General features: G+C 31.1%; 1 protein-coding gene across 2 annotated transcripts; it reads left to right on the forward strand.

Moving 5' to 3' along the window:
* The first annotated feature begins 3,765 nt into the window (after positions 1 to 3,765).
* On the forward strand, positions 3,766 to 35,654 carry LOC132754419 (proteasome subunit beta type-3-like). 2 transcript variants are annotated; one of them, XM_060745046.1, is made up of 7 exons: positions 3,766 to 3,924; positions 6,758 to 6,942; positions 7,210 to 7,317; positions 8,845 to 9,022; positions 9,663 to 9,757; positions 10,570 to 10,627; positions 35,387 to 35,654. In XM_060745046.1, exons 1-6 carry the CDS (start codon positions 3,922 to 3,924, stop codon positions 10,616 to 10,618), a joined length of 618 nt encoding a protein of 205 aa, XP_060601029.1. In that variant the 5' UTR covers positions 3,766 to 3,921; the 3' UTR covers positions 10,619 to 10,627; positions 35,387 to 35,654. The 2 variants fall into 2 exon arrangements, with proteins under 2 accessions (XP_060601029.1, XP_060601030.1); XM_060745047.1 differs by lacking the exon at positions 10,570 to 10,627 and adding an exon at positions 34,237 to 34,294.
* The last annotated feature ends 36,435 nt before the right edge of the window (positions 35,655 to 72,089 follow it).

Raw genomic sequence — 72,089 nt, forward strand, 5'->3', positions numbered from 1 at the left:
CTCTTTAAAAAAGCTTTGAAATTGAAAAATTGAATTAAAATTCATTATCACTATCATGTATTAAAGTCTTAATTGATGCAATTAAATTTACAGACAAATTTAAAGTCAATTATTGATTTATATAGGAGAGTTACAGAGCTAAAGTTGCTTTTCTACAGTTTGCCGATAAAGATCTTGTAACATCTTCAACCCACTACTTGTGTAATTGTTCAACATAGTCTTTGGACAGCTAACATTCGAACTTGTTCTATTTGTAAACATTTTTTGGAAGTTTGTCATTCCTTTTTATAAATCTGAAGGAGTTATTTTCTATTGCTGTAAAATTACTAATATGATTAGTCCAAGATAGGTATTTGCTTATTTTACACCTAAATATTTTAGTTCATGACGATGTAGTTTATAAAGAAATATGACAGGATATTTCTTACGGTTGATTCTTAGGATTTCGAATTTATCTGGGTTAAACTCCATGCTGTTGAAATCTTTTTGGAGGGTTAATAATTAGGCATTTCGGATTGACTTAATAATAAAGTATTCTATTTTAATTCATAACACATTTACCACTTCAAAGCAGTAACCAGCCACACCAAGAATAATCATAAAATGAGCACAGGTTTAATCTTAAAGACAAGAATGAGATCATTTTTGTCGAAATATTTTTTTCCGCTAACAATCACGTCACCATGTAGAAAAGCGTTTATGTTAGGACATCATATGATTGCACAAAAACGTGTTGTCCGCCGTTTGTCCCTCACAATTGTTTCAAATGAGAGCTCTTTTGAAAATCCATGATCTTAATTTAATGGAATTTACCTGTGATATAATTATTCTTTGGTTGATTTTCAAAACTTGATTTGCCGTACCCTAGAAGTCATTTGATTTTATGAGTGCTAACACTATAAGGCATTGAATGTCGTGAATTTTCTATATAACTTTATCTAATAATCCGAGACATTAGAAAGAAATGACATTTTCATTTGAATATGAATTTATTTTCAATTTATTTTTATTTACATTATAAGTATTAATCCATTTGAATTCGATTTTACTTAATAATTAATCCCAAATATGATCTAGTTATTTAACTTAATATTTTTTTTCATTAGCAAGTCTATTCAACCAAATAAAAATATATAAAATTTTACTATTTATAGCAAGAATTTCCCGTCTTTACAAACAAACATGACAAGAAATGCATGTAAAACATAGCAATAGGTAATAGGCATTCCAATGGGAACTAATTGTGCCCCCCTGATAACTGATTTATTTCTTTATTGCTATGAGAGGGATTTTATGTTAAGTCTTTCCCCTACTTCGCATCAGGAAATTATACATGCATTTAACAACACTTCCCGCTACCTAGATGATATTTTTAACATGAATAATCCTTATTTCGATCAATTGGTTTCTAAAATATATCCCAGTGAACTTAAATTGAATAAAACTAACTCTTCAGACGTTATTACATCTTTTTTAGATTTAAACATTTCTATCATTAACAATACTATAGTAACTAAAATCTACGATAAAAGAGATGATTTTGATTTTAATATTGTTAACTACCCACATTTAGATGGAGATGTACCTCATGCTACATCATATGGGGTGTATATTTCTCAATTAATTAGATTTGCTAGGGCGTGCAGTCGTGTTGATGATTTTAATGAACGCAATTTATTTATTACTAACAAACTTCTTAAACAAGGTTATCGCTATCATAAATTGCGTAAATATTTTACTAAGTTTTACCATCGTAATTCAGACTTAGTTTTAAAATTTAATTGTAATTTAAAAACTCTTTTACGACAAGGTATTAGCAGGCCTGACTTCTATGGAGATGTGGTTTACAAACTTCGTAGGATCATGGGTCATAGTAATTTTTCTGCCGTCTTCACTAAAATTATCAAACGGTTTATTAAAAGAGGTTATGACCCAATTATTTTAAGGCATACCGCATGCTTGGTGTTCAACCCTTTTACAGTTGGACGCTACGCTTTCCTCTTTTGATTACATCTGACGGACCAAGTGGGAGACTCTATGATGGACAGTTCTTAAAGCCCTTTGGGGACTGAATTGTCTTAATGTTCGTCTTCTGCCTTGCTTCGTCGGGCCCTTGTAGGTGATTTTCTTGTTGCTCTGCCTTCCTTTAAGGCATCGAGTACTTTGGTAATGGTCATTAGGCTGTAACTTTTTCTACATATTTACATAATTTTGTATGTGTTTTATTTATTTCGTCTAATGTAACCATGACCATTGTTAGAATTTCACTTGGCGGGGATTAATTTTATATACATTTTCGTGTCATTCAGGAACATATTGGGGCTAAGAGTGAGGTTTGGCGCGCCTAAAACCGGTTTAAACTCCCCAGTGGTTTAACTACCACTGACCGTTCCAAGGCGGTACCCCTTTGTGTTCCTTCACGTGTTTTTCTTGTCTGTATTGTTACTACTTGTTTTTGGATGTTTACATGTTTTGTGATGTCTGTCTTATTGGATTGTCGTTGACGGTAGGTATTTTCTCTCCCCCCCCCTTCCATTTTTAATCCCCCACCTTTTCACCCGTACAGCCCTTTTCCCTTTAATTCCCTTATAGTCCTGTTTTTGATTGTATTATTTCACATTATAATTACATGTCCCGCTCCTTTCGCCCTTGTGTCCACTCCAGGTACTTGTTTGGTGCCTTCTGGGTGTCCTGCTTGGGTGTGTCCGGGGGCGGCGTCCTGTGAACGTTGCCTTTGCCTTGTTGATCTTTATTCTTGTTATTTTACTAATTTGTTCTTTTTCACCTCAAATAAAAATATATAAAATTTTGCTATTTATAGCAAGAATTTCCCGTCTTTACAAACAAGCAGGACAAGAAATGCATGTAAAACATGTACACCCAAATTAATATCCCGTCCACCATAATTTACCGTTGCAGGCTCGGTTTGATGGAGTCTGTTCATGGACGGTACTGGAAAGTGCAAGTTGCCATCCATGCCCCTAGCACCGGCTTTTAAGCACCAAGCAGGATTCAACATTTAAACAAAACAAAAAATGGTAAAAATTTTGGAGTTAGAAACATCCGCAGATGTGTTCACACGGCGGTTATCATAGAACATTCAATGTGACACAGTTGCCATTGCATTAAAATGGTCGCCAAAATATATTTATTTCGCAATATCTACAGCATAGAGTTTCGATAGATTAATTAAAGCATAGGTTTTTCTTTCTCTTCAAATTTTGTCTTTACGATCAAAAATTGACCTCGTGTCAGAGTTCATTATTTTTAGGTAGACGACACCTGTTTCTATTTATGAAGCAAAAATCTTAAGTTTTTAACCTTAAAATCTTCTTTTAAAAATGAACAGATTAAATAAACGTTTATGATGCAATTTCACATACACAAGTTAAATTCATGTTTTTACAATTTTCCAGAAAATTTGAATTTGAATACCAAATGATAGCTCAGTGTCTTATCGGTAACCATTTACTGATAGAAAACATACATGCAATTTATATGACTAAATCACAATTTTTTATCCAAAATACTATTTTGTAGCTTTAATTCTATCATTATCAAGTCCCTAAATGACATTTAAAGGTCTTTAATTTGTGCCTCCTTAGCAGTTCTTTATGTCTCCTTAGCAGTAGGATCCTATTTTTATGGTGTTTGATTTTCTTTAAAAAAAAAAAAACATTGAGCTTAATAAGAATTTACTCTCTTCCATCGGTACGTACATGTCTTTGTGAATCACAGGACATCGACAAAGATGCATAAGCCTATGGAAAAACCTATACATATGTCTGACCTAATACTCTACAAAATTAATCATTGACAATCAGGCGCTTTGTACCGGCCAAGCGCCTGTCTAACCACGACGTAGTGACTTGCAACATTCAATCTATTTTGTTTAATTTTCCAACAAAAAACACATTCAAAATGGTAGGTTCGATTTCTGTAAACATCTGACAATGTATTTATTTCTTTATTGTTTAAAAGGAATACTTTTATTCTCCTTGAAATCTTGAAATCATGAAACATTTTGCCTGAAAAGTTGGGCATTTTCATGATTTTGGGTAGAACACAGGAACTTATTTCTATAACATACACAATAATATAAAAAAGGCAAAGCCTCAAAGAAAGCTCGATTAACTTATACCCTGTCGTGAAATAATATTTAATAATCGTTAATTTTTATTTTACATTTACCATTTTAAAAATGCCATTAGGTATTTTATGCGCTACTTCCGCAGGACACCAGTATTTCACTATTTGCATCCGTTTTCAATCAGAATTCCTCTGCTTTTATCGTTATCTTGTATTTCGAAAAGTTGCGATGTGTCAATTCAGTACTTCCGACAAAAGTTTTCAACAGGCTTCAACAGCCATGAAAAAGGGGATATAATTCTCACAAAAGTGACAGTAACCAACTATTTTTCTCTCTGTTTATGTTATAAATTATGCTCAATAAACAAACAAAGTTTAAAAGAAATATCTTAATTATTTTTCTAGAAATATGATTTTTTGTGTCATAAGCCCGATAGGGTATTTTCACCAGCCTGTTCAAAATCAAAACCACAGGGCTTTTTTTCACAGGTTGGGGAAGCAGTCCTGCCCTTAATTTTGGGTATATTTGCAAAAGGGGAAGGGAAAACTTGATGTAAATTGAATTTTTGGGGAAAACTCCATGATTTTAAAGAATTTTTCTTTGGGGAAGCAGCCCTATACCAGCCCCTGCTATAGAATGTAAAAAAGCCCTGAACCATCACTATTTAGCAGGTATTTGCATTACCGTAAAGCTCACTTTACGAACAGGCACTTTGGGCCAGCTCTTCGAGCTTGCTATTAACCCACAGACACTTGAGGTGTGGATCTTAAAACGCCTTTTATACGTCAATCCCAGCATATGTACTGATCATATATATCAAAAAAATATAAGCCGTTTTGAAAAAAATTCATATTTCAACATCTATAAATACACAAGTTAAAAATGTTCACGGGAAAAAAAATTGACACCTACCGTCAAAATCACTAGTATTTTATTCCATTCCAATATTTTCACATAATCTTTTTGTTCATTGACATAGAAAATATTATTCTCCGTGATGATGGTAAATTTTAGACCTAAACGGCAATATAAACAACGCAACAGGCGACATAAACATCAAGATAATCACCGTTAACTCCATTTACAAAATGTTTCGACAAATTCAAAATTGGCTCCCCAGCTTTTCCATATTCAAATGTGCCGCGCTTTGAATATAGGAACCAATATATTACCAAATGGCTGCAGTTATAGCCAGACTGGTTTTAATCTTCAAAGCATGGCACATTTGAATACGGCAAAGCTGTGAGCCAATTGTGTAAAAATTTTGTCTCATTCACATAATTATCTTTGTGATTGAATATAAATTTTTAAAGAATACAAGACTTTGTTTAAACTGCTTTTATATGGGAACTGCTTGCAAGCCAGTAGGCTGGTAAAGAATTTTAAATGTTAAATTTATGGCATCTTAAGTACTGATAAAATAAGAAACAAAATCTTTGATATACCTAACAACAAAGACAACAGTTATTGTAATTTGCTCATATGTACAGTCATGCCTTATAAAATTGTTTAAAATTGGAACTATATATGACATCCATGGAGGAGCATCATGATGTATCAATAGATCAAAGGCATTGTTTTTATCAGACAACTTAACCTTATTCAGCATTTTTGTAAGGGTTTTTTGTTAAATAAAAGAATACTATTTCTGTTGAAAAACTGTCTGTGAAGCTTTAAATGCTACAAAGCATTTAAAAGTGCAAATAATTATGATTATTCTATTTCAAATATAAAAATAACTTTAACACGTAGACTGCTCAGGCCATCCTTAAAATAATGTTTGTTTGCAGTAACGCGACCGACTCACAAAATTTGCCCCTACTCAAATGTTTTTTCATGGTCTGGATATAAAATTTTTTTTTTTTTGAATCAGAAAATTATGCCCTGTGCTTTGTTTTCGTTCTTTTAAAGGTTAATAGAAGAAATAAAATGTAGTTCTTATTAAATTAGAATTCAGTTATCAATTTATTAATTGTTACCAGATTATTAAAGCATATATTGTCAAGCCTTTTGAAATTCCATGTTTATTTGGGAGTTCAGTTCAATAAAAAAAAAAAAAATCGACCTACCTACCCACCTTGAACATTCTGGGTCGGGTTACTGCAAACAAACATTTTTTTAAGGCTGGCCTCAAATACAGATACATGTAAATCAAGACATTATCATTTTTAAATCATTTTTTGGTTTTGTGTCTAACACAAATGAACTGATGGAAAAGAAAAGGTGAAACTTGTGAGATGTAATCAGTGGTGATTAAAAAATATTCATTGTTTTAAAATATTTTTATTATAAATGTAGATCTTATAATAAAATTGTTTTTTTTTTCCCCTGAAAAGACTCATACCAATATATGCCATATAGTCTGGGACTGTCCCATAAATCAGGTGACTGTCGGGGAGATGATTTATCTCTCGGTAAAAATTGAATCTGAAATAATCTCCTTTGCAGCAAGAAATGTTACATTTTATGCAAGCTTATTGCAAATCCTTTGATTGTTAAATCTATGTGGCCCTGTCCAACTAACAATTATCAGCAATAATTTAGATCAATGATTATATATAGTACTGTAGGCTTTTTGCATATTTGTAGTATAAATTGATTATTTGATGTATTAGTTTACTGTATTAAATATACATATGTAAACATAGGGGTCTATTCTCATTTCAGTCTATTATGTCGTATAATGGGGCTGCCATTATGGCAATGAAAGGTAAAGAGTGTGTGGCTATAGCTGCCGATAGAAGATTTGGTATACAAGCACAGACCATTAACACACAGTTTGAAAAGATCTTCGAAATGGGACCCCGATTATATGTTGGTCTTCCAGGACTGGCAACAGATGTACAAACTGTGTAAGTTGTAGTTTAAATAAAATTGTATACATGTACATGGAGATTAGTCAATTGAACACAATGATTACCTAAATATAGCCTTGTTTACTAGGTTTAATAGTATTTTTGTTTTGATAAGAAATCTCAGAAATTTCCAACTAATATTAGTTAAAAAAATTTAAGTGTTTGTTTATTCATTTATAAATTAATCTGATAATCAGACCTTTTCCATAATCTTAGAAATTACTAATACTATTCTTTTCTCCAAAATATATTTGTATTTTACAGATCACAGAGGTTGAAATTTAGGCTTAATTTGTATGAATTAAAGGAAAACAGACACATCAAACCTAAAACATTCCTCAGTATGGTATCAAATCTTCTGTACAGTAGGAGGTTAGTATTGTTTGAGATTATGTATTTGTTAGCATGATTGATTTTCTTAAGACCAAGCAGTGGAGGAAAACCTACGAAAGTGAAAGCACTTATTCCCAGTAGTGTCCTTATCTCAGCAAATTCCAGAGACAGCTTTATTAGTATGAGATACAAGGGAATCTGGGAACCAGTCCCTAGCTCTTATTCAATAGATCCCTTATTTCTTTTACATGCCCAGTGTATAGCACTCATACATTTGAGGATTACCTGGGTTTCTTACCAGTATACCTCGAGGTATTTGCGTTAAACTGAATGTGTTTTTGAAAATACCTAAGGGTGTTACCCATGATCGAAACTGGAACCTGAGAAGTGACAGTCAGTGATCTAACCAACTGAGCTATAAGGCCACCATGGCATGTATTTGTGACTGGGCTGTGTCTGCCATCAGTTTTTATGTCAAACAACATCTACTTGTAAAGCTTTAGGATGTTGTTAAAACTAAGCAGACTTGTTCCTGGCATGAAGCTTTTTCAAAAAATTTCAAATAATTACATTCCATGCAGCACTAATTGCCTGTATGAGAAATTTTGCGTTGTAAACTTGCTTAATTGGGAAAAATATTTGGTTTCTTTTGCAACCTTTTTCATGCCCTTTTGACCGCCTCCGTGGTCGAGGGGTAAGAGTCAATGACTTCTAATCCAGTTACCTCTCTGGCGTGGGTTCGATCCCCGGGAGATGCTTTGGTAGTTTAGCACGGAGAAAGGTAGTCTAGTACTGGTGTAACTCTCCAGGAACGATGGTTAGGAACAACCCGTCTATATGACTGAAATACTGTTTGGAAAAGGCGGAAAATGAAACAAACAAACAATCATGCCCTTTTTGCATAGTATTTTAAATTGTGCAAAATTGTTTATTTCAACCAATGCAAATATCACTGAAAGCATGTTGTCATTATTGGAAGGTGACCTTGACCCCTAAAATCCAGGGTTAAAAAAAGCCGGGTTTTAAAACACAAAAGCGGACCAAATTGCTTTTAGAGGAGTTACCTGTATTTACTGAGTTATCCTAGGGGAATACTTAGTTGTGAGATCTCTGTGTGTTTATATTTTATCATCAGAGTGGAGTGAGATTATTGGTAATTGATTAATTCAGAGCATGATTTCAGTATGTTGAAGACTTCTTGACATGCCATGACCATGAAAACTTGAAATATTGTATTACCATGTATTCACTTATTATTCTGAAATAAAACCCCAACAATTTTTAACCTGGGTACAGTTTACCTGGTGGGAAATAGTCTGAGGTGGGCATGATATCCAACCCAGCTTATATCACTTTAATCTTTAAGGCCACATGTTTGAAGAGTTATCATGACTTTTGACTATTGACTATTTTATGCATTTTTGAGGGATCATATTAATGATTTCATCTTAATTAGAAAATTTGTGTATACAAATTGAAATAAGAAAATATTTTAATAATTTAAAACAAAAATGATTTGTGTGTGTGTGTTCTTTAGTTCCTACTCAATATTCCTGTTACTTTCAGGTTTGGCCCATATTTTGTGGAGCCAGTGATTGCAGGGTTAGATCCTAAAACAAGTGAACCATTTATAGCCAGCTTAGATCTGATTGGATGTCCGATGATTACTGAAGATTTTGTTGTCTCTGGCACCTGTAGTGAACAGATGTATGGAATGTGTGAAACTCTATATAAACCTGATCAGGTTTGTCATATATTTTCCCTGCTAAATTTGTTATAATAATCTTACCCTGCTTTGTATTTGGAACTGTCAACTGTGATATTATAGGAATGATTTCTATACCACATGAATCATGCAGCTGGATGTTTACAGCCAGATCACACAGCACAGAATTGAATGATGGCCTTATTCTGTAGCTGTACCAGTGACAATGCCTCTCAATATTGCCACTAGCTCTTGAAGGGAACATTGACTATGAAACAGTTCATATAAACAGTTGTCCAGGGATTTGAATGACTTCTATTTTATTATAAATCAACATTATAGATTTAAATTCCTCAGTACTGTTGAAATAAAAGAAAAAAAAAAAACATCTTGCTGTTCTGCAGTCATTTGTGTATGTTGATTTTATCAGAGTGTGTAATGAAAATTGGTGTAAGGCTTTAATGTAAAGCATCAGGGTTAAACAAATTATCTGTCACACATTGTTTAAATATGTTTAAAAGCATAAAACTTTGTTTCATTACTTTTGTAAAGAGATAAAATATTATCAGACCTGTTAAACAGTGGTTGTGAAAAAAGAGTCACTTTGTAAGGAGATTCTCTATTGCTGTGGCTCTTTTTTACATACATGTACACAATAAATGTTGGTATGTTGTTGCAGGAACCTGATGACTTGTTTGAGACTATATCACAGTGCCTGTTAAATGCTGTCGACCGAGATGCTGTCTCTGGTTGGGGAGGTGTTGTCTATATCATGTAAGTAGTAATATCTTGTTACATATCTGTAAAAGCGAAAATGCAGCAATGTGAAAATGTTAAATGCGAAAAATCGAAGATGCGAAAACAGCTTTTTGTGTTTTCACATTTTTGTATTTTGAATGCCAAAAAGCAAAAATACGACAGATAGAATGCAAATATACGACAGATATATGATTTACATTTTCGCCTGATGTTGTATTTTGGTATTATAACATTTTCACATTTTGAGGCAAAGAAGCAAAAGTACCACATGGCATAAATCAGCCCTAATTGTTTCTTGCTCTCCTCAGTGGTAATCATGTCAAAAAGGAAAGGAATAGTTGTGAGACAAGGGGCATTATCCAGAAAGAAGTATTTTTAGGAGTTATGCCTCTTTTTAACTTAAAATGTGCATGTGGTGCTCTTGTTTTCCCCTAGTGATAATAAAGATTTATATTGATAAGGAATACAAGTTGTATTCAGTTGTTATTGTATTTATATTTTGAAACAAAGACACAAAGAGTACAAAAATTGTTGTAAGCTCTTAAAAGTTATGAGACATAAAATGTGTGTCTTGGATACCGATATTATACTAATCAGGGAAAGTAACTCAAGCAATTTCATGTTGGAAGGGAAAAATATAGTTCTCTCCCATTACTTAAATGGTAGCAGCATTATACTTTACTTAACTTCTAGACAAATATATAGCTACAGTAGTTAAATGCTATTTATAGACCAACAAATAGAATCATTATAACAAACCGTATTTTTTTTTATCAACTTACTCATGTACATATACCTTTTCAATAATTTTATTTGTGTGTTTTCAGTGAGAAAGATAAAGTAACAAAAAGAATTTTGAAAGGCAGAATGGATTAATTTGTGCAGGTATGTGTGACACTTTTTGCAAAAAAAAACACAAAAAAACTGGAAGCACTACACAGCTAAGTTTTATGATATTGCACTGTTAAGGCAAAGAAATGCATGCCACATAGAAGAGTGGTGGGGATATTGCTTATATAAGGCATCAAACATATGTTCTGACCTCCTCTTGTTGTACAACTTACTCTTTTTATTTTTATTCACTTAATTCAAAAACATTAATCTACAGAAATCATTTGTTTATACATTGTTAGTGATTTAATTGACATTTTAAGAACAATTCTGTTAAGGAAGTGGGTAAAAAAAATTATGTTAATTAAATAAAGTGCAAATGTTGAATTAGAGGGATTGTGAAGTGTTTCCAATAAATTTATTTTGTACTTTTTGATGTGCTTTATTTAGAAATTCTGAATAGCATATAATCAAGTCAGTGCTAATCATATTGGAGTTTTCTAACCTATTTGTGAACAAGTGGGTTTAATAAATGAAATATTCAGGAAATCCATCAACCTGATTGTGATATAGAATATTTAATGAAATTAAATGAGAGAGATTGCAGGCCATATTGTCAGATTAAATATTTACTTTCCACTTTAGAAAGTGTATTAAATAGGAGAGAGATTAATGAAATGGAAGGAGTCTCTAGCTTTCTTTTAATGCTTAGACCTGAAATATTCTCTATTGCTTGAAATGTCTGTCATAGTTACAGGTTATCTTATTAATTGTTTATTTATAATTTATATTCATATGGTTCCATTGAGACCGAAGTTGTATTGACTTTTTCACACTTTATCTGCAGTATTTATTTAATTGTTTTCCTCTTCTATGCAGAAAAAAGTGTGTGTGGGTTAATGAAGAATTATAGTATTTACTTTTGTCAATGAAACTGGTTTTGAAATGAAATGAAAAACAATATTTAACTAGATTTGTGTGATTTTAGTCAACTTAGTCAACCATTGAATCAATAGATGACTTATTTAAAAAGATATATCACAATATCTTGTTCAGTAGGTCATTAGGTTTTTTTTAAACTTCTAAAGCATTTTTTTGATATTTGACTATCAATAATATGTTTTCTTTTTTAGATTTGTGTTCATCGTTTCCCCATCATCCCGTGGCCCACTTCCCTCATGTTCTATACTCAATTTACAATAAAAATACAAAAGAAAAAAAAAAACATTTTCACCATGCCAAAGTAAATTTGCGATGGAAAAAATTTTTCTTTATGTGATACCATTTAAAAAAAATTTATGTTCTAACAAAAAAGGGGTTTTTTAATACGCCCTTTGATTTTTGAGTTATAAATTTTTATTTTATCCCCTGCCCGGGAATTTAATATCAAATTTTGGTTTTATTTTTCTGGGGTAAGAAAAAAGCTCCAGTTTTTTAAATTGTTTTGAAAATTTTTTAAATTTCTTTGCTTTTTTCATATTGAAACACTTTTCATTTAAAACCCAAAACACCCCTTTAACAAAAACATTTTTGAGAAATTTTTGTCTAAAGTATTTATTGTCTATAAATTGTCGACAATTTTCTTTTCATTATAAAAGTGATACATTTGTCTACTTTGTAAATTGCCATTAAACAATTTAAATATACAGATAAAAAATGTTTTTTGTTTTTCATGTCCACATATTATATACCATATATTGATCATGTAAAGATCACTTGTTATTGATTTTAAGCTCAACTTTACATAGAAAAAAGTAGAGCTATTGTCATGACCCAGTCTGCTTCAGTGTTGGCATTGGTTAATGTTTTCATGGTTTTTGTTATGGTCCATTTTCTTAGAAACTTTAAAAGCTATTCACTTCAGACTTGGTATACATGTTAATTGTCATAAAAGGACGACATAGCAAAAGGGAAGATAATTCTAAATTATTTTTTTGCAAAGTTATGCCCCTTTTTCTAGATTGCATTTATGTAACTATCCAGCGCTGAGAAAGTTAAGCGTCCTATCGGGGGACAGATTTTGTTTTCAATTAAGTAATTAGAAATATAGGTTTTGTCCAGACTTTTAAGTCAGTTTTTTTATACAACTGCTGAGAATAATTTTTGAAATTGATGTTTGATACTGTTGAACCTTGAACAAAAATTGAATTACACTTTTAGATTCAAGACAATCCTCTGTCGGGTTGGTAAGCCTTTTGTTTATGAATTCATTGTATTGAGGCGCCGTTAAATTTAAGCCTTTTCAGGTACACTAATTATCTTGTAAAAAATAGCAGATATATTTAATTGTATCACAGCATTTAATAAGATTACGTTGACATCTCTGCAAAGATTTATGATGGCTTCTGTCATCTGTGTCAACACGAAATAAAGAGATTTGACTAATGTGTACTGATTTTATACTTAATGTCAGCCTAAGACCTAGTCAAATGATGGAAAACACCTTAAAATATCATAAATCACTTCTGAATGAAAAATGCTGTATAAGAATGTATTTGAATTTTGTAAACTAAGATGACCTGATAATTAAACATACATGTAGTTCTTTACAAAGTTTAATTTGTACAAACTTGATAAATTTAATTATACAAAACCAGTCTGCAATTTTTTTATGTAATATAAAATATAACTGACATTCACACGTATAGTATAAGAAGATCATTTACTAGTATTAATTAAACCATACACGGACGAAGTCCAGCTATTTCATTATAATTAAATGAATCTATGTTATCTACTCCCTACGATGCCAATTATATTCTACCGTTTCCCAGACACGATTGACAGCAGGAAGTGAATTCTTAAATGTTGATGACAAGGGCATGACTTAATATCCTAGCATTAATTATCTGTAGTGCATTGTCACGGCCATTGTACATGTAATAAAAGCCGTGATTGTACTTCTTGTGTGTATGTATCACAATATATAACGTTTGCTTCATCTAAAAACTCGTGTCAAACTTTGCTTGTCCGACAGAATTATATTTGCGTTCTACCATGTACAAATGTTTCTGAGGAGGTGCGTGACTCTGTTGCTGGAAAATGATTTGTTTTTCTTCAATGTAGGGGGAAAAAGTCATGCAATGCACTGGACACATTTACTGGATCACTACTTCTTTCTTTTTAAGGACATAACAATCACTTTGTCATAATTTGCCGTACATAATGTAATCACGTTCTCTTTGTCACGCTTTTCATGAAGTAGATTGATCCCTGTCTAGTGCCAATTCGGAATAGGAGACAACACTGTCTATTGGTTTGGGGAAAGGGGCAAGACTATATGAAGACGTTGGTAAATGTGTCAGTCGTTCTAAGGAAAAGGCGTCCGGCCCATGCAAAGAATACAATTACAAACATTGCAGTAAAGACAAGCGTGCATATAAACAAAAATGTGACTTGCGTTTCAAGCGGAGATACTTTAACCTCTACAACATGTGTCAATAGAAGTATATTTTTATATATAACTCTTGAATATATCATTTTCTTTTCTTCGAAAGCATAATGTGAATACATGTAACACAATTTAAAAGTTCTTAATTTCTAGTCGACATGATCATTTTACAATCCTTAATATTTGTTTGAGTATAACATCTTCTAGGATGAAAGGGGAGTCCACAGGGCGAGGAATTTATTAAGTCCCAGGGCTTCTGTAAATGTTTACGCACGAAACTTATGTGCATTCGCGCTATTCTTGTATTAAAGTATACGTCTAAATTCGTTTCGTTATCTTTATTTCATATGAAGAAATGCTTGTGCCATGTGTATTTACAAATCTAATGAAGATGTCAAAATATACATTTTGGCTCCCTGAAGAATCAGCTCTTTGAATGTGATACTTTTTCATACATAATCTTTTTATATGGGAAAATGCGCAAGGGGATGTTTTCACATTAGGGGAGGTGAGAAAGGGGGCAAATTTGCAAAGATGGATATTAAGAGCTAGGGTCAACTGTCCTGAACATATATACCTGCGATGTCTCAATCAATTAACAAACAAATGAATGTTTTTAAATGGAGATTAAATGTCTAGAAAAGTAATTGTAATGATATTATTTGCATATGCTAGACGCTTCCGTATATAATCAAAGCACAGAAGGCGCTGAATTTGTTTGGGTTTCAGAATGTAAGAAAGGTACAGGTTGTGAGATTATATGTATAGTGCCACCAATGCTTTCCAGCGTTTTAATTGTAGTAAATTGGCTATAAGACTAATTGCAACACTGATATTCAATCCAATGTTTATTTGACTTAAACAATTTGATAAAAAATGAGTTGCCTTTACTGGGATTTGAACTCCAGACCTCTTGCTCCCTAAACGAGCGCAAAAACCCTTCGGGCACGGTGAATTTATATATGAACGGCCTAAAGAAAACCATATTATTCTAAATTAGGGCTTGTAACGACTTTAACTGTTGTTTAACACAGATGTAAATAATCCTGGAGCTTACTATAAGCATGTATATTTATAAAGAATCAAAGGGCTGCATAGTTCTCTGGTATTTCTGATCTTTGCAATCTAATTCGTACTGTATATCTGTATGTATTTCCTGTATGAGTTTATTTTTATGTATTATAATTCATTCGCAAGCACCAGAATTTGATACATACGGAATTCTGCATAACTAGAGTTGCATCAAAATATCATTTATGTTCATTTTTTACGACAGCTACACTTTAATTTTTTGCATATCATGGCTACTTCCTATTAACAAAGACACTTAAAAAAAATTAAAAAAAGATTTCCCTCGACTGGGATTTGAACTCCAACCTCTCACTCACTAAGCGAGCGCGTTACACCTGCACCACAGAGAAGTTACACAAACAAAGTCTGAATAACATCAAGTCATTCTAAATTTAGAACTTGCCATGCATTTTCGAAAATTTTTTTAAAACCTTAATAATTTTCGAGGTATTTTGTTCAGGATAAACCTGTTGTTCAAAAAATTGAAGTAAATAATTTTTAGCGAAAATCTTTCTCGCCCAAACAGTCCGACATGTAGAATCTATATATTTCCACTACCTCGGTTTGTGTAGTATCGGTAATCGACACGTTAAAAATAGTATTTTTCATTTGATTAAATCATATTCATTCGCGCGTTAATTTTGGTGATTGTGCATTTATTGAAACATTTCTATAAGCCAACGCTAATTTTTAAACTTTGAATGCGTTGTAAATTTTGTTGGATACATTGTAACAAAATAAAAAATATTTCTTTTTTTAAATCGCTAGTTTTTAAGCTGTTTTGAGAAATACTTGTTTGTTAGGTTTGTCGTAAAACTTCTTGATCAGAGATTGAATGTCTCCGCTTTTGTATTTACTTATTTTCGATCAGAAAAATACAATAAAAATAATCCTTAGAAATCTTTCGACCATTTTGGAATATTTTGCTTGAAAATTAATTGTGGCCTGGTCTTTGACCATCCTTTAACGCAGTGATCTCTCCCCTGAATTTTTCGGCGTTTAGTGTACATATAAAGGGAAGTTAACCGCTTCCAAAAAGTGGACTACTTTCGGCATTTGCAATTAACAGCATTAGACTCTGAAATTTCGCTACCATTATTTGTTTGGTCTGACGACCCAAACAAATAAACAGTACTAATTATATTAAATCTGTGGTTTTTCTGTATAGCCGTGAGGAGAACTGTATCGTTGCTTTATATGCTTTAAATTAAAATATTCAACGGATTATGTATGTAGTTTGAAATATTGTAAACTACCGGTGTCGATTTTCTCATTGACTGACAATATGCATTGATTTCCTCCTTGACCAATATAACGTATTAAGGAAATATAAAAAATAATATGTGCATCGTTTCATATGGACAGACGGGCTTTCAAAAGTCACTCCTTTAAATTCTAAGTTTCAATAAATTAACAGATAAACAGTAATAACAAAGTGAATATTTTCGTCTAAATGTTTCTGGAAGTTTTGTTATTCGTAATGCACCACCTGACACATAAACGCAATTTCCCTTTATCCATATTTGTTGTTTGTCATATACGACCAGGATAAAGAAATTAAAACTTCCAAAAGTACTTTCTTCTAAAATATATTGAATGAGGACATATCTTTGGAAATTTACCAAGTCCATGTAACTTTTGTTATCATAGAAATATATCATTTATCAAAAGCAGATCTTTGACAAGTCGGAAAATGTATTCTTCATTTATACGACGTAACAATTCTCTTTTTTTGTTCAGGTTCATTACATTTTAAAGAACGGTTTCCAAAACTGACACTGTAGAGAATAAGCACGAAATTGGAAACTTAGTTTGTTGAACAAATATATCGAGAAAGTTCAATGCAAAATCTTTTACAGCTAAAATACTAGATATCATTCAATCTACAATAATCATAAAAATTAGAAATTTTCAAAAGCATAACAATTTTATGACAAAAGTCGAGTATCTCAAATTGTGCTCTAAAATTGTATAGTCTTCACAACTGATGTAGCAAAACAGATCTGATTGTAACAACGTCGCAATATATCTTTCAATATTACTAGTTATTTTCAGATATTGCTGAAATGTTAACATAAAATGTTGTTGTATCAAATCAATCATTGTCGTAACATGTTATTGCTTTATTTATTCAAACGTTCTGTAGGATATATATTGATGTATTCTAAAATTTAAACCATGAAACTCTTTCATTGCTGATGTATTTGATCAAATAACAAATATTTGTTATTGTTGCATATTGCATTTTAAGTTTACTTAGTCATACATTTTATATAATTCAAAAGAAAGACAACAAAGATTTTAGTATAAGTGCATGTATTTAATTATAATATGAACTTGAAACATGACAAAGATTTATGTATGTTATTTGACAATATACATGCAGACTGGACTCGGTGGTTATAAATGTCAGAAAGATTAATAATGTACATGAGAATATACGTGTTTCATAACAATATATGTTAAAAGCTGTCATTATAAATAGTGGTCTCAACGCCCAGTCTAGGAAGTTCGAATTTGATAGTTGACTTGTACACTTGTGTATCAGTAATAAAATATGAAATTAAATAAGTCATCTACTATTTCATGAAATTTAATGGAAAGCAATATTGCGATACATGTATTTGGATAATGTTTTGAATGCTTTTTATTTGCATACATATGAGGTAAAGGGTTAACCTTAGTTCAATCCATTATATATTTACAGAAGTAATTTGTGAAAATGAATACTGAACTGAGCCAAAGTGTTTTGTTAGTTTTTGTGAAGTATTGCATTGTATGTATTTATTAACCCTTTGCTCTGTATTGTTTTGATTTGTACATTATGTGTCCTACAAATTATATTGTGTTGTTATAACAATGTACCATCAGCGTACAAGTTATAAAAGTCTTTCCTGCTCAATTCTGTTCTGTATAAATGGCTTAACTAATTTAGCAAAGAAAATCAGGGCGTTGCTTTATCTGTTAGGAACCTATTGAATTTAAATGGAGCACTTATTCCCATTCCCTATTTTTCCAGTTCATGCCTGAGAAGCCTGCAATTCCTTAACAGTTTTATTTTTGCAGTATTTCTATTTACCTTTAATATTGATAACGCGATAACTAATGTTTGTCGTTTATTAATTCAATATCTACTTTACTTGGGTTTTAAATATGTATCCGGTATTTTATTGGGCTGAAAACTGCAATTAAATATAGAGATTTAACTGATGAACGACAATGTAAAGATTGAAAATCTTAACATTCTTTTCTTAGATGGTTTTTATTCAATAAGCTTTGAAATTATAACAATTTCCTGTCTGATTTGAAAATTAATGCTTTTAAATCGTGAAGCAATTTTCTTTTCCCCTGAAATTTGCTTCCGATAAGAGTGCAATTTACTAAAGTATATAACGAAATAAACCATTAAGTTATATCACACTTAACGGCGATGAGAAGTAACATTCATTTTTTATAAAATGTAAAGAAAATCGTGACTCTTTTAAAGATTGTAGTAGTTATACGCTGTGATTGATTATTTCATAGCTTTTGTTAATCAAGCTTACATTTTATGAGGTAAAAATAAGAATTAAAAACTCACACGGAGTAAAGCCAGTATTAAAAACAATTGCACAAGATATAGAGGCATCAACTGTTGACATTTCAATTGCATGTGTTACACTGAGCTGCCTGTTAAAACAAGTACTTTGACATGTAATTTCCAGGGTACAAATGTGCTACAATAAATTTTTGAGACATTAAATGAAACTTTCAATACAGCATGAAATTACTGTTAGAATGATTGACGTTATGAGATAGTGTAAAATTGTGATGATATAAGAATCTTTTATCAGCGTTTATATCATTTAGTGTCAATGTAAATCATTATGCAATGCTGGAAAATATCTCAAAATTTGCTCTTAATCTAAAATTATGGTTAAACATGAAAGCATTATGCTTGGAAAAATATTAAGTCAAATTAAGTATCTATATAACTTTTAAGGCTACGAATTTCATTAACAACGAAAGAAGCGTTAAAGTTGGGCGAAAGTGGGAGATAACTGATTGAAAACAAACGTGTTTAATGGTAAACCATGGTAATTATTTCATCACGGACGAATATGTTGTAGGACAAATATATAAATTAAGATTAAATACATTCGGTTGTAGTAATGGAAACGATCCGGTATTTTGTTTCTTGCTTAGTCTCTCTGTGGTATGAGCGACATTATTAACAGTTATATGAATTAATATATATATTAATGTGTCTTTAATTCCTTGTTTAATTCGTTCCCGTCCATTAAAGCTTCTTGTAAGCAGACACGCAGACGCTATATCAATGTTATATAACTATAATCCGTAGACGACGTAGACGACGGATCCCCTAAGATAACAAAAATATCTTTTCCTATCTTCTAAGATAGCAATAGCGAACGAAATATCACTAAAATATTGTATGGTGCTTTCTTGACGCAAACGCATAGAGATGTTTTCTACATTTTACAATCCATTAATAATGCATCCTAAATTCAACATTGTCAATATATTTTAGAAATAAAAACTTTTATTATATACTTATAAATGAAATATTTAGAAATATTGATGAAATAAAATGCGTATTTTCATTTTCCGTATTTTCACTGTAAAAATTTGTTTTTCACTGCAGCGAAACATATTTTTCCGTATTTTCACTAGTGTCTTGCCGGACTTCTTTCATTCAATACACACATTTTAAGGCGTGTCTTTAAATTGTAATGTCAAAAAAGTTTATAATAAACATATTTTTTTTTCAATAAATACAGGATTTATTTTCATCTTGCCGTAATAAAATTATCATATTTCACTCGTTGCTACCGCCACTCATGAAATGTTTATTTTCATACCACTCAATTATTTATTGTTGTTATATATTATTTATTGTTGTTAAATCCTGTATTTATAGAAAACACTTGAATATCCTTTATGTATAGAATGTACTGTTCAAATGAGAATACTGAGATGAAGTAAACCCAAAGCCGAAGCCATTGTGAATTTATAATAGTTGTACAAAATGTTAGAACAAGTTAACCAAGTTATCCAGAGAATCATAAAAAATCCGTTGTAATTACAGCAGGTATAATGATAATATTCTCGAATTTCTTTCTTATTTACATTGATAGCAATGCTATTTTTATCAGTAACAATGTTTCATTTCGACCTAAATATATCAAATGGTCATCCCGTCTGAGACTTTTTAAGTACTTGGCTGCGTTTTATAGAAAGTCTTAAGTCTGATATTTGCCTTAATACCAAAACTGAGATAAAGAAATTGTCGTAAATTATGACTGCTATGTTATTATTTCTTCTATGTCAGAAAAAAAATCAGATGAATATTAATATGAAACAAAACAAATGAACCGACAACAAAAAAAAACAAACCGTGTGTCATTGCAGGAGAATACATTTAATCAAATGGCTGAAACGATCGTAAGTTAGTTTTAGTTCAAATATTGTTGCGACTTTCTATGAAACACAGGCCTGATTTATATTTCACGTAATTTCACTGAATTAAAAGCAATTATATAGATCAGAGTAAGAGTGATTCATGAATTTGCTGCCATCTTTATAACCAGACAATATGTAACTGACAATTGACGCTCAAATCGTACGAACACGACACAGAACGAATTAAATAATTGAATAATAGAAGAACAGTGGCTTCGCAGTTTTAGTCACATGAGGCATTTGCTTCATGATGAACAGACTGTTAACAAGTTTCATTTTTCATTAATTTAAAATGATTAGCAATACATATTTTATGTTATTTTGGTTTTGGAGTGATATATGTGGATATATTACCTGCTAAGGTTTTATATCACCCGAGCCGTTAGGCGAGGGTGATATTTTATCTTGGCAGGTAATATATCCACATATATCACTCCAAAACCAAAATAATAATTTTATTACCCTTCCCCTGCCGAGTTTAGACGATTTTTAAAAAAAATCATTGCTGTTTCAAATGAAACGTCGAAATAAGATTCCCTTTAGGGTACCTCTTCATCACAACATGACGTCACATAAATACATGACGTATTTTTCCCGTACCTAACGAATGTAAACAAGAGAAAAGGAGTAGTCTATTGAACGCACTTTTTAGCTCACCTGTCACAAAGTGACAGGGTGAGCTTTTGTGATCGCTTTTCGTCCGGCGTCCGTCCGTCCGTCCGTCCGTCATCCGTCGTCCGTCCGTAAACTTTTACTTTAAATGACATCTCCTCATAAACCACTTGGCCAATTTCATCCAAACTTCACAGGAATGTTCCTTTGGTGGTCAACTTTAAAAATTGTTCAAAGAATTTAATTCCATGCAGAACTCTGGTTGCCATGGCAACCAAAAGAAAAAACTTTAAATATCTTCTTTTAAAAAACCCAAAGAGCTAGAGCTTAGATATTTGGCATGGAACATCCTCTAGTGAGTGTCTACCAAGTTTGTTCAAATAAAAGCCCTGGGGTCAAAATTGGCCCCGCCCCAGGGGGTCATTGATTTCCCTATATGCATATAGTAAAAACTTAAAAAATCTTCTTTTAAAGAACCCATAGAGCTAGAGCTAAGATATTTAGCATGAAACATCTTCTAATAGGTGTCTACCAAGTTTGTTCAAATAAAAGCCCTGGGGTCAAAATTGGCCCCGCCCCAGGGGGTCATTGATTTTCCCTATATGCATATAGTAAAAAGTTAAAAAAATCTTCTTTTAAAGAACCCAAAGAGCTAGAGCTAAGATATTTAGCATGAAACATGTTCTAATGGGTGTCTACAAAGTTTGTTCAAATAAAAGCCCTGGGGTCAAAATTGGCCCGCCCCGGGGGTCATTGATTTTCCTTATATGTGTATAGCAAAAACTTAAAAAATCTTCTTTGAAAAAACCCATATAGCTAGAGTTTAGATATTAAGCATGAAACATCTTCTAGGGAGTGTCTACAAAGTTTGTTCAAATAAAAGCCCTGGGGTCAAAATTGGCCCGCCCCAGGGGGTCATTGATTTTCCCTATATGCATATAGTAAAAACTTAAAAATCTTCTTTTAAAGAACCCAAAGAGCTAGAGCTAAGATATTTAGCATGAAACATGTTCTAATGGTTGTCTACAAAGTTTGTTCAAATAAAAGCTCTGAGGCCAAAATTGGCCCCGCCCCGGGGGTCATTGATTTTCCTTATATGTGTATAGCAAAATCTTAAAAAATCTTCTTTGAAAAAACCCAAATAGCTAGAGTTTAGATATTAAGAATGAAACATCTTCTAGTAAGTGTCTACAAAGTTTGTTCAAATAAAAGCCCTGGGGTTAAAACTAGCCCCGCCCCAGAGGTGTCATTGTTTTTAACTGTATGTGTATAGTAAAAACTTAAAAAATCTTCTTTTAAAAAACCCAATGAGCTAGAGGTTAGATTTTAAGCAGGAAACATCTTTTTGTTGGTGTCTACCAAGTTTGTCCAAATAAAAGCCCTTGGGTTTAAATTGGCAGTGTCAAAGGGGGGGGGGCGGAGGTCATTGTTTTTCATTATATGTGTGTAGTAAAAACATCATGAAACATCTTCTAATGGGTGTCCTCCAAGTTTGCTCAAATAAAAGCCCTGGGGTTTAAACTGGCCCCGCTCCGGGGGCCTATATACAGGTGAGCGACCTCAGGGCCATCATGGCCCTCTTGTTTGTAATTAATATCAAGCTTTCACAAGGTCATATTTGTTTTCAATACTGATGGGAATTTGTATCATTACTCTACTTTGGTAAATATTTATCATTTGACAGTTAAAAAGTGCTTGTAAATCGGAATTTACACCGCGTAAAATCGAACCGTACGCGCATCACCTCAGCGCATGTCGTTTACAACGTTGGGTACCCAACGGGGAAATTTAATGTGTATATTACCCGTCTGGCTCGGTTATATCAATTTCTTTCGGGTGATCAATATCCAATCAAAAAGGCGGAAAAAATCTGGAAGGGTAATAATAAATATTATGCAAGCCAATACTCAGTTCTGATATAGACTGGTCATTTTAGCACAATTATATTTTCAGATACTATTAATACAGCAACAAGGACCAGCAACAATCAGAAACTGTTTTTTCTTGTTACAGTCATATATTATGGTAACAGTTACATGTACCACATATTAAGATCTAAAGAAATAAAACAAGAGAGATACATTATTTAGCGTAAAAAATGTTTATTGACATAAACAACAACAATGAATAAGAAAAACATTATCAAGCATAATCAATAACAGACGATGATGGATGTTCAATTGTTAATATATAGCCTATCAATCTATACATCTGTGGTTCACCTGCAACGATACCAATTTAGTTTTACGATATATTGATGCTTGTAATGCAACGTATGCAAAATTAACGTCAGCTTGCACCAATGGTAAAAACCTTTTCTGACGCTAGTATGTAAGTTTATAGACATTATAAAGCTGAAGAAGCATCATTGACTTGAAGTTTGAGGCGTTCAGAGTGTAGTATGTAGTACCGACTTGAAGTATGAGTCGACATTATAAAGAGGGTCGATAACAACAAGTATCCTATCAACCTATTTCTTTACTATGCAACATATGGTACTTGAAGTATGAGGTGAATATTGTCAATATAAACAGTGTAAGGAGTGTCATCCAGAAAAATGGATAATCAAAATGCAAAATATAAAAATGTGAACAATGACTATAGAATTTGCTCATGAGATAAATCTTTAATATATTATGTCTTTTTGTGATTTTCTGTGGAGCATTATAAAAAAAGAGTAAAATTTTATCAATACATTTTAAATGTGATAAACTATAATGACAATTTATAAAGGTCTTTTATTTGTCCATGAAACTATATAATATAGTTAGTATTAACAAAATTAACCTTAACCCTAACGCACAAAAAGTCTCACAAAGGCACTGTTAGGAAATAATGTCATGCCCATTTCGTCCAAGTCAGAAAGACACTGCCTCTCACACGTTTAATTTATAATTCGTCTATGAGGGAGAAAAAAGTTTCTTTTACAAAATCGTTTATATAATGATTCAATCAGACTTTTTCAATCTCGTGAAGAGAAAATTGTTTAATATAAAGTCTGCTGTCGGCTATATTAATTCAAATTTCTTTATGTTGGCTCAAAATAATATCTAAGTCCAATACTAAATAAGCAGACGGTATTGTGCTGTATGTTTGGTCGGTTTCACTTCAATAATGCGGAAAACTTTATTTCGGCAACAATAATTTGCCCTGGCTCAGATAACAGCGGGGGAATAAGACAAAACATGGCATGATATAGATATCAATATAGGAAACTGTTAAGAGATAAATGCAATGCGATATAAATGTATTTGCGTAAGTTAATTTATGAAATATTTTGATACAAACTGTCAAAATGAAAATGGAATAATTCATCTCTGTTGTGTTTTCTTTGTTTTATTTTAAGTGATTTATGACGAGTTCTTATGTTGACAATAAGTTTATAATCAATTTACATTACATGCATCTCTTTGTTCTTGTTGACACAGATGACTTTTACCATTATAAATCTTTGCATAGATGTCAACGTAATCTTATTAGATGTTGTGAAAGCAATAAAATATCTCTGTGAATTTACTTTATGTCTATATCGGAACCAAGTGTTATAAATCTGTCCGAGTATATTAATAATCAATTTGTTGTCTTTAAAGAAGAAACTTTATGTTTTACTAAGAAGCTACATAAAGCAAAGTGTCACTAAAATCTCATTATGCAGTGTTACAATAAGGAATAAATTTGAAAGAATGCCATTTTACCATTTTACATATAACAGAATACTGCAATTTGATTGACGAAATAACGTAAAGAATGACAATAATGAAAGTGAAATCATTGGAGTTAATGGACGGTACAGTAGAGGTGTTATGCTAGATATCTTTCAAATGAATAATTAAAATTTAAACATAGTTTAAGGTATTGTAAAACGCCTTCATTTTTTCATTACAGAATTCTTGTAGAACTATCCAATAACTGTGCGAATTTATAGGCAATTTTAGTGAGATAAACTATAACGAAAATTCATTCGAAGTCCTTTAATTTGTTCTTTAAAATATTTGATATAGTTTGTATTATTTTACAGTGGCAATATCAGCATTAACATGAACAGAATGCACGTATGCATAAAAACCAGAAGTACAAGATGTTTCAAAAATGCACTGCCAAGAAACTATGCTCTTTTCATCCAAAGAACTAACCTTCTTCTGTCTACACAGTCTGTCACACATTATACTTAATTGGTCTCAGTGTGCAAAATCGTTTATAATGATGCCGTCTAACTTGTTGAATATCGTCAAGTGAATTCTTTTTAATATAAAGTCTGCTGTCCGCTAAATTGATTCTTATTTTCATACGTTAATAAAAATAATCTATATGTACAGTAATAAGTGTCCAGACGGTGTTTTGTTACATGTCGGGTCAGCATCACTTCACTTGTGCTCAGAAATACATTTCAGCAACAATTTGTTGACCAATTTCAAAATAAAGCCTAACAAATTAAAGGTTGTAAAAACCCTACATAAAAGTAGACATTTTATGAAAGAGTATTGCTTTAAGAAATTATTCTGAACGTTTTTATGAACCGGAGTCACTCCTGTAAGTCGTAATCAAGCAATCCATAAAGCACTGAGCGCACCTGTACGGAAAATGCCGGAAAACATGTGCATACTACAAATAATAATAAAGGGAAACTGTTAAATGATAAATGAAATGCGATATAAATCTATTTGCTTAAGTTAATTTTATGAAATATTTTGATACAAACGGTCAAAATTTGTATGGATTAAGTCATCGCCGCTGTTAAGTTTCCTTTGTTTTATGTATAAGTTATTTAAGACGAGTTCTTTCGCTGAAAATGTTTATAATCAATTTACTTTAGATTTACTTTAGAAATCTTTGCATAGATGTCAACGTAATCTTATTAGATGTTGTAAAGCAATTAGATATGTCTGTAAATTTTGTATATGTCTATATCTGAACCGAGTGAAGAGTTAAAAATCAGTCTGAGTAGATTATTAATCAACTTGCTGTTTTATGTGAGATTGAAAAGGCTACATTTTGCAAAGTCCCGAATACATCTTAAAGTGTGTACACCTATAACATATAGAACAATATTCAAAGTATGATTTATGAGGAAATATTAAATAGTACGTATAGGACTTGATTTAACCTTTAATAGACCATTCAGAAGATTATCTATACTGACTATCGTTTAAAATAATACTTAAAAGTTGTGTATGGCATGATATTTAAATGAATACTTATATCTGTTTTTTTCATGCATGAAAAGTATTTGCCTGGTTCACAAAATGAGAATGGATATACAGACGCCGAGTTATTTAAACAAAGGTTAAGAAACTAGATCTTAAAATTATAACTCTTGAGTGTTTCTCAGTTACGTCTTACAATGGAGAATGGTATTCTTTACTTAGTTTCAAACAGTGGTGTTGCTACGTACATTTATCATATTATATATTTCAATTGTGTTCATTACAAACTCTGAATCAAAGGCAAGATTAAACACATATATAATGTTCTTTACGCTTTTAAAACTCGCTGTATTTTTTTTTCAATATTCATGTCATGTCCCTATTTTCTATGATTTATAAAGTTATATTAAATAGAACGTATAGGACTTGAATTCACCTTTAATAGACCGTACAGAAGATTATTTAGACTAGCTATCGTTCAAATTAATGCTAGTGTAACATAGTGTATGGCATGATATTTAAATGAATATTTACATCAGTTTTTTTTCGTGCATGATAAGTGTTGGCCTGGTTCACAAAATGATTATGGATATACAGACGCCGAGTTATTTAAACAAAGGTATCAATAGATGTGCTTGCGATTTGGCCAACTGACAAGGTAAACTGAAAGAAACTAGTCTTCTGTAAAAAAATAAATTGGCATTGCAAGAAAAAACAAACATTATAACTCTCAACTAAACGCGTATTTCCCTTATTATGTTTAAAATAATCTTAAAAGAAACAAACGTTTGATTCATTAAACACAGTATTCCTAAGATTATACATGTGAAATAAACTATAAGGAAACAAACTTCTGTTTTATTCAACGCCTTATTCTAAGTTTATGCATACAGAATAAACTATAAGAAACTAACTTCTGATTTATTAAACACCGTATTCTTCATTTTATGCATATAAAATAAACTATAAGGAAAAAAACTTTTTTTTTTTAAATGCCGTATTCTTTAGTTAATGCATACAAATTTAACTGTAAAGAAACAAACTTCAAACTTATTTAACATAATGCAGTGAAAACATTTATATCTCTTGCGTGTCTTACAATGGAGAAATGCATTGTTAACTTAGTTGCAAACAGTGGTGATTCTACGTATTTTTATCATATATATTTCATTGGTGTATATTACAAACTCTTAATCACAGGCAAGATTAAACACATAAAAAGTTCTTTACTCTTTTAAAACTCGCTGTAGTTTCTTCAATATTCATGTTATGTCAATATTTTATACGCTTAAGAAAGTTGACTCCGTTTAATTGGAAATGGGAAGAAGTGTTGTTAAAAAATGATAAGGCTCTATTTTTACATGAACAACACATAATTATATTGCAAGATTAAAGTAATAGTTTTATGCAAATAATTTCAGGATTCAGTCCTTAAAAAGTCTTGAGCATTCGTTGCAAAACCGGTTTCATTTTCTTTCAAGCCATTTGCTTTTGACATCAGGGACAAATTAACTATGAAAAGTGATGTAGCAGCATCATTGTCTTCGAGAAAAAATTAAAACGTATTATTACATTGATTGCAAAAATGTTGGTATCGCAGACATTTTTTATTTTGCGAGAAGACAAGAAGACTTAATGTTATTATAAATGGCCATTAGAATGCAGCCGCCAAAACTTGTCTTGTGTTGGTAAAAATAATGTCTGCAAGAGACACATCAGGCATTATTAAATACAAAAACGATATATTGTTTTTGTTTACGATTTTGCGACCAGTGCTGTAAACTTCATATATACAGGTTATAGTGTTGAAAACAAACTGTTTATTATTTTAAACGTTTATAAGTTTGTTGAAATCTAAAATTGACAAATGTTTTATTTCTCAAGAATTATATTGTACATGCAAAACTGCTAAATATTTAATTAAATTGCCTTTATTTTTTTACTATGGAAAGAGATATTTGCTAGTTTTCCAATTTTATTAATTCATGGCTTAATGAAAATTTAAAACATGGAAATCCCTCGAGAGCAAGGAAGCCAAGGTTTAAAAGTAAAAATATATTTGGATTGATTGAGTCTATTTATGAGAGAAAATTGAACGTTCAACAAATGTCATACACCCCCAAAGCACAAACATACGGGGGGGGGGGGGCAGATACATTCATACGATTTGAACACTTGTAAACGGTCACAAAGATTTCCTGGCTTGATGTTAACGCTGAGAGTTCGCTTTCTATGCCGGGTCTCACTCCGTTACTCGCTAACGGAAACGTATACACTGTTTGTGCTCCTGGTCAGTGAATGCTTATCACGAAGCCGGGAACTCCTCTTATTCCTAAGACCGGACGTGGAATTTACTTTCGCAATAAATAAAAATTCATGTAAGGTATTTGAATGCGATTTATAAATTCAATGTTGATTTCTATTGCATCCGATAAGTGAATATTTGATAAACATTTGGCACATACCGGAAAATCTATGACAGTGTGTAATTTATCATGTTTAATAAGGTTTAAAATTGTTTAATAACATTTTGGAGTTTGCAATTTTTACTAATTTGTGACTTGACGGTGCGTGAGATTATTCATTCTTGTGGAATATCGTTAAAATTTAATTTTAATGAGGAAGACAACTGGCCAAAGTGTATTAAAAGATTTTGATTGACCTTTTACATGTGTTGGCTTAAGCAGTATTCAATCTTCAACATACCTAAGTGTTAGAGTCAATGATCACGAATAACCGTAACTAAAGCCTCACTTTATTAAGCCTTATTTTTACTTTAAACATGTATTCATTTCCTTCTATACGAGCTCCAATTGACATTTTGAAGATGTAGCTGGTAATATAAAAAGTGTTATATATACATGCTATCGAAGTAATATTCGCCTTGAGCACATGACTAAGTTTATTAATGGTTTGGGTTTAAAAATTTTCTTTCGATTAAATTATTTGCTTAGTGCATCTTTGAATAAAATAATGACAGAATTTTAAAGCAATCCTTGTGAAAGTGAAAATAAAAAAACTCACAAAGCACAGTTGACAATAAAGATTGCTATTTACATGTTTTGACTATTCAGATGTAATGGGAAACTATCAATAACAAATTTGTTTACAGACGTGTCATCCATCTGCTTGTTTATATATCGGTCAGCTGTTACTTCAAGATGCAATTAACGCAGCCATAAAACATTGATAAACATGATTAACATATTCACCCTCTCTCAAAATGAGTGACCCGCATCAGGGTTTTAGGCAAGTTACACGTTTATGAGTCGGTCAATAAAACGTTTACATTGACCGACAATATATAAAAGGAGTAACTTAATTTTGTTATCTTAAACCTAAGCACATTGATTGGATGGACCTTTATATTTTGATTTTGTTTATTGTTTTATAGTTTTATATTGCGATTCTTTTCTTTTTTTTTAATATAATAAGTATAGAAACAAAAACTACCATTGTCTGCATTTTTGGTATTTAATTTTTAAATAACATTACATATGCGAAGAAATTCACACAACTTTTGTTTGATAGTAGATATACTTACTGTTTCTTTTATATTAAAAACAATCTATTCTTATAATATTATTCCATATCTCATGGACGCATCAATCTTACTAAAAATTCAATAGAGTGATGCTAATATATACATCTCACAGGATTAAAATGACAGACACTAAAGAACACATAAAGCAATTCAAAAACAACTTTTCTGTTGTTGGTATTACAGGGGTTAGGAATAATATGTCCCAGCAGGAATGCATTGTATTAGTTATAACTCGAAAATATGGAATTAAATATCACATTAATAAAATCTAATGTTCAAAAAGCGTAGCTTAATGACATTTACTCGACGGAACGTTAATAATATAAAAAATAACAGAAAGAAAAAGATATGCAATAACGACACAACAAGGATTTGAGCGTATGTGTAGAACACATCATTTTCACATTTTTTCTTAATAAACTGTGCAAAATTATATATGTCAGTTACTCATTCAGTGCATTTAAAATTCAGCGGAGATTCAGATTTCACGTTATAAGATCTCTTATTATAATCCTACATTATTTTGTCAATAATTAATTGATGGTAATATCTAGGTGATGTTTAGGAACAGAACAGAAATTTATTTGTACACGTACATTATCTACAATACATACTATTCACATATATAAATGCTGCATGAAAATTTACAATTAAAACATGAATATCACATTTTATGTATACAATAATTTCATTATCATAAATAAGAAGATAAACAAATAAACAAACAAACAAACAACAAGCATATAGCTATGGCAAAAGATGTGCATTTACTGTATACTTTTATAAATAAATAAGATTAATTATGAATATTACTGGAATTTGGCAAGTGAACATTGATTGTAATGTCAGACATTAGCAATTAAAATGGTACACCATATGGAAAGTGATTCGTTAACGAATTTTGATAAACGTATACTCTCATTTTTATTTTTTGAATTTTACAGTATATATTATCTAAATTATTGCAACACAAACAATGTCTTTCTTCGCGAGGAATCCTATTTCTACTAAATCCAATTTGAATTCTAAGCCAAAGACCATTCATTCTTAATCTACAAAAACAAAATCTAAAAACACCGAGGCAGTATATCTAAAAACTTTCATATTCGAAACAAGATTTAACATTTCTATATATACAAAAACTTGTTTCACGTACTGAATCATTCTTGTTTGAAGGCATCAATAAGACGGCATTTAAGGTCGAATAAAAACATAACCTTGTCTATATTGTCACAATTATAAAAAATGTATGAAAATCCACAATCATTAAAAAATATTTTGAACATTAGAAAACAAATTTGTCTGTCCTTTATTGCTATCTTCAAGTGCTTGAGTGTAAACTGGTTTTGATATTATATTGTCTGTATTTACAAGATTTAATCAGAACTTAATAATTCTTACATATCTATGACTATATGGTAATAAACGATTTAAAACTATGTCATCTAAAGTAAAACCTGCTTCAGTTTTAGACTGGAGATATAATTAAAGGTCTTCAACAAAAAGAGAAAATAAAAGAGGGGACATTACTTACCCTTAACGAAGATCTACATCATACAGAAAAAAAATCAAAATAGCTAGAACAGGACTTAACACTTAACAAGATTTTACTTTTTTGTACAAATCACGTATTATACTGAGTAACTGCCCTTGAATTCCTCAAATAAACGATTTAAAACAAAGGCCATTTCTATAAACTGAGTCAAAACATTTCATCATATCAACAAATAAAACATACAATCTTTTATTTAAATTATATTAAGGAATGGGCAAATATTATGTTAATTAAACAAAGTGAAAATGTTGAATTAGAGGAACTGTAAAATGTTTACAATAGATTGATTTTGTACTTTTTATGTACTATATTTAGAGATTCTGAATAGCATATAATCAAGTCAGTGCTGATCATATTGGAATTTTCTAACCTATTTGTGAACAAATGGGTTTAATAAATGAAATATTCAGGAAATCCATCAACCTGATTGTGAGATAGAATATTTAATGAATTTAAATGAGAGAGATTGCAGGCCATATTGTCAGATTAAATATTTACTTTCCACTTTAGAAAGTGTATCAAAATGAGAGAAATTAATTGAATGCTTAGACCAGAAATTTTCTCATTTGCCTTAGACGTCTGTCAAAGTTACATCCTATCTTATTCATTGTATATTTATAATTTATATTCATATGGTTCCATTGAGACCTAAGTTGTATTAACTTTTTTTCACACACTTTATCTGCAGTATTTATTTAATTGTTTTACTCTTCTATGCAGAAAAAAGTGTGTGTGGGTTAATGAAGAATTATGGTATTTAATTTTATCAATGATACTGGTTTTGAAATGTAATGAAGAACAATATTGAACTAGATTTGTGTGACTTACTCAATCATTGAATCAATAGATGACTTATTTAAAAAGAAATATTACTCATTCACTAGATCATTCGTTTTAAAAAATACTGATGTATATGTTGATACTTATAAATATGATTTGACTTATCTTTTCAGATTTTGTGTTCATCGTCATCATCAATAGTGCTACTTCATCATGTGCTATACTCAATAGACAATAAAAATAGAATAGAAAAATCATCTCAGTATGCCCGTGTAAAATTTTGCGTAAACGATTGACTTTTGTGGTACCATTGAATTTTTTATGTTTCAAAAAAATTTTGCCTTTAGGAAATTTTATAATTGAATTCATATCGTTTGTTTCATTTTTAGAGTAAGAAAACAGCCCAGTATTTAATTTTTTTTTCAAATTTTTTAATACCCTTTTCAAATTCTTAAAATTGAACCAATAACATTGAACAAAATTTTTGAAATTTAAATGTATTTATTGTCTATAAATTGTCGACAATTTTCTTTTCATTATTAAAGTGATACATTTGTCTACTTTGTAAATTGCCATTAAACAATTTAAAAAACAGATAAAAATGTTTTTTGTTGATCATGTCCACATATTATATACCATTTACTTAAAAATCACTTGTTATTGATTTACATAGAAAAAGTAGAGCTATTGTCATGACACAGTCTGCTTCAGTGTTGGCATTGGTTAATGTTTTCATAGTTTTTGTTATGGCCCCTTTTCTTAAAAACTTTAAAAATCTATTCGCTTCAAACTTGGTGTACATGTTAATTGTTATAAAAGGCCGATATGCCAAAAGGGAAGATAATTCTAAATTAGTTTTTGCAAAGTTATGACCCTTTTTCTATACTGTATTTATGCAACTATCCAGTGCTGATAAAAGTTATGCATCCTATCAGGGGACAAATTTTGTTGTCAATTAAGTGCATTTGTAATTAGAAATATAGGTTTTGTCCGGAATCTTTCAGTTTTCTTATACTACTGCTGAAAATAACTTTTGATATTGGTAATTGATACTGTTGAACCTTGAACAAAAATTAAATTACTCTTATACATTCAAGACAATCCTCTGTCAGGTTGGTAAGCCTTTTGATTATGAATTTATAACAGATTGTAGTGAGCTATTTTAGTGAGGCTCCGCTATATTTAAGCATTTTCAGGCACACTTATCATCTTGTAAAGAAAGGCCACATATTGATGAATAATCAACTTGATTGCTTTATAACTTTTGTTCAGATATAAACTTAAAAACAAAATTTGCAGATATATTTAGTTTGTATCACAGCATTTAATAAGATTTTGTTGACATCTCTGCAAAGATTTATGATGGCTACTGTGATGTGTCAACACGAAGTAAAGAGATTTGACTAAAGTAAACTGATTTTATACTTAATGGCAGCCTAAGACCTAGTCAAATGATGGAAAACATCTTAAAATATCATAAATCACTTCTGAATGAAAAATGCTGAATAAGAATGTATTTGAATTTTGTAAACTAAGATGACCTGATAATTAAACATACATGTAGTTCTTTACAAAGTTTAATTTGTACAAACTTGATAAATTTAATTATACAAAACTATATACATTATTGGTAAATGTGTCAGTCGTTCTAAGGAAAAGGCGTCATGCCCATGCAAAGAATACAATTACAAACATTGCAATAACGGCAAGCGTGATTATAAACAAAAATGTGACTTGCGTGTCAAGCGGAGATACTTTAACCTCTACAACATGTGTCAATAGAAGTATATTTTTATGTATAACTCTTGAATATATCACTTTCTTTTCTTTGAAAGCATAATGTGTGTCTTGGATACCGATAATATACTAATCAGGGAAAGTAACTCAAGCAATTTCATGTTGGAAGGGAAAAATATAGTTCTCTCCCATTACTTAAATGGTAGTAGCATTATACTTTATTTAATTTCAAGACAAATATATAGCTACAGTAGTTAAATGCTATTTATAGACCAACAAATAGAACCATTATAACAAACCGTATTTTTTTTATCAACTTACTCATGTACATATACCTTTTCAATAATTTCATTTGTGTGTTTTCAGTGAGAAAGATAAAGTAACAAAAAGAATTTTGAAAGGCAGAATGGATTAATTTGTGCAGGTATATGTGACTCTTTTTGCAAAAAAAAAACAAAACTGGAAGCACTACACAGCTAAGTTTTATGATATTGTATTGTTAGGGCAAATAAATGCATGCCACATAGAAGGGTGGAGGGGGATATTGTTTGTTTATATAAGGCATCAAACATATGTTCTGACCTCCTCTTGTTGTACAACTTACTCTTTTTATATTTATTCACTTTAATTCAAAAACATTAATCTACAGAAATCATTTGTTTATACGATGTTAGTGATTTAATTGACATTTTAAGAACAACTCTGTTAAGGAAGTGGGTAAAAAAATAGCTTAATTAAATAAAGTGCAAATGTTGAATTAGAGGGATTGTGAAGTGTTATCAATAAATTGATTTTGTACTTTTTGATGTGCTTTATTTAGAGATTCTGATTAGCATATAATCAAGTCAGTGCTAATCATATTGGAGTTTTCTAACCTATTTGTGAACAAGTGGGTTTAATAAATGAAATATTCAGGAAATCCATCAACCTGATTGTGATATAGAATATTTAATGAAATTAAATGAGAGAGATTGCAGGCCATATTGTCAGATTAAATATTTACTTTCCACTTTAGAAAGTGTATTAAAATGGAGAGAGAATAATGAAATGGAAGGAGTCTTTAGCTTTCTTAGAATGCTTAGACCTGGAATTTTCTCGTTTGCCTTAGATGTCTGTCAAAGTTACATCTTATCTTGTTCATTGTATATTTATAATTTATATTCATACGGTTCCATAGAAACTTAGGTTGTATTGACTTATTTCACACTTTATCTGCAGTATTTATAAATAAATTTTATTTAATTATTCTCTTCATCTATGCAGAAAAAAGTGTGCGTGGGTTAATGAAGAATTATGGTATCAAATTTTATCAATTATACTGTTTTTGAAATGTAATAAAAAACAATATTAAACTAGATTGGTGTGATTTTAGTCAATTTAGTCAATCATTGAATCAATAGATGACTTATTTAAAAAGATATATTACAATATCTTGTTCAGTAGGTCATTAGGTTTTTTTTAAACTTCTAAAGCATTTTTTTGATATTTGACTATCAATAATATGTTTTCTTTTCAGATATTGTGTTCATCGTCATCATCATCAGTGCTACTTCATCATGTGCTATACTCAATTGACAATAAAAATACAATAGAAAAAAAAGCATCTCACCATGCCAATGTAAACTTTGCGTTTGAAACAGATTGACTTTATGTGATACCATTGATATATTTATGTTCTAACAAAAAAGGGTTTTAATATGCCTTAGAGTTATAAATTTGATTTATCACTGCAGAATTCATATCAGTTTAGTTCATTTTTACTGATTAAGAAAACAGCTCCAGTATTTATTTTTTGAAATTTTGAATACTTAGATCACTAACACTACACATTGAACAACACATTTTGAGAAATTATTGTCTAAATGTATTTATTGTCTATAAATTGTCGACAATTTTCTTTTCATTATAAAAGTGATACATTTGTCTACTTTGTAAATTGCCATTAAACAATTTAAATATACAGATAATGTTTTTGTTGATCATGTCAGACATTGTCCACATATTATAAACCATGTACTTAAAAGATCACTTGTTATTGATTTTAGCTGAACTTTACATAGAAAAAGTAGAGCTATTGTCATGAGCCAGTCTGCTTCAGTGTTGGCATTGGTGAATGTTTTCATTGTTTTTGTTATGGTCCATTTTCTTAGAAACTTTAAAAGCTATTCACTTCAGACTTGGTATACATGTTAATTGTCATAAAAGGACGACATAGCAAAAGGGAAGATAATTCTAAATTATTTTTTGCAAAGTTATGCCTCTGTTTCTAGATTGCATTTATGTAACTATCCAGCGCTGAGAAAAGTTAAGCGTCCTATCAGGGGACATATTTTGTTTTCAATTCAGTAATTAGAAATATAGGTTTTGTCCAGAATTTTAAGACAGTTTTCTTATACAACTGCTGAGAATAATTTTTGAAATTGATGTTTGATACTGTTGAACCTTGAACAAAAATTGAATTACACTTTTAGACTCAAGACAATCCTCTGTCAGGTTGGTAAGCCTTTTGTTTATGAATTTATAACAGATTGTAGTGAGGCTTCGTTATATTTAAGCCTTTTCAGGTACACTAATTATCTTGTAAAGAAAGGCCACATATTGATAAATAATCTACTTGATTGCTTTATAACTCTTGTTCAGATATAGACTTAAAAACAAAATGTGCAGATATATTTAATTGTATTACAGCATTTAATAAGATTACGTTGACATCTCTGCAAAGATTTATGATGGCTTCTGTCATCTGTGTCAACACGAAGTAAAGAGATTTGACTAATGTGTACCGATTTTATACTTAATGTCAGCCTAAGACCTAGTCAAATGATCGGAATTCACCTTAAAATATCATAAATCGACTTTTGAAATGTAAAAATGCTGTATAAGAATGTATTTGGAATTTTGTAAACTAAGATGACTGATAATTAAAGCAACATGTTTAGTTCTTTACAAAGTTATTATTTTGTACAAACCAGTCTGCAAATTTTTTTATGTAATAATAAAATATAATCTGACATTCACACGTATAGTATAGAAGATCATTTACTAGTATTAATTAAACCATACACGGACGAAGTCCAGGCTATTTTCATTATAATGTAAATGAATCGAATGTTATCTACTCCCTACGATGCCAATTATATTTCTATAGCCGTTTCCCAGACACGATTTGACAGCAGGAAGTGAATCTTAAATGTTGATGACAAGAGCATGACTTATATCCTAGCATTAATTATCTGTAGTGCATTGTCACGGCCATTGTACATGTAATAAAAGCCGTGATTGTACTTCTTGTGTGTATGTATCACAATATATAACGTTTGCTTCATCTAAAAACTCGTGTCAAACTTTGCTTGTCCGACAGAATTATATTTGCGTTCTACCATGTACATATGTTTCTTAGGAGGTGCGTGACTCCTGAAAAATGTTTTGTCTTAATTTAATGTAGGGAAAAGAAAAGTAATGCAATTCACGGGACACATTTACTGGATCACTACTTCTTTCTTATTTAAGGATATAACAATCACTTTGTCATAATTTGCCGTACATAATGTAATCACGTTCTCTTACACACCTGTTTATGTCACGCTTTTCATGAAGTAGATTGACCCCTGTCTAGTGCCAATTCGGGATAGGAGACTACACTGTCTATTGGTTTGGGGAAAGGGGCAAGTCTATATGAAGACGTTGGTAAATGTGTCAGTCGTTCTAAGGAAAAGGCGCTCGGCCCATGCAAAGAATACAAAATTAATTTTACAATTATTGCAGTAAAGACAAGCGTGCATATAAACAAAAATGTGCACGCTTATAAACAAAAATGTGACTTGCGTGTCAAGCGGAGATACTTTAACCTCTACAACATGTGTCAATAGAAGTATATTTTTATATATAACTCTTGAATATATCGAAAGCATAATGTAAATACATGTAACACAATTTAAAAGTTCTTAATTTCTAGTCGACATGATCATTTTACAATCCTTGTTTGAGTATAACATCTTCTAGAATGACAAGGGAGTCCACAGGGCGAGGAATTTATTAAGTAAATGTTTACGCACGAAACTTATGTGCATTCGCGCTATTCTTGTATACGTCTAAATTCGTTTCGTTATCTTTATTTCATATGAAGAAACCGTTGCTTGTGCCATGTGTATTTACAAATCTAATGCAGATGTCAAAATATATATTTTGGCTCCCTTTAGAATCAGCTCTTTGAATGTGATACTTTTTCATACATAATCTTTTTATGGGGGAAATGCGCAAGGGGATGTTTCCACTTTAGGGGAGGTGAGAAAGGCGGCAAATTTGCAAAGATGAATATTAAGAGCTAGGGGCAACTGTCCTGAACATACGTATATACCTGCGATGTCTCAATCAATTAACAAACAAATGAATGTTTTTAAATGGAGATTAAATGTCTAGAAAAGTAATTGTAATGATATTATTTGCATATGCTAGACGCTTCCTTATATAAAAAGTACTGATTATATTAAATCTGTGGTTTTTCTGTATAGCCGTGAGGAGAACTGTATCGTTGCTTTATATGCTATAAATTAAAATATTCAACGGATTATGTATGTAGTTTGAAATATTGTAAACTACCGGTGTCGATTTTCTCATTGACTGACAATATGCATTGATTTTCTCCTTGACCAATATAACGTATTAAGGTAAATATAAAAAAATAATATGTTCATCGTTTCATATGGACAGACGGGCTTTCAAAAGTCACTCCTTTAAATTCTAAACTTCAATAAATTAACAGATAAACAGTAATAACAAAGTGAATATTTTCGTCTAAATGTTTCTGGAAGTTTTGTTATCCGTAATGCACCACCTGACACATAAACGCAATTTCCCTTTATCCATATTTGTTGTTTGTCATATACGACCAGGATAAAGAAATTTAAACTTCCAAAAGTAGTTTCTTCTAAAATATATTGAATGAGGACATATCTTTGGAAATTTATCAAGTCCATGTAACTTTTGTTATCATAGAAATATATCATTTATCAAAAGCAGATCAAGTTCTGACAAGTCGGAAAATGTATTCTTCATTTATACGACGTAACAATTCTCTTTTTTGTTCAAGTTCATTATATCTTTAAATAATGTTTTCCAAATCTGACAATGTAGATAATTAGAACGAAATTGGAAACTTCGATTGTTTAACAAATATATCGAGAGAGTTCAATGCAAAATCTTTTACAGCTAAAATACTGGTTATCATTCAATCTATAAAACATCATAAAATTTAGAAATTCTCAAAACATAAAAATTCTATGACTGAAAATTCGAGTGTCTCAATTTATGCTCTAAAATTGTATAGTCTTCACAATTGATGTAGCAAAACAGATTTGACTGTGGTTATTTCAAATAACAACGTCGCAATATATCTTTCAATAATACTAGTTTTTTTCCAGATATTGCTGAAATGTTAACATAAAATGTTGTAGTATCAATCAATCATTTTCGTAACAGGATATCGCTTTATTTATTCAAACGTTCTGTAGGATATATATTGATGCACTCTGAAATTTAAACCATGAATTTCTTTTATTGCTGATATATTTGATCATATCACAAATATGTGTTATATTAAATAAATCATCTACTATTTTATGTAATTTAATGGAAAGCAATATTGCGATACATGTATTTGGATAATATTTTGAATGCTATTTATTTGCAATTAATAGCAATTATATTAAAAGTTATCGTTGGGTTGACAATCATCACTATAATACAGTATCAGTTTAAACTTTTTATTTTCACCGACGATGTATAACTGCTTAACCTTAGTTCAATTCATTATATATTTACAGAAGTAATTTATGAAAATGAATACTGAATTGAGCCAAAGTGTTTTGTTAGTTTTTGTGAAGCATTGCATTGTATGTATTAATAAACCTTTTGCTCTGTATTGTATTGATTTGTACATTATGTGTCCTACAAATTATATTGTGTTGTTATAACAATGTACCATCAGCGTACACGTTATAAAAGTCTTTCCTGCTCAATTCTGTTCTGTATAAATGGCTTAACTAATTTAGCAAAGAAAATCAGGGCGTTTCTTTATCTGTTAGGAACCTATTGAATTTAAATGGAGCACTTATTCCCATTCCCTATTTTTCCAGTTCATGCCTGAGAAGCCTGCAATTCCTTAACAGTTTTATTTTTGCAGTATTTCTATTTACCTTTAATATTGATAACGCGATAACTAATGTTTGTCGTTTATTAATTCAATATCTACTTTACTTGGGTTTTAAATTTGTATCCGGTATTTTATTGGGCTGAAAACTGCAATTAAATGTAGAGATCTAACTGATGAACGACAATGTGAAGATTGAAAATCTTAACATTCTTTTCCTAAATGGTTTTTATTCAATAAGCTTTTAAATTATAACAATTTCCTGTCTGATTTGAAAATTAATGTATTTAAATCGTGAAGCAATTTTCTTTTCCCCTGAAATTAGTTTCCGATAAGAGTGCAATTTACTAAAGTATATAACGAAATAAACCATTAAGTTATATCACACTTAACGGCAACGAGAAGCAACATTCATTTTTTATAAAATGTAAAGAAAATCGTGAATCTTTTAAAGATGGTAGTAGTTATACGCTGTGATTGATCATTTCATAGCTTGTGTTAATCAAACTTACATTTTATGAGGTAAAAATAAGAATTAAAAACCCACACGGAGTAAAGCCAGTATTAAAAACAATTGCACAAGATATAGAGGCATCAACTGTTGACATTTCAATTTCATGTGTTACAATGAGCTGCCTGTTTAAACAAGTACTTTGACATGTAATTTCCAGGGTACAAATGTGCTACAATAAATTTTTGAGACATTAAATGAAACTTTCAATACAGCAATAAATTACTGTTAGAATGATTGACGTTACTAGGTAGTGTAAAATTGTGATGATATAAGAATTTATTATCAACGTTTATATCATTTAGTGTCAATGTAAATCATTATGCAATGCTGGAAAATATCTCAAAATTTGCTCTTAATCTAAAATTATGGTTAAACATGAAAGCATTATGCTTTGAAAAATATTAAGTCAAATTAAGTATCTATATAACTTTTAAGGCTACGAATTTCACTAACAACGAAAGAAGCGTAAAATTTGGGCGAAAGTGGGAGATAACTGATTGAAAACAAACGTGTTTAATGGTAAACCATGGTAATTATTTCATCACGGAACAAATATATAAATTAAGATTAAATACATTCGGTTGTAGTAATGGATCCGGTATTTTGTTTCTTGCTTAGTCTCTCTGTGGTATGAGGACATTATTAACAGTTATGTCAATTAATGTGACTTTAATTCCTTGTTTAATTCGTTCCCGTCCATTAAAGCTTCTTGTCTGCGTGTCGCAGACGCTATATCAATGTTATATAACTATAATCCGTAGACGACGTAGACAACGGATCCCCTAAGATAACAAAAATATCTTTTCCTATCTTCTAAGATAGTAATAGCGAACGAAATATCACTAAAATATTGTATGGTGCTTTCTTGACGCAAACGCTTAGAGATGTTTTCTACATTTTACAATCCATTAATAATGCATCCTAAATTCTATGGAACAGAATTAATGCATTTATTCTATCTTGCTTGATGACATTGGAACTTGCATTATGCTTAATTCCATCTTGCTTAATGACAAGTTGGAACTTGCATTATGCTTGATTCCATCTTGCTTGATGACATTGGAACTTGCATTATGCTTAATTCTATCTTGCTACATGACATTAGAACTTGCATTATGCTTGATTCCATCTTGCTTTATGAAATTTAAACTTTGCATTTTGCTGGTTTCCATTTTTAGTTATTTCATTCAAACATTTCGTAGTCACCAATTCTTTCATTGAGTGATAACTAATAAATTGGAACAAGCCATTTGGAATACTAAAATGTTAACGTCATATACCTTTATGCATAAGCTACCTTTCTTCATGCTCTATACAAACCATTTACGGTTTAGTTTTTTTGTATTACTTTTATGTATAAGTCATTTAAAATTAACTATTTAATGTTCCCTGAAGGATTTTTTAAAATATGACTTATAGCTCGCATGGCGTGATTACTATTAGCTTTCGCTTATATCCATTATGCAGTGTTTATGCTTAATAAAGCTCGGTGTCTGAGGCTTTGTGGATAATGCTTGATCATCTTACATTATGATAAACAATTAAAACTATGTACTGTTAAGGGGCGAGAACTCTGTTATCGATGTCAACGGAATTGTTTCCACGATTCGCCTATCATCGGAATTTTCCGTATAGATACCGCGTACATGTATATATAAATACATACTAAGCGTTTAATACATACATTGCAGTTGAAAGAATATAAATACAAGTAGTAAAGGATTATGCAATATAATTTTATATATGTATACAGTCTAATTGAAAAAAAATATGCTCGTAAAAAGTGATGCGATGGGGCAGTTACACGTACAGTCAGTGGCGGTTTCAGGCCATGGCTTTAGGGCTGCACCTACCCCCAAATATACGTGGAATATATACGTGTCAGTTTCATGCAATAGTCTTCTTATTGTACTCCCTTACCAAAACATATTATGCCGTCATCAAGTTGTCTAGCACCTGCCTAGGTACTTCGAAGGTCTTATCTAATGACTTGGACATTAAAAAGCAAAAATTATTGACCTTTTAACTAAAAAAATGTATCAGAGTCACTAGTAGTGGCAAATAGGTATGTATCGCATTAAAATATACATGTATAATAAGGAAAGAAGGAAGTTGTTTATTTTTGTAACACGTGCATAGTCAATTACAAATGAGCCGCGTCACGACAAAACCAACATAATGGGTTTGCGACCAGCATGGATTCAGACCAGCCTGAGCGTCCGCGCAGTCTGATCAGGATCCAGGCTGTTCGCTACCAGTTTTCTACTTGTAAAAGAGTTGGAAAGCGAACAGCATGGATCCTGATCAGACTGTGCCGACGCGCAGGCTGGTCTGGATCCATGTTGGTCGCAAACCATTATGTTGGTTTTGTCGTGACGCGGCTCAAATGTTGGCATATGTGTGTCTGATTATAGATCAGACATCCCTTACACACCACCACATTCACATATATACATTTGTGCTTAATGATATACTATGCACATCTTTCAGTAACATATTTTATCACAGAAATTTATTGAAATCTATAAAATTCTTACTAAATATGTTTTATTTAAATAATCAAAGGGCTGTATGCTCTGTGGGTTTTTCTGATCTTTCATGTGTAAGTTTATTTTTATATACTATTATTCATCTTACGCAGGGACTGCGTTTAACATGCAGTTTGTGATTGATACATATGGAATTTTGCATGCTTAGAGTTGCATCAAAAATCATTTTTCATTTTTTATTACAGCCACACTTTATCCTTGCATATCGTGGCAACTTCCTTAAAAAGGCCACTTCAAAAAAAATGTTGCCTCGACAAGGATTTTAACCTCAGGCCTCTCACACCTTAAACGAGCGCGCTACCTCTGCACCACAGTGAAGTAATACGTATGTAGCGTGAATAAAAACAAATATATTGTAGTTCTAAAATTGAGAAATTTTCATTTCGTATTTGTAATCCTTATTTATTTCGAGGTATTTTGTTCACGATAAACCTGTTGTTAAACACTGATGAAAATAATTTAGCGAAAATCTTCTCGCCAAAACAGTCCGACATGTATATATTCCATTACTCGACAGTCAGATTTATTTGTGTGCTACGCTCTGGAGTATTCGGTAATAGACATAGCTAAAATAGCATTTTCATTGATTAAGCTTTACGGAAATAGTGTGAACATTTTTTTCATTGGTAAAAAAGATATTCATCCGCGAAATTTGTGATTGTAACCTCATATTTCTATTGACTAATGTAAACTTTTAATGCACTGTAATTCGTTCAATGCCTACATTAAAAATTATTATTTCTTTAAATTGCTGGGTTTTAAAGCAGTTTTTAGTGAGAACTACTTTGCGTTGTTAGGTCTGTGAGGAAATTTTGTGTTAGACCGTGGATGTTAGCTATGTATTTACTGATTTTGCGATCAGAAAAATACAAAAAAACACATACACATAATGTATAGGAATTGCTTTCCTTATTTACGGGTCAAGTAAAGTTGTGTCTGTCTTTAAAAGAACCTCTATATATTTTTTTTGTAAAAACACTATACGTTTACGAAATGTATATTCATACTGCCCACTTACAGTGTAAATGATTGAAAGCACAATATTTGTATGAAGCAAAATTATATTTATTTTATTCTACAGAAAAAAAAATCAAGTTTGAACTGTATTAACTACTAAGTCGTGGCCACGAGTTACTAGATCGTTTTAGTCGTGGGAACGAGATAACTGTGTCGTGCAGACGAAATAATTTAATCAGATTACACCATGATTTTCTAAACTTAGAAAATTTCTGTTTAAAGATGTACGTGCAACATTATTTTTTTGAAAATACTGAAGTGTTCACTTTGAACTTGATACATGTCTTAAGGATCATCAGGCCCATAAACCATACACTAATTTTAACTTAGTTATAGCCCTTTGTTGGAATAATTCTATGATAGAATTGGTCATTTTGTACGTACAACGGCCTGTTAACATTTGAGAGGGACTTAGTCCTGGTTTATTTTATTGGGTAGGGACATTGCCCATGGACAGTAGATATCCTATGAGGATGTTTGAGGTCACAGGTCAGACAAACATGACACTTCATGTAAATCATTGTCTAATCGATGAATGATTTAGAAAGAATAAGCTGTAGTTTATATAACCTAAAAAGATCAGTAGATGACATTTAATAAATTTTTAGGCAATTTGGTCAGAAATCAGGGTCACAATGACGCTAAATCTTTGACCAATCAATAACTTGTATGAATGTACGTACTTTTACGGACAGGAGAAGTAGGGGCATCCTTGTTAGGAAAATTCATATAAATAGTGTAATTTGATTGGTTATTAAATATCTCGTTCTCACGACTTAACTATCTCGTGACCACGATTTAGTAACTCGTGGACACAACATAGTGTCTCGTGCGCATGAGATAAATAAAAAACACACACATGTCACCTTTGTCCTTTGTGCCACCGTAAGTTTGAGCATAGTATATCTTAAAATTCAATTTCACTATTGCTCATACGACTATCACACACGCCCAAAAAGAAATGTAAACAATTATATAAGAGGTGAGTTGCCACTTGTAGGATGAGTTATTAAAGAAATCTATAACATTTTTTTTTCACATGCTGGCGGAATCTTCAAAAACACGCACTTTTCGTCTGTCGCATCGTGTTCCCTTGTTTTCCAGTAAATTTTGCCTTTACATGTTAGTCTCCAACTAACACTATTCTGTATACGCCCCTGTATAAAGGGGACGTAAATTTGTTTTACTCCACGTGCCAAAATACGGGATCATGCGGAAAATAACGGGATGTACCGATAAAGCGACACCTGCTGTCATAATATGAACACAAATTATTGCAACTCGCATTATGCTTACTGCCAACTGCTTAGTGCGTACTGTCACATGCGACTATAATATCGCTATCGTTGTCATCTTCGTTGTCGATGCGCAGTGATCCTATATTGCATTATATTTGTAATCAGTGAATATATTGAAGCATATGAATGCTAAGACACATCAAATTCGCCAATTATTGATCAAAATTAATAATTTATTGTGACATAATGTCGACAATATAAGGCAAATTAAAGGTACTGACAGAAACTAACCATGTGACATTTAGTTATATCAAGAACAAGCAAAGAATGTTATCTTAAACACCAAACATAATACGTTGATCTTTATAAAAGATGCAATTAAACATATAGCATATTAAAATATGTGAGTTTGATGGTTTAGTAGGGAACACATAAGGTTGCAATTACATGAAAGTGCATTCAGTAATTATAAGGCATGATTGAATTCAGCAAAACGCAGGTTTTCATTGTCATAAAGAAGTATAGAAGCAAGCATAATGTAAGTCCCAATATCATAAAGCAAGATGGAATAAATGCACTAATTCTGTTCCATAAAATTCAACAGTGTACATATATTTTAGAAATAAAAAACTTTTATTATATACTTATAAATGAAATATTTAGAAATAATGATGAAATAAAAAGGGTATTTTCATTTTCCGTATTTTCACTGTAAAAATTTGTTTTTCACTGCAGGTAAAACATATTTTTCTGTATTTTCACTAGTGTCTTGCCGGACTTCTTTCTTTTAAATTCATCCAATACACACATTTTAAGGGAGAGTCTGTAAATTGTAATGTCAAAAAAAGTTTATAATAAACAGATTTTTTTCTATAAATACAGGATTTATTTTCATCTTACCATATGAAAATTATCATATTTCACTCGTTGCTACCGCCGCTCATGAAATGTTTATTTTCATACCACTCAATTATTTATTGTTGTTATATATTATTTATTGTTGTTAAATCCTGTATTTATAGAAAAGACTTGAATATCCTTTGTGTAAAGAATGTACTGTTCAAATGAGAATACTGAGATGAAGTAAATCCAAAGCCGAAGCCATTGTGAATTTATTATAGTTGTACAAAATGTAAGAACAAGTTAACCAAGTTATCCAGAGAATCATCAAAAATCCGTGGTAATTACAGCAGGTATAATGATAATGCTGTCGAATTTCTTTCTTATTTACTTTGATAGCAATGCTATTTTTATCAGTAACAATGTTTCAATTCGACCTAAATATATCAAATGGTCATCCCGTCTGAGACTTTTTAAGTACTTCGTTGCTTTTATAGAAAGTCTTAAGTCTGATATTTGCCTTAATACCAAAACTGAGATAAAGAAATTGTCGTAAATTATGACTGCTATGTTATTACTTCTTCAATGTCAGAAAAAAATCAGATGAATATAAATATGAAACAAAACAAATGAACCGACAACAAAATAACCGTGTGTCATTGCAGGAGAATACATTTAATCAAATGGCTGAAACGATCGTAAGTTAGTTTTAGTTCAAACATTGTTGCGACTTTCTATGAAACACAGGCCTGATTCATATTTCACGTAATTTAACTGAATTAAAAGGAATTATATAGATCAGAGTAAGAGTGATTCATGAATTTGCTGCCATTTTATAACCAGACAATATGTAACTGACAATTGACGCTTAAATCGTACGAACACGACACAGAACGAATTGAATAATTGAATAACAGAAGAACAGTGGCTTCGCAGTTTTAGTCACATGAGGCATTTGCTTCATGATGAACAGACTATTAACAAGTTTCATTTTTCATTAAAATGATTAACAATACATATTAATCATTATGCAAGCTAATACTCAGTTCTGATATAGACTGGTCATTTTAGCACAATTATATTTTCAGATACTATTAATACAGCTACAAGGACAACGCATCAGAAACTGTTTTTTCTTGTTACAGTCATATATTATGGTAACAGTTACATGTACCACATATTAAGATCTAAAGAAATAAAACAAGAGAGATACATTATTTAGCGTAAAAAATGTTTATTGACATAAACAACAACAATTAATAAAAAAAACATTATCAAGCATAATCAATAACAGACGCTGATGGATGTTTAATGGTTAATATATAGCCTATCAATCTATTATACATCTGTGGTTCACCTGCAACGATACCAATTTAGTTTTACGATATATTGATGCCTGTAATGCAACGTATGTAAAATTAACATCAGCTTGCACCAATGGTAAAAACCTTTTCTGACGCTAGTATGTAAGTTTATAGACATTATAAAGCTGAAGAAGCATCATTGATCTGAAGTTTGAGGCGGTTAGAGTGTAGTATGTATTACCGACTTGAAGTATGAGTCGACATTGTCATTATAAAGAGGGTCGATAACAACAAGTATCCTATCAACCTATTTCTCTACTATGCAACATATGGTACTTGAACTATAAGGTGAATATTGTCAATATAAAACGTGTTAAGAGTGTCCTCCAGAACAATGGATAATCAAAATGCAAAATATAAAAATGTGAACAATGACTATAGAATTTGCTCATGAGATAAATCTTTAATATTTTATGTCTTTTTGTTATTTTCTCTGGAGCATTATAAAATAGAGTAAAATTTTATCAATACATTTTAAATGTGATAAACTATAATGACAATTTATAGAAGGCTTTTTATTTGTTCATGAAACTATATAATATAGTTAGAATTAACAAAATTAACCTAAAACCTAACGCACAAAAAGTCTCACAAAGGCACTGTTAGGAAATAATGTCATGCCCTTTTCGTCCAAGTCAGAAAGACACTGCCTCTCACACGTTTAATTTATAATTCGTCTCAGTTTCTTTTGAAAAATCGTTTATATAATGATGCAGTCAGACTTTTTCAATCTCGTGGAGAGAAAATTGTTTAATATAAAGTCTGCTGTTGGCTATATTAATTCAAATTTCTTTATGTTGGCTCAAAATAATATCTAAGTCCAATACTAAATAAGCAGACCGTATTGTGTTGTATGTTTGGTCGGTTTCACTTCAATAATGCGGAAAACGTTATTTCGGCAACAATAATTCGCCCTGGCTCAGATAACAGCGGGGAAATAAGACAAAACATGGCATGATATAGATATCAATATAGGAAACTGTTAAAAGATAAATGCAATGCGATATAAATGTATTTGCGTAAGTTAATTTATGAAATATTTTGATACAAACTGTCAAAATGAATATGGAATAATTCATCTCTGTTGTGTTTTATTTGTTTTATTTTTTAAGTGATTTATGACAAGTTCTTATGTTGACAATAAGTTATAATCAATTTACTTTAGATGCATCTATTAGCTCTTGTTGACACAGATGACTTTTACCATTATAGATCTTTGCATAGATGTCAACGTAATCTTATTAGATGTTGTGAAAGCAATATGATATCTCTGTGAATTTACCTTATGTCTATATCGGAACCAAGTGTTATAAATCTGTCTGAGTATATTAATCATCAATTTGTTGTCTTCTTCAAAAAGAAACTTTATGTTCTACATAAAGCAAAGTCTCACTAAAATCTCATTACGAAGTGTTACAATAAGGAATAACTTTGAAATAATGCCAAGTTACCATTTTACATATAACAGAATACTGCAATTTGAGTGACGAAATAACCTTAAGAATGACAATAATGACAATAATGAAAAAGTGAAATCATTGGAGTTAATGGACGGTACAGTAAAGATGTTATGCTAGATATCTTTCAAATGAATAATTAAAATTTAAACATAGTTTAAGGTATTGTAAAACGCCTTCAAATCATTACAGAATTCTTGTAGAACTATCCAGTAACTGTGCGAATTTATAGGCAATTTTAGTAAGATAAACTATGACGACATTACCCTATAACGAAAATTCATTAGAAGTCCTTTAATTTGTTCTTTAAAATATTTGATATAGTTTGTATTATTTTATAGTGGCAAAATCAGCATTAACTTGAACAGAATGCACGTATGCATAAAAACCTGTGTCTCAAAAATGCGCTGCCAAGAAACTATGCTCTTTTCATCCAAATTAAAGATCTAACCTTCTTCTGTCTACACAGTCTGTCACACATTATACTTAATTGGTCTCAGTGTACAAAATCGTTTACAATGATGCCGTCTAACTTGTTGGATATCGTCAAGGGAATTCCTTATAATATAAAGTCTGCTGTCGGCTAAATTAATTCTAAATTTCTTACGTTGGTAAGAATATAATCTATCTGTCCAGTAGTAAGTGTCCAGACTGTGTTTTGTTACATGTTGGGTCAGGATCACCACACTTGTGCTCAGACATACATTTCAGCAACAATTTGTTGACCAATTTCAAAATAAAGCCGCCTAACAAATTAAGATAAAACATGTGCATATTACAAATAATAATAAGAGAAACTGTTATAGACTGGTTTGATTTTGGTAAAATGTTCATCCTAACGGCATTTTTTAGTACAAACAGGTAGTTGGGCTTACTTACCTATTTCAAGTACGCTGAATTCATTTTTTGCTCTACCACGGTAGTATTTTTAGTCCTTGACCTCTAAAAATCAATTTCAAAATGGCCGCCATTGAATTTTTTAATTTTACTTTAATTCTCTCATGGGCTGCTTTTGGAGTAAGAAACAAACATGAAGATAACAGACATCTTCACAAATCTCTCAGTAAGAGCTTGTCCCTGTCTTTCCGTTTTTAATCTCGTTCATATCTGTCATTTTCGGATAGATTTTGAAATAAATTGCATTTATGTGTGGCACATGGATACAATGTCAAAAGAAAGATCCAGGTTTGAAGCTCAACTCCTCATGTTAGACTTGAAAGTGCTTGAAAAAAGATGTGCATTTTAGTATTCTGTCTTTAAGAGATGAATTTTGAAATAGTTAAGCATAAATATACGGCCTATAACGGATTGGGAAATGATGTACTTATTATTACTTAATCTTCAAACAGGGATACCATGAAAATTGTTTGGTTATTTCTAATGTCAATGTCAATTGCGCAAGAACATGTACTGGGACGAGTAGTGCTCAAGAGCCAATTCAACAATCCTAAGAGCAGGGTCATGTCTATCAAGAAAGACAATTTTGTAAAAGTTCATTAGTAGGGAACCCGGTCAACAATTTTTCATGCACGACCTGACATTTAAAAAAAAGTCTTAGTATTTCCAAAAGTAATATAGGAATCGCCATCCAGACTGGCATTCGAAAAAATATTTTTTCATGAAATAAACTACTATTCTATTGTTTCTTCTTGTAAGAGAAATATTCTATATGGTGTTTATCCCATAGAAGCCCCTACATACTTATGCCGAGCATCGTGCATATGGATAGTATTTTATTTGCTTATATAGGTAACCCGACAAGAACATGGTGGTTGAGGCCCCTGTGTTAGGACTTTTGTCGACTATTTGGTTATCATGTGGTATTAAATTATCCGTTTTGATTGACCTAGAGCAGGCGGTGTACGGGTGAAAATATTTAAATCTTGTCAATTGTATATGCCGCCGTCCTGGAACGACAATAACTTTGCGTATATGTGTAATTTGAAAAGGTCGTGTCATGCACAAGCAGGGTTATGTCTACAGTTAAACTTAGAAAACCTAACAAGATGGTTGTGTCCGATCTATAACTTTCTCATTAATTGATGCCTTTTGAAATAATTCTGCATAAATATATGGCACGTATATTAAAAATCATTTGGGTTAAATATGGCGCCTCTTTGTAAGACGACATGTAGCGGACAAATGTTCCAAGGCCACACTTGTATTTCCAAAGTCATGATATGAGAGTGCATTTGTGGCCATGTCCAGACCATATATGTGTTATTCAGCAAAAGCTAAGAATAAATAAGTGGTATTTTGAAACAATTTGTCTTGAGTGAGAATAGATATTTTGAAGGTCATCTCCTGTCATTCATTGGATGGATATTGGCGTAACTAGGCATATATTTGTCGCACATTGGACTACTTGTAATGCTTAAATACTAGATTGATAACTAGATAGGTCAATTTAGAACATTGATGGTTGTGTCTATATCTTGGCAATTTATTCATGGATGCTTTTTCAAATAATAAGAAATACTGAAGATGTAAATAAATGCTTCTTAATGTTTCTAATTTTTGTAAAACTTTTAAGACTACAGCATCCATGCCTGCAATGTAAAAAATGGAAAACAAGATTAACAATGTTCAATGAACGCCATCCCAACACGACCCAGCAACAAAGGCAATGGATCCTTAACTGAGCCGAGCTTCGGAGACATTTCAAGTGGCACGCCCTTGTTTTACTTTATTTTACATAATTGTCGGGATAGTGCAAAAATAGTTGGTACACATTTTAGTGACTTATATTACACTAAGAAATACCAAAGTAATTTTATGGAGTGATAGTTGATAAAATAATTATATTGTGGCAAATGACATCAAAATATGTTATATCATAATGGAATAAGATACTCATCAATTTTTTGAAAGATAGCCAAGAACAAAATAAGTACGAAGATTTGAATATATCTTAGTCACTTGAATGATTTTAAAACATGAGATAGAATAAGGTACAGCGTCCTTGGCAAAGTGGCATTATTATTACGTAGACGTTAATATTAACTAAGACAATGAATGAATACCAATGATTTAAGACAAAACGCAAAAAATCTCGTATTTTCAGGTAAGTTAATAAATTTAAAGACATAGGATTCGAAGGCATATATTTTACATGATTTAATAGCAAAAAAACCAAAATGCTCTATCAAATCATTCTGTGTTAATAAAAAGTGTAAACAGCAGTGAATCGTCAATATATTAATTGCAGAATTGGTATCAATTAACTGTCTAATCTTCTATGCATGTACCATCATCAAATACCCGCAGTAGACCTATAATGTTTTACTTTATATTATTCATTAACCGTAGGACAGTGCAAGCTCGTAGACTGTTTATGGTTCATGTTTGCTAGACTTTTTTTTCAAAGTGAAATACAATAAAGATTAAAATGACTTTACCATTTATTTGAGTTTATTTCAGTTAATAAATAGATGATCTGTTTTTAACCATGGCTAGGCATGTTTAAAGTTTGATTGATAAAAACGACCCATTATAAAGTAGCTATATCAATACAACAATAAAAGATATCGTATAAACACATCTGCGGATGTTTCTAAATTCCAAATTTGACAATTTTCCCCTTTGATATATGAATTTTGCGTAGGCCGGTGCTAGGGTGCTTGGACGGTACCTTGCAATTTCCAGTTACGTCAATGTACAGGCTCGATTTACAACGTTTTCAATTTTGCCGTTTTGATCGTTTTTTAGAGATTCTGTTGTTTTTGTTGTTGTTTTCTATTTTAAATCGGGTCGTACAATAGATATTGCTGCAAAAACATGCGGACTCAGAGACATGGTCGCTGAACTGTGAAGATGACAGGCATTTTTTTTTAATATTTACATACTGACCTTGACTCTTGGAATTCAAATTATAAAATGATCTAGTGTCCATAAAGGTTAACACAAATGCTATTCTATCAAAATAAAGAAAACTTAAACATCTAATGGTAAATTAAAATGTGCAGGTTTTATGTAAGACATATCGGATCTCAGATACCTGTCCAAAAAGATGGCATGTGATAGTTTGAAGTAATGATGTAAATTAAAGTGTGCATTATACCTACACAGCATGTACAATTCGACATGACATGTTGCTCATATCATTATACAATTTTTGGTATTCATTCCTACAGAAGGATCCATTTGTTTAAAGCACTTTACTTATATTTGTTAAAAAATGTGTCCATTTTGAAATCAAAGATGGCCGGCATAGCAGTCAATATGTAAAGCATGTATAGTTATCAGCCAATTATTCCTAAAAGTTATTATAAACTTTATTCCATGTAGATTAACGGACAAACGATACGATATGTACCAGAAATAATAATTTTTTAAGTAGATGGTAAAGGACAATGGCGGCCATTTTGATTTGACCTTTAGAAGGTCAAGGACTTCAAGTACAGTCGTGGTAGAGCAAAAAATGGATTCAGCGTACCCGAATTATCTAAAAACGATTGACTACCTGCTTGTACTAAAATGCCGTCTTAACGGAGGGTCTTTTCTCAAAATCAAACCCGTCTATTAAATGATAAATGAAATGCGGTATAAATCTATTTGCGTAAGTTAATTTTATGAAATATTTTGATACAAACAGTCAAGATTTGTATGGATTAAGTCGTCTCCGCTGTAAAGTTTCCTTTGTTTTATTTATAAGTTATTCAAAACGAGTTCTTACGCTGACAATGTTTATAATCAGTTTACTTTAGACGCATCTGTTTGTTCTTGTTGACAGTAGCCATTATAAATCTTTGCATAGATGTCAACGTAATCTTATTAGATAGAGTGAAAGCAATTAGATATGTCTGTAAATTTTGTTTATGTCTATATCTGAACCAAGTGATGAGTTAAAAATCAGTCTGAGTAGATTATTAATCAACTTGCTGTTTTATGTTAGACTTGAAAAGGCTACATTTTGCAAAGTCCCGTATACATTTTAAAGTGTGTACACCTATAACACATTGAACGATTCTAAAGTATGATTTATAAAGTTATATTAAATAGAACGTATAGGACTTGATTTCACCTTTAATATACCGCACAGAAGATTATTTAGACTAGCTATCGTTCAAATTAATACTAGTTTAACATAGAGTACTAGTATGGCATGATATTTAAATGAATATTTACATCAGTTTTTTTCATGCATGATAAGTGTTGGCTTGGTTCACAAAATGAATATGGATATACAGACGCCGAGTTATTTATACAAAGGTATCAATAGATGTGCTGGCGATTTGGTCACACGACAAGGTAAACTGCAAGAAACTAGTCTTCCGTAAAAATTTAAATTGGCATTGCAAGAAATCAACAAACATTATAACTCTCAACTAAACGCGTATTTCCCTTATTCAAAAGTTATGTTTAAAATAATATTTAAAGAAACAAACGTTTGATTTATTAAACACTGTATTCCTAAGATTATGCATGTGAAATAAACTATAAGGAAACAAACTTCTGTTTTATTAAACACCTTATTCTAAGTTTATGCATACAGAATACACTATAAAGAAACTAACTCTGATCTATTAAACACCGTATTCTTCATTTAATGCATATAAAATGAACCATAAAGAAAAAAAACTTCTATTTTATTAAATGCCGTATTCTTTAGTTGATGCATACAAATTTAACTTTAAAGAAACAAACTTCAAACTAATTTAACAAAATGCAGTGAAAACATTTAAATCTCTTGTGTGTTTCTCTGTTACGTCTTACAATGGAGACATGCATTGTTCACTTAGTTGCACTACGTATATCATAAATATTTCAATAGTGTATATTACAAACTCTTATCACAGGCAAGATTAAACACATAAAAGTTCTTTTCTCTTTTAAAACTCGCTCTATTTTCTTCCATATTCATGTTATGTCTCTACTTTATACGCTTAAGAAAGTTGACTCCGTTTTATTGGAAATGGGAAGAAGTAAGGTTAAAAAACGATATTGCTCTATTTTTACACGAAAAACACAGACTTATATTGCAAGATTAAAGTTAAAGTTTTATGCAGATAATCAATTATAAAATAGTATCATTTCAGGATTCAGTCCCGAAAGATATCCTGAAAAAAATTTCGTTGCAAAACTGGTTTCATTTCTTTCAAGCCATTTGTTTTTGACAACAGGGACAAATTAACTATGAAAAGTGCTGTAGCAGTATCATTGTCTTCAAGAAAAAATTATAACGAATTATTACATTGATTACAAAAATTTGCCTTGTGTTGGTTAATAATAATGTCTGCAAGAGACACATCAGGCATTATTAAATACAAAAACGATATATTGTTTTTGTTTACGATTTTGCGACCAGTGCTGTCAACTTATATACAGGTTATAGTGTTGAAAACAAACTGTTTATTATTTTAAACGTTTATAAGTTTGTTGAAATCTAAAATTGACAAATGTTTTATTTCTCAAGAATTATATTGTACATGCAAAACTGCTAAATATTTAATTAAATTGCCTTTATTTTATTACTACGGAAAGAGATATTTGCTAGTTTTCCAATTTTATTAATTCATGGCTTAATGAAAATTTAAAACATGGAGATCTCTCGAAAGCAAGACAGCCAAGGTTTTAAGTAAAAAAATATTTGGATTGATTGAGTCTATTTATGCGAGAAAATTGAACGTTCAACAAATGTCATACACCCCAAAGCACAAACATACGGGGGGGGGGGGGGCAGATACATTCTTATGATTTGAACACTTGTAAACGGTCACAAAGATTTCCTAGACTGATGTTAACGCTGAGAGTTCGCTTTCTGAGCCAGGTCTCACTCCGTTACTCGCTAACGGAAACGTATACACCGTTTGTGCCCCTGGTCAGTGAATGCTTAGCACGAAGCCGGGAACTCATCTTATTCCTTAGACCTGACGTGGAATTTACTTTCGAAATTAATAAAAATTCATGTAAGGTATTTGAATACGATTTATAAATTCAATGTTGATTCCTATTGCATCCGATAAGTGAATTTGATAAACATTTGGCACATACCGGAAAATCTATGACAGTTTGTAATTTATCATGTAATAAGATTTAAAATTGTTTATTAATATTTTGGAGTCTGCAATTTTTACTAATTTGTGACTTGACGGTGCGTGAGATTATTCATTCTTGTGGAATTTCGTTAAAATTGATTTTTAATGAGGAAGACAAATACTAGTACCCCATTTGTGTTAAAATGATTGTGTTTTGATTGACCTTTTACATGTGTTGGCTTAAGCAGTATTCAATCTTCAGCATACCTAAGTGTAAGCGTCAATGATCACGAATAACCTTTACGAAAGCCTTACTTTATAAAGCCTAATTGTTACTTTCAACATGTATCAAGTTCCTTCAATACCAACATCAATTGACATTTTGAAGATGTTGCTGGTAATATGAAGACGTTATATATACATGCCTATCAGAGTAATATTCACATTGAGCACATGACTACGTTTATTAATGGTTTGGGTTAAAAACATTCTTTCGATTTATTATTTGCCAAGTGCATCTTTGAGTAAAATAATGAGAGTATTTTAAAGTAATCCTTGTGCAAGTGAAGATAAAAAACTCATAAGCACAGTTGACAATAAAGATTGATATTTACATGTTTGTAATGGGTGAACTATAAATAAACGAATTGTTTACATATGTGTCATATGCTTCTATATATATCGGTCAGGTATTATCTCAAGATGCAATTAACGCAGCCACAAACATTAATTCACATGATTGACATCTTCATCTTCTCTCAAATTTTGTGCACTGCATCAGGGTTTGAGGCAAGTTACACCTTTATGAGTCGGTCAATAAAACGTTTACATTAACCGATGATAGAAGGGGTCACTTAATTTTATTATCTTAAACTAAGCAGATTGATTGGTTTGGCCTTCATATTTTGATTTTGTTTATTGTTTTATAGTTTTATATTGCGATTCTTTTCTTTTTTAATTCAATAAGTATAGAACAAAAACTACCAGATGCAAAAATTAACGATATATAGCAATATTTTATATCAGAACATAACCATACTAAGTATATTATAGTACGTATCTTGATGAGAATCTACTAGACTTATGCTAATATTGTACCGAAATAGTGCAAAACAGAATCCCTAAAGAAAGCCCAAAACGGCAAAATTGTTAAATGTTGCAGGCTCAGTTGGATTGAGCCTGTTCATAGACGGTATTGGTAAGTGCAAGTGACCGTCCACGACCCCTAGCACCAGCTTAAGCAAAATTCAACATTTAAACACTTACTGTTTCTTTTATATTAAAAACAATCTATTCTTATAATATCATTCCATATCTCATGGACGCATCAATCTTACTAGGAATTTTACTAGAGTGATGCTAATATTTACATCTCACATCATTAAAATGACATAAACTACTACAGAACACATAAAGCTATTCAAAAACAACATTTTCTTATGTTGGTATAACAGGAGTTAGGACACAGAAAGAAAAAGATATGAAATCACGACACAACAAGGATTGGAGCGCCTGTGTAGAACACATCATTTTCATATCTTTTCTAAATAAACTGTGCAAAATAATTTATGTCAGTTACTCATTCAGTGCATTTAAAATTCAGCGGTGATTCAGATTTCACGTTATAAGATCTCTTATTATAACCCCATTGTAATTTGTCAATAATTAATTTATGGTGATATTTAGGTGATATTTAGGAACATGACAGAACAGATATTTATTACGACTTGTACAAAGTACATTATCAACAATACGTCATACTCACATATATAAAAAAAAATCCAAGTGCTGATAAAACTGATCCTGGAAATTATAGAGGGATAACTGTAACTTCTGCTGTATACAAAGCTTACTGCTCCGTACTAAATGCACGTTTAGTTAAGTGGTGTGAGGATAATGAAATAGTCTCGGACTCACAAAACGGATTTCGACGAAATAGAAGCACCGTTGACCACTTATCGACACTGACGGATATCATTGAAAACAGGAAAAAACATAAACAGTCGACTTTTGTGTGCTTTGTCGATTTCAGCAAAGCCTATGACAGGATAGAGAGACAAACCCTTTGGCATAAAATGCAGAAACTCGGTGTTAAAGGTAACATGTTACTTGCAATCAAATCTTTATACAAGGATGTGCGATGTGCGGTGAAAATTAATAATTACACAACTGAATGGTTCCAAGTAGACATTGGCTTGAAGCAAGGGTGTCTGCTTTCCACGACAGCATTTAACATTTACATTGATGACCTTAGTAAACAACTAGAAGAATTGAACATTGGTATAAATATAGATGGACGAACTATTTGCCACCTCCTCTATGCTGACGACTTAGCACTCATAGCCGAAAACGAAGAGCAACTTCAAGTAATGATAGACTGCCTGGGGGCGTGGTGTAATCGAAACAACATGACGGTGAATATTGATAAAACAAAGGTGGTGCATTTCCGTAGAAATACAGTAATAAGAAGTAACTTTACGTTCAAAATAAATAATATCTTAATAGACTACGTTGACCGATACAAATACCTCGGCTTGATGTTAAATGAAACAATGGACTACTCACAAATAGCTAAGTATGTAGCCGACGCTGCCCACTCGATCGCTTGGATTACTAATAAGCAAATTCAAAGTGATGGGAGGAATGCCATATAATGTGTTCACCAAACTTTATGACAGTATGGTGTGGCCCGTAATTAGTTATGGTGCCGCGGTATGGGGCACCAGAGAGTTCTCTTCAATTAACGCTGTACATCACCGGGCATGCAGATTTTACCTAGGAGTGGGCAAGTACACGTCTAATGCAGCGGTGACGGGAGATATGGGCTGGATACCACCACAGATACGTCAATGGAAGTCAGTTATTGGCCACTGGTTCCGGCTAAATGCTATGGACAAAAGTAGACTTAACAACCATATTTCCAGTGGTCATTTAGTTCAAGAGCCCGTATGAAAAACTGGTGTTTTAGTCTTGAAAAACTTGTAACGCGCGCAGGGCTAAATACATTAAAAACCAATGATATCTATCCAGTTGCAACAAGAAAACAAATTAATAACGAAATACAATCGTTTTTGTTTAATGAATTTAAAGTTAACTGGCAAAGATGTATAAACTCAGATACGGGAGTTAGTGGCAAAAATAGAGGTAATAAATTAAGACACTACAGAACATTTAAGAGTGAATATAAAACAGAAACATATATTAAAAGTGAAATTTTATCAAGAAGTCACAGAAGTGCTTTGGCGAAATTTAGAACTGGGGTAGCCCCTCTCAAAATAGAGACTGGTCGCTATAATAGCTTACCAATTGATCAAAGACTATGTTTTCACTGCAACACATGTATTGAAGATGAGATTCATGTATTAATCCATTGTTCTTTATATGACACAATTAGACAAGAGTTATATAGAAAAGTCACTGAACAGAATCAAGATTTTCCATTGTATAGTGAGTCAGAACAGTTTGTCTATCTATTGTCAAATGCCGATATTGTTAAATATACGGCCAGAGCCTGCTCTAATATTTTACAAGAAAGACGTAAAAAGTTGTACAATTGCATGTGATATTTGCTTAATATTTAAAAATGAGTTTATAAGTTTTAATATGTATATATCTATTTTCACGGTTTGACATGTTAAATAAGTATTTTATTAATAATGTCTTAATTTAATGTTTATATGAGTCGTTTAAGGTTTGTTTTAATTTCCAAGAATGAGAATATGTTTATTTTATATGGTAATGTGATATGCAATATTATCTTTTAGTCTCTCATAACTCTTTTAGAGTGGTTTTGTACATTACTTGCATTTTATCTATTTTATTGTATTTAATGTTATATATGTACAAAAGTGAGACTTAAATAAATTATCTGTCTGTCTGTCTGTCTGTCTATATATGGTGCATGGAAATTTAAAAGTCAAACCTGGATATGACATTTTACGTATTCAATAGTTTCATTATAATAAATAACAAAAAACAATTTTTGATAAACTACAAGCTCATTTTTATTTTTTTTATATCTTTCAATATTACTGATTTTTCCAGATATTGCTGAAATGTTAACATAAAATGTTGTAGTATCAAATCAATCATTCTCGTAACAGGATATTGCTTTATTAATTCAAACGTTCAGTAGAATATATATTGATGCATTCTGAAATTTAAACCATGTTGATTCATCAACAATTTAATTATTTTTTTAATGACTTAGAAAACAGCTCCAGTATTTAAATTGTTATGAAATTCTGAATACTTTGCTTTCTTATATTGAATCTCTATACATTGAGCAACACATTTTGAGAATTATTGTTTAAATGTATTTATTGTCTATAAATTGTAAACAATTTTCTTTTCGTCATAAAAGTGATTCATTTGTCTATTTTGTAAATTACCATAATGATTAAACAATTTAAATATACAGATAATGTTTTTTTGTTGATCATGTCCACATATTATGTTTATATACCATGTACTTAAAAGATCACTTGTTCTTTATCTTTAGCTTGAAAAAATGGAGCTATTGTCATGACCCAGTCTACTTCAGTGTTTGCATTGGTTAATGTTTTGTCAACGTCCATTTTCTAACTATTCGCTTGAAACTTGGCGTACATGTTAATTGTCATAAAAGGACGTCATATCAAGTGGGAAGATAATCCTAATTTTTTTTTTGCAAAATTATGTCCCTTTTTCTGTATTGCATTTATGTAACTATCGAGCGCTGAGAAAAGTTAAGCGTCCTATCTGCGGACAGGTTTTGTTAGAAATAAAGGTTTGTCCAGAATTTTAAGACAGGACGAACACCAATCAGTCAGTTTTCTTATAAAACTGCTGAGAATAATTTTCGAAATTGACGTTTGATACTGTTGAACCTTTAACGAAAATTGAATTACACTTAGATTCAAGAAATCTTCTATTAGGTTGGTAAGCCTTTTGTTTGTGAATTTTTAACAGATTGTAGCGAGCTCTTGTAGTTGAGGCTCCGTTATATGTACACTAATCATCTTGTAAAGAAAGGCCACATATTGCTGAATAATCTACTTGATTGCTTTATAACTTTTCATTTGTTCAGATAAAAACTTAAAAACAAACTTTGCAGGAATATTTCATTGTATAACGGCATCTCTGCAAAGATTAATGATGGCTACTGTCATCTGTGTCAACACGAAGTAAAGAGATTTGACTGAAGTAAACTGATTTTATACTTAATGTCAGCCTAAGACAAAGTCAAATGATGTCAAACACCTAAAATTTAAATAACTTCTGAATGTAAAATGCTAAATAAGAAGGTAGTTGAAGTTTGTAATCTAAGATGACCTTAGAATTAAACATACATGTAGTTATTTACAAAGTTTTACTTGTACAAACTAGATTAGTGATAAACTGTTAATTATACACATCGTTATTATACGTAATATTATTACATATAACTGACATTCACAGTATAAGAAGATCGTTTATTAATTAAACCATACCCTGAAGAAGTCCAGCTATTTCATTATAATTAAATGAATCGATGTTATCTACTCCCTACGATGCCAATTATATTCTACCGTTTCCCAGACAAGATTGACAGCAGGAAGTGAATTCTTAAATGTTGATGACAAGGGCATGACTAAATATTCTAACATGAATTATCTGCAGTACATTGTATTACGGCCATTGTACATTTAATTAAAGCCGTGATTGTACTTCTTGTGTGTATACATAACGTGTTCTTCATTGAAAAAATGTACAGGCTTGATGCGTAAACTTTGCCAGAGTTACGAAATCAGTGGTGTCTCCAAATAATTTGTAAACCTTTCCATTAACAGTTCCAATAAACTATTCTTGTTTGCATTAGATTTCACTTGGTTTGTCAAATTTGGATGTTACCCAAATGTTTAAACATATACATTGTATAATACAGGATGTGACGTATTCGATGTCAATAATGATTTTTAACATTGCTATGTCTTAAACCTTGCTTATTCGACAGAATAATATTTGCGTTCTACCATATACAAATGTTTCTGAGCAGGTGCATGACTCTGTTCCAGAAAAATAATTTGTTTTTCTTCAATGTAGGGAAAAGAAAAGTCATGCAATGCACGGGACACATTTACTGAATCACTTCTTTCTTTTTAACACGGGGGCGGGGGGGGGGGGGTTCTGAAGTGTTACAAAAGGGATGGAGTTCTTATGATAACTTGTCAATGAGGTCTTGTGATAACTGTCACGTAGTTCGTCGGAAAACTGTTGTACATACTGCAAAAACACTCGTCAAAAATGGTAACTTTCATCTTTAAAAAGTAAGTTTTAGGTGCTAAATTAAACTTTAATGATTAAGCTTGCCTTACATATTGCATTATATGTCAAAAACTAATTCATAGTCCATTTTTACTCGCCTCTTGCTTAAAATCTGGGAGTTTTGAGTAAAATTTCCAAATTATTTGCAATTTCGCAAGTATTGGCCTGTTTATTTCAAGTCTTCATCCTTGCTATACATAATTACCTGATTAAATGCAAAATTGCAAACATAAATCCCCAGCTAACAAATTTATACCCCGAATTTTGACCCGGAGTTCTTGTAATTACTTAAAATATGTCCTGGAGTTTCTTATGATAACTTTTGTTACTGCCAATGTGTTTCTTGTGCTAGGCACAAATGCACAAGGGAATGATTCCACTTTAGGGGAGGTGGGAAAGGGGGCTTATTTGCAAAGATGGATATTAAGAGCTAGGGACAACTGTCCGGATCATATATACCTGCGATGTCTCAATCAATTCACAAAAATAAACGTTTTTAATAGTGATTAAATGTCTTAAAAAATAATTGTTAAGACAATAATTATTTACATATGCTAGAAGTTTCCTTATATAAAAAGTACTGATTATATTATATCTGTGTTTTTTCTGTATAGTCATGAGGAGAACTGTATCGTTGCTTTATTTGCTGTAAATTAAAACATTCAACATATTATGTATGTGGTTTGAAATATTGTAAACTACCGGTGTTGACTTTCCCATTGGCTGGCACTAATTTTGTCAACCCTTTTTGACATGTTATTGACATATATCCACGTGAATTAGCCTGTTCAAGTAGTCCAATTATTTTATGAAAAAAAAAAATAAAAAAAACAAATAAAAAAGAAACAACAAATGCATTGATTTTCTCTTTGACAAATATAATTTACAAAGGTAAATATCAAACAATAATATGTGCATCGTTTCATATGGACAGACGGGCTTTCAAACGTCACTGCTTTAAATTGTAAGCTTCAATAAATAAACAGTAATGACAAAGCAAATAGTTTTCGTCTTAATGTTTCTGAAAGTTTTGTTATCCGTAATGCACCACATAACAAATGAACGCAATTTTCTTATATGCATATTTGTTGTTTGTCATATACGCCTATGATAAAGAAATTGAAACTTCCAAAAGTAGTTTCTTCTAAAATATATTGAATGAGGACATGTCTTTGGAAATTTATCAAGTCCATGTAACTTTTGTTATCTTAGAAATATATCATTTATCAAATGCAGATCAAGTTCTGACAAGTCGGAAAATGTACTCTTCATTTATACGACGTAACAATTCTCTTTTTTTGTTCAGGTTTATTATATTTGTAAAGAACGTTTTACAAAACTGACACTGTAGAGAATTAGAACGAAATTGGAAACGTCGGTTGTTTAACACATATATCGATAAAGTTCAATGCAAAATCTTTTACAGCTAAAATACTAGTTATCATTTAATCTGCAATGATAATAATGTTTAGAAATTCTCAAAAGCATAACAATTCTATGACAAAAGTCGAGTATCTCAAACTATGCTGTAAAATTGTAATGTCTTCACCATTGATATAGTAAAACAGATCTGATTGAGGTTATTTCAAATAACGTCGCAATATATCTTTCACTATTACTGATTTTTTTCCAGATATTGCTGAAATGTTAACATAAAAAGTTGTAGTATCAAATCAATCATTCTCGTAACAGGATATTGCTTTATTTATTCAAACATTCTGTAGAATATATATTGATGCATTCTGAAATTTTAACCATGAATCTCTTTTATTACTGCAATATTTGATCAAATTACAAACAGTTGATATATTAATCAAATCATCTACTATTTCATGTAATCTAACGGAAAGCAATATTGCAATACAAGTATTTGAAAAATGTTTTATAATAGTATTATTTAAAGTAATTGCTGGATTGACAACCATCACTATAATACAGTATCAGATTAAACTTTTTATTTTCCACCGACAATGTGGAAATCTATTATATAGTTACAGAAGTAATTTATTAAAATGAATAATTAATTGAGCCAAAGAGTTGTGTTAGTTTAGTGAAGTATTGCATTGTATGTATATCCTATTGCACTGTCTTTTACTGATTTGTCTTTACTTTATTGCACATTATGTGTCCTACATATCATATTTCCGCTTGTGTTGTTATAACAGTTTCCATGAGCGTATAAGATATAAAATAGACTAACTTCTGGCTCTATTCTGCATGAATGGATTATCTGTTTGAGCAAAGAAAATCAAGACGTTGGTTTAAAGCGGCATGTCTCCAGATTCATGCTAATTTTCATGAACATTTTGAAAATATATTTAAAAGTAAAATATTGTGAAGTGAACAAAGAAAATAATTAACACATTCCAAACAGCACTTACAATCCACGTTAATTACCAAAAAGAGGTCAAAATATACATACATGTAAATACCTCTAACGGCGTTAGTAACGTACGTAGAATAATTATATTTATTGATACTGCGAAATCAGTCATTTTGCTTTAAAGATTGAACTTCTTGAAAAGTTTTGGCTCATCTGGAAGTGTCCAGTTTTAACTTTTAGGAACCTACTGAATTAAAAGAAGCACTCATTCCCATTGCCTATATTTCCAGTCCATGTCTGAATAGCTTGTACTTCCTTAACAATGTTAGATATTAATAAAGCGATAAATTATGTTTGTCTTTTATTCATTCAATAACTACTTTACTTTGGTTTTGAATATGTATCTTGTATTTTATAGGCTAGAATCTGTAATTAAATGTAGTGTAATGATTGAAAATCTCAAGACTTTTTTCTGAAATGGTTCCTATCAAATAAGCTTTGAAATTGTAACAATTTCCTGTCTGATTTGAAAATTGATATATGCTTTTAAATCGTGAAGCAATTTTCTTTCCCCAGAAATTGGCTTCCAATAATAGTGCAATTTACTTTTATAAGTAAATAACGAAATAATCTATTAAGTTATTTCACACCTAATGGCGATGAGAAGCAACATCCATTTTTAAAAATTGTAAATAATCGTGAATCTTTTTAAGATGCTAGTAGTGATTAACTGTGATTGATCATTTCATAGCTTTTGTTAATACAGTCTACATTTTGAGATGTAAAAAAGCATTAAAACGTACAGGAAATAAAGCCAGTACATTGTATTAAAAACAATTGCATATAGAGGCATCAACTGTTGACATTCAAATTTCATGTATAACTATGAGTTGCCTGTTTATACAACAGGTACTTTGACATGTAATTTCCAGAGTACACATGTACTACAATAACATTCTGAGACATTAAATGGAACTTTTATTAAGTCTAAGACCAAAAGTATCAAAGACAATTTGACTGTACAGTTGACTAAATACAGCAATAAATAACTGTTAGAATGATTGACGTTACTAGGAAGTGTAAAGTTGTGATGATATAAGAATCTATTATCAACATTTATATCATTTAGTGTCAATATAAATCATTATGCAATGCTGGACAATAGCACAAAATTAATTTGCTCATATTGAATTTTGCTTATGTAAGTGTAATGTCGGTAATTTGCATTTAACTATACCGTTCATGAACAGACTCTATCTACCCAAACTTGCAAAGTTTTCAATTTTGCTGTTTTCGGTGTTCTGTAGGATTTGACTTTCTCTGCTTTAGGATGTACCTTGTTAAGACGCCGGGACCCTTTATTATGGATACATTGCAGACATATCGTTCTCCTGATGTATTAAAAAAATTTGATTATTGCAAGGTAAACGGGGTATCATATCCTTAAAGATAAAAAGGGGTGTATACCATACCAGGAGAGGTTACACAATCACAAGCAGATACAAATGTAACGCGAGTATGGATTGGTGTTAGATACTTGTGTATGACATTGTATTTATAAATGTTATTACAACTTGCATATTTTGACAGTGGGCTGTTCTTTGTTTTGTTGTGCTTTTCTATTGTAATTTATTTAGATAATTATACTGTTTATTGGATGTTAGGGGGGTTTAAAGTTCTTTTTAAGACTTTTCATATTTTCACTAAACTACTGTATCAGAATACAAAATGTTCTATTTGATAAAAACCATTTTTTTTCTAATTTCATATCGTCTTTCCACTGTCTAGGTTTCGTAAAAAAGACAATGTTGCCCAAAAAGACTTTGAAAATGCAGTATTTCAAATATTGATGAGGATATAATACAAATGTCATATGTGAATATAAAAATGAAATATGAAAAACATAGACAATTTAATTTACAATATTATAATTTTGTATAAGATAATATCAATGTTTCTGCAAAATTCATTCCTCTTTTAATTTAAATACATTCATCACTTATAGCTATTTTGCTGCGGAATGTTTAGTGCTTTCTTCACATCAAGAGTGTTGGCAAATATTGGCGGGAAAAACATCTGTATGCTAATGTCCATTATTGGCTCTCGTGAAAAAATATACTTTGTGTATGAAAATTTGAAATCCATTTTTGTTATATCAACTTCTCTGATATACATACTCTTAACTCTTTAAGACAAGAAATTGAAAAACTTGAAAAGATTCCAAGATTAAAGACTCCTAGTCTATTTATGAGATGAAATAAAAATGCAGCATTTCATAGAAGCTTTTAAATGGCTCAAAGCGACACATAACCTAATGAGAAAAATAAATCCTAAATAATTCAATCTCCAGAAAAATATCTGAGAAATATGTGTTCATGAATAACAGTCCACACTTAACTAATTTTGTAAGAATTTCCCATTTTATTTTAATAAATGAATAGATAACATAAATTTCTTTATATTTTATAGTTTAAAGATTTCTGAAATTTTGTAAACGCCTACCTTAGTCAACAGTTTTACTTGTTCGAACAATTCTCAAATTTTGATGAAAAATTACACATAAGCTTCTGCTTGAAGGCATCTGCAAATGATCTTTATGTTTTTATATTTATGATAAAAAAACACAATCGTGTCACATGGCGCACTGGATGAGAAAGTGTGTTGCCACAAGCTGGTGATCTCGAATCTTTCTTCAACGAGACGGTCGGAATGATTCTCATTTCCATGGTATTTGTGTCAACATCTCTATTAATTGTCTAATAATAAGCGCACGAAAATTCCCTAACTACAATGTCGTGGGCGTTTACTGTATATCTTTATCTAGAAAGAAATGTTTGTCTTACGAACTCCCACTTAGGTATCAGTGCTAAATAAGGCTTCGCTTGTTTTCTATCCCCATGTAAGGCCTGTTTAAACGTCTTATTAAAGATGAGTTGACACTGAAACAAATTGAATTGAACATTTCACACATCTACACTTATTTCAATTTTAGTAGATTATCAGGCAAACGTGAATAGAATCGTAGTGGATAACATGGCTTGAACGTCTTTTAGCACTTTATATCTGTGGTGTCAAATGTTGTTGTCATGTTATAAATTGGCGGGGTTTTGATTTCGAAAAAGTCAATATTCTGCTAGATAAAATTCATTTTTCAAATACTGTCTTAAATGTTTTAAATATATACATTTATTGCCATGTTCTATAAAATATCAGATAAAGGCTTTGTATACTTGTAATAATTTTCAATATTTATCTAATCATACTCGTATATCTATCAATTTGAACAATTTGACATGTTGCAAATTACCGGTATGAAATAATACGTAATTTTCTCTTATGAGATCAGATCGATTACTTTTATTTCAATTTTGTAAACCCAGTGTAGAATTATGATATTTGTATCATTAAACAAACATCTAAATTAAGTTATTCAGTTATATCTTTCTAACATTTTATATTATTATTATTTTTTTCTGATAATCTTTGTTTTCCTATAGGTTTCTTCAAGTGACATGTCTTTCTTTGGTGTGGGCGACGTAATTAGCAGTTATATCAATTAATGTGACTTGAATTCCTTGTTTAATTCATTCCCTGTCTATTAAAGCTTCTTGCAAGTAGACATGCAGACGGTATATCAATGTTATATAACTATAATCCGTAGACGACGGAACCCTAAAGATAAAAAAAAATCTTCGTACTTTTTAAGATGCAATAGCGATCGGAAAATCATTTGAATATTGTATTTTGCTTTCTTGACAAAAATGCATAGAAATGTTTTCTACATTTTACAATTCATTTATAAAGCATCCTGAATACTACATTTTATTTAATTTTACCCATGAAATATGGTGCTATATCAGTCAATATAGTTCATATTTTTTAAAAATAAATATGAAATATAAATATGAAAGTGGGCGGAGTCAAAACTCATATTTATTTTAAGGGACTTCTTTCGCCGTTTTGTTTGAAAAATCTGATGAATACAAAACAACTTTTTCTTGAATATTGTTTTGAAAACTATCTAGCATGATAGAAAATGGTCTAACTAAGAAAATTAATCCGAACACCAATATCTTTAATTCAGAAATTAACGCTGTACAGACGTTTAAAGAGTTGTTTACATGACGTCACAATGTGGCGCCAAACAGCGCGTGCTTACGCATAAATTACTGCGCGCTGTACAATTGCCGTTGGTAGCAAGCAAGGGGATTCGTTACCATTTTCTTTGATAATGAAATTAAATAAAAAGGTTATTTTTTCGTTTTTCGTGAAATATGGTATATATTTTCACTCAACATGATAAAATGCCACATATTTTCACTCGCCGTACCGGCTCGTGAAAATATGTGGCATTTTATCATGTTGAGTGAAAATATGTTCCATATTTCACGCAAACGAAAAAATATCCTCTTAGTAAATATATTTTAGAAATAAAGTATGTAATAAAATATGTATAAAATGCAATGCTATAATGAGACTACTGAGATGAAGTAAAACCAAAGCCGAAGCCATTGTGAATGTATTATAGTTGTACAAAATTTTGAAACAAGTTAACCAAATTATCCATAGAATCATCAAAATCATCATTTCATCAAAACGTTTATGTTTGTTGTAATACAGCAGGTATAATAATAACGCTCTCGACTTGGTTTACTTGATAGCAATGCTATTTTAATTCAATGTGACCTAAATATATCTAATGTTCATCTAATCTGAGACTTGTAAATACTTAGTTGCGTTTTATAGAAAGTCTTAAGTCTAATATCTGCCTTAATACCAAAAGGGGGGATACTGAAATTGTCGTTAATTATGACTGCTATGTTATTAGATCTTCAATGTCTGAAAATCAAATCAACAAACCAGATGAATATTAATATGAAAGCAAAACAAAAGACCGAACAACAAAAAACCCAGCGTCATTGCATATCTTCTTTATATTTTCTCAGGAGAATAAATTTAATTAAATGACTGAAACGGTCGTAAGTTAGTTTAAGTTCAAACATTTGTTTTACACATTGGGGACAAAAGATGCGACATTCTATGAAACACAGGCATGATTTATATGTCATTTTAAATGTGTCTGCAACACATATAGGCGTCTGTCTCGGCGTATTTCTGCAAATGTTATTTAACTGAATAAAATAGTGATGATTCCAATTAAACATGTTATAGCGAAGAAATCTTTTTGTGATTATTTCAATTACAGTCTTTAGTTATGAATCAGAGTAAGAGTGCTTCACAAATAATTGAATAATAGAAGAACAGTGGCTTCGCATTTCTAGTCACATAAGAAATTTTCTTTATGATGAACTGACTGGGTTAAAATTATTAACAATACATATTAAATATTATGCAAGCTAATACTCAGTTCTCATATAGACTGGTCGTTTTAGCGCAATCATATTTTCAGATAATAATAATACAGCAACAAGGACAACGCATCAGAAACTGTTCTTTCTTGTTACAGTCATATATTATGGTAACAGTTACATGTACCGCATATTAAGATCTAAAGAAAAAAACAAGAGAGATACGTTATTTAGCAAAGACATAAACAACAACAATTAAAAAGTAAAATATCATCAAGCAAGAATATCCATGGTTATCAATACCAGATGCTGATAGATGTTTAATGGTTAGTAAGTAGCCCATCAATCTATACATCTGTGGTTCACCTACAACGATACCAATTTAGTTTCACAATATATTGATGCTTGTAATGCAACGTATGTAAAATAAACGTCTGCTTGCACCAATTCTGAAGCTAGTATGTAAGTTTATAGACATTATAAAGCTGAAGAATCATCGTTGACTTGAAGTATGGTGCGTTCAGAGTGAAGCATGTAGTACCGACTTGAAGTATGAGTCGAAATTGTCAATATACAAAGAGTCGATAACAAGTATCGTATCAACATATTTCTTTACTATGCAACATATGGTTCTTGAAACATGAGGTGAATATTGTCAATATAAACATTGTAAAGAGTGTCATCCAGAAAAATGGATAATCAGAATGCAAATCATAAAAATGTGAATAATGATCATTGAATTTGCTCATGAGATAGATTTTTAATATATTATGTCTTTTTTGTGATTTTCTCTGAAGCATTATAAAAACAGAGTAAAATTTTATCAATAGTTTTTAAATGTGATAAACTATAACGACACTTTATAGAAGGCCTTTTATTTGTAAAGAATATTAAATATAGTTAGTATTAAAACGATAACATAAAACCTAACGCACAAAATGTCTCACAAAGGCACTGTTAGGAAATAATGTCATGCCCTATCCGTCCAAATTAAAAATGACACTGCCTCTCACACGTTCAATTTATAGTTCGCCTCAGAGGGAGAAAAAGCCAGACTTTTTCAATCTCGTGAAATGAAAATTGTTTAATATTAGGTCTGCCGTCGGCTATAGTAATTCAAATTTCTTTATGTTGGCTCAAAATAATATCTTTGTCCAATACGTACTAAATAAGTAGACCGTCTTTTGCTGCATGTTGGGTCGGTTTCACTTCACTTATGCGGAAAACTATATATTAGTAACAATAAGTTGCCCTGGCTCAGATAACACAGGAGGAATAAGACAAAACATGGATATCAATGCGATATAAATGTATTTGCGCAAGTTATGTATGCAATATTTTGATACAAATTGGCAAAGTGAATATGGAGATATTCATCTCTGTTGTGTTTCCTTTGTTTTATTTTTAAGTGATTTATGACGAGTTCCTATGCTGACAATAAACTTATAATCAATTTTACGTTAGATGCATCTATTAGTTCTTGTTGACACAGACGACAGTAGCCATTATAAATCTTGGCATAGATGTCAGCGTAATCTTATTAGATGTTGTGAAAGCAATTGGATATCTCTGTGAATTTACTTTATGTCTATATCGGAACCAAGTGAAGAGTTATAAGTCGGTCTGAGTATATTATTAATCAATTTGTTGTCTTCTTCAAAAGAAACTTTATGTTATACTTAAAGAAGCTCTCACTAAAGTCTCATTATGCAGTGTTACAATAAAAATAACTTGGAAAGAATGTCATTTTACCATTTTACATATAACAGAATACTGCAATTTGATCGACGAAATAAGGCTAAAGAATTACAATAATGACAATAATGAAGAGGTGAAATCATTGGAGTTAATGGACTGTACAGTAGAGGTGTTATGCTAGATATCTTTCAAATGAATAATTAAAATTTAGACATAGTTAAAGGTATAATATAAAAGAAATACAGATACATCAGTTATTTTCAATCAATTATCCTTCAATGAAACATCTTTGTAGAATATTGACATTCCAAGGTCCGTCAGGTTCCCGACAAATCCCAAGTCTCTATTAAGAAGTGAAAATTGAGATTTCATAATGGAAAAATGACAAGTACACAAATTCTTATGCCTACCTCACAACAAAGCACTGACTTAAGCACTATTTACTTTTCAACTTAATAATCCCGAATGACCGTCAATATAATAACACTATAAAAAGCCAA

This window comes from Ruditapes philippinarum, unplaced genomic scaffold (genome assembly GCF_026571515.1).
Source record: "Ruditapes philippinarum isolate M1 unplaced genomic scaffold, ASM2657151v2 ctg2057_1_1_1_1, whole genome shotgun sequence".
Classification (NCBI taxonomy): Eukaryota; Metazoa; Mollusca; class Bivalvia; order Venerida; family Veneridae; genus Ruditapes; species Ruditapes philippinarum.

Bases quoted from the DNA above. Each gene is read 5' to 3' on its own strand.
- LOC132754419 (XM_060745046.1), top strand. The intron at 6,943-7,209 runs GTAAGTTGTAGT...TGTATTTTACAG, and splicing joins GCAACAGATGTACAAACTGT to ATCACAGAGGTTGAAATTTA. The intron at 7,318-8,844 runs GTTAGTATTGTT...TGTTACTTTCAG, and splicing joins AATCTTCTGTACAGTAGGAG to GTTTGGCCCATATTTTGTGG.